Genomic DNA, 72089 nt, shown 5'->3' with positions numbered 1-72089 from the left:
GGACTATGTAGGTTCCCGATCAGGGACTTGGACAATGTAGGTTAACTAGCGGGCACTAGGACTTTGTAGGTTAACTAGCGGGTCCTTGTACTATGTAGGTTAACTAGCGGGCACTTGGACGAACTAGGTTAACGAGTGGGCCCTTGGACTATGTAGGTTACCAAGCGGGCACTTGGACTATCTAGGTTAGCTAACAGGAACTTGGACTATCTAGGATACCTAGCGGGCACTTGGACTATCTAGGTTACCTAACGGGCACTTGGACTATGCAGGTAACCTAGCGGGCACTTGGACTGTCTAGGTTACCTAGCGGGCACATGGATTTCTAGGTTAACGAACGGGCACTTGGACTATGTAGGTTGCCTAGCGGGCACTTGGCCGATGTATGTTTGGTAGCGGGCGCTAGGACTATCTAGGTAACCTAGCGGGCACTTGGACTATCTAGGTTACTTAACGGGCACTTGGACGATCTAGGTTAACTAGCGGGCACTTCACGATATAGGTTAACTAGCGGACAATTGGATTAGCTAGGTTACCTAGCGGGCACTTGAACCATGTAGGTTAACTATTTGGACCTTGGACTATCTAGGTTAGCTAACGGGCACTTGGACTATGTGGGTTAATTAGCGTGCACTTGGACTATGTAGGTGCCCTAGCGGGCATTTGGACTATATAGATTACCTAGCGGGCACTTGGACTTTGTAGGTTACCTAGCGGGCACTTGGACTATCTGGGTTACCTAGCGGGCACTTGGACTATCTAGGTTCCTTAGCGGGCACTTGGACTACATAGGTTCCCTAAAGGGCACTTGGACTATGTAGGTTCCCTAGCAGGCACTCATACTATGAAGGTTCCCTAGTGGGCATTTGGACTATGTAGGTTCCATAGCAGAACCTTTGACTATGTAAGTTCTCTAACGGGAACTTGGACTATGTGGGTTCCCTAGCGGGCCCTTGGACTATGTAGGTTAACTAGCGGGCACTTTGACGATCTAGGCTAGCAAACGGGCACTTGGAATATGTAGGTTACCTAGCAGGCACTTGGACTGTCTAGGTTACCTAGCGGGCACTTGGACTATCTAGGTTAACGAACGGGCACTTGGACTATGTGGTTACCTAGCGGGCACTTGGACTATCTCTGTTAGCTAACGGGCACTTGGACTATCTAAGTTACCTAGCGGGCTCTTGGACTATGTAGGTTACCTAGCGGGCACTTGGACAATCTAGGTTAACGAACGGGCACTTGGACTATGTAGGTTAGCTAACAGGAACTTGGACAATCTAGGTTAACTAGCGGGCACTTGGACGATGCAGGTTCCCTAGCGGGCATTTTGACTATGTAGGTTCCCTAGCGGGCACTTGGACTATGTGGGTACCCTAGCGGGCATTTGGACTATATAGGTTTCCAAACGGGCATTTGGACTATGTAGGTTCCCTAGCGGGCACTTGGATTATGTAGGTTCCAGTCTTGCACTTGGACTATGTAGGTTACCTTGCGGGCACTTGGACTATGTAGGTTAACTAGCGGGCCCTTGCACTATGTAGGTTAACTAGCGGGCCCTTGGACTATGTAGGTTAACCAGCGGGCACTTGGACCATCTAGGTTAACTAGTGGGCACTTGGAGGATATAGGTTAACTAGCGGACACTTGGATTAGCTAGGTTACCTAGCGGGCACTTGAACCATGTAAGTTAACTATTTGGCCCTTGGACTATCTAGGTTATCTAACGGGCACTTGGACAATATAGGTTAATTAGAGGGTACTTGGACTATGTAGGTTACCTAGCGGGCACTTGGAGTATCTTGGTTACCTATTGGGCACTGGAACTATGTAAGTTCCCTAGCGGGCACTTTCACTATGTGGGTTCCATAGTGGGCATTTGGACTATCTAGGTTACCTAACGGGCACTTGGAGTATGTAGGTTCCCTATCGGGCACTTGGACTATGTAGGTTACTAGCCGGCACTTGGACTATGTACCTTCGCTATCTGGCACTTGGACAATGTTGATTAACTAGCGCGCACTAGGACTATCTAGGTTACCTAGCGGGCACTTGGACTATGTAGGTTAACTAGCGGGCACATGGACTATCTAGGTTACCTAGCGGGCACTTGGACTATGTACGCTCCCTAACGGGCACTTGGACTATGTAGGTTCCGTAGCGGGCACTTGGACTATCTAGGTTAGCTAACGGGCACTTGGACAATATAGGTTAATTAGCCGGTACTTGGACTATGTAGGTCAACTAGCAGGCCCTTGGACTATCTAGGTTAGCTAAGGGGCACTTGGATTATGTAGGTTAAATAGCGGGCACTTGGACAATGTAGGTTAACTAGCGGACATTTGGACGATCTAGGTTAACTAGCGGGCCCTTTCACTATGTAGGTTAACTAGCGGGCCCTTGGACTATGTAGGTTAACTAGCGGGCACTGGGACGATCTAGGTTAACTAGCGGGCACTTGGACTATGTAGGTTAGCTAGCGGGAACTTGAACTATGTAGGTTAACTAGTGGGCCCTTAGACTATCTAGGTTAGCTAGCGGGCACATGGACTATGTAGGTTAATTAGCGGGTATTTTGACTATGTAGGTGCCCTAGCGGGCATTTGGATTATATAGGTTACCTAGGGGGCACTTGGACTTTGTAGGTTACGTAGCGGGCACTTGGACTATCTACGTTACCTAGCGGGTACTTGGACTATCTAGGTTAACTAGCGGGCACTTGGACTATATAGGTTCACTAACGGGCACTTGTACTATGTAAATTCCCTAGCGGACACTTGGATTATGTAGGTTCCCTATCAGGCACTTGGACTATGTAGGTTACTAGCGGGCATTTGGACTATGTAGGTTACCTAACGGGCACTTGGACTATGAGGGTTCCTTATCGGGCACTTGGACAATGTTGGTTAACTAGCGGGCACTAGGACTATGTAGGTTACCTAGCGGGCACTTGGACTATCTAGGTTAGGTAACGGGCACTTGGACTATCTAGGTTACCTAGTGGGAACTTGGACTATGTAGGTTACCTAGCGCGCACTTTGACTATCTTGGTTATTTAGCGGGCACTTGGACTATATAGGTTAACTAGCGGACACTTGGACGAACTAGGTTAACGAGCGGGCCCTTGGACTAAGTAGGTAACCTAGCGGGCACTTGGACTATCTAGGTTACTTAACGGGCACTTGGACGATCTAGGTTAACTAGCGGGCACTTCACGATATAGGTTAACTAGCGGGCACTTGGACTATCTCTGTTAGCTAACGGGCACTTGGACTATCTAAGTTACCTAGCGGGCTCTTGGACTATGTAGGTTACCTAGCGGGCACTTGGACAATCTAGGTTAACGAACGGGCACTTGGACTATGTAGGTTAGCTAACAGGAACTTGGACAATCTAGGTTAACTAGCGGGCACTTGGACGATGCAGGTTCCCTAGCGGGCATTTTGACTATGTAGGTTCCCTAGCGGGCACTTGGACTATGTGGGTACCCTAGCGGGCATTTGGACTATATAGGTTTCCAAACGGGCATTTGGACTATGTAGGTTCCCTAGCGGGCACTTGGATTATGTAGGTTCCAGTCTTGCACTTGGACTATGTAGGTTACCTTGCGGGCACTTGGACTATGTAGGTTAACTAGCGGGCCCTTGCACTATGTAGGTTAACTAGCGGGCCCTTGGACTATGTAGGTTAACCAGCGGGCACTTGGACCATCTAGGTTAACTAGTGGGCACTTGGAGGATATAGGTTAACTAGCGGACACTTGGATTAGCTATGTTACCTAGCGGGCACTTGAACCATGTAAGTTAACTATTTGGCCCTTGGACTATCTAGGTTATCTAACGGGCACTTGGACAATATAGGTTAATTAGAGGGTACTTGGACTATGTAGGTTACCTAGCGGGCACTTGGAGTATCTTGGTTACCTATTGGGCACTTGAACTATGTAAGTTCCCTAGCGGGCACTTTCACTATGTGGGTTCCATAGTGGGCATTTGGACTATCTAGGTTACCTAACGGGCACTTGGAGTATGTAGGTTCCCTATCGGGCACTTGGACTATGTAGGTTACTAGCCGGCACTTGGACTATGTACCTTCGCTATCTGGCACTTGGACAATGTTGATTAACTAGCGCGCACTAGGACTATCTAGGTTACCTAGCGGGCACTTGGACTATGTAGGTTAACTAGCGGGCACATGGACTATCTAGGTTACCTAGCGGGCACTTGGACTACGTACGCTCCCTAACGGGCACTTGGACTATGTAGGTTCCGTAGCGGGCACTTGGACTATCTAGGTTAGCTAACGGGCACTTGGACAATATAGGTTAATTAGCCGGTACTTGGACTATGTAGGTCAACTAGCAGGCCCTTGGACTATCTAGGTTAGCTAAGGGGCACTTGGATTATGTAGGTTAAATAGCGGGCACTTGGACAATGTAGGTTAACTAGCGGACATTTGGACGATCTAGGTTAACTAGCGGGCCCTTTCACTATGTAGGTTAACTAGCGGGCCCTTGGACTATGTAGGTTAACTAGCGGGCACTGGGACGATCTAGGTTAACTAGCGGGCACTTGGACTATGTAGGTTAGCTAGCGGGAACTTGAACTATGTAGGTTAACTAGTGGGCCCTTAGACTATCTAGGTTAGCTAGCGGGCACATGGACTATGTAGGTTAATTAGCGGGTATTTTGACTATGTAGGTGCCCTAGCGGGCATTTGGATTATATAGGTTACCTAGGGGGCACTTGGACTTTGTAGGTTACGTAGCGGGCACTTGGACTATCTAGGTTACCTAGCGTGCACTTGAACTATCTACGTTACCTAGCGGGTACTTGGACTATCTAGGTTAACTAGCGGGCACTTGGACTATGTAGGTTCACTAACGGGCACTTGTACTATGTAAATTCCCTAGCGGACACTTGGATTATGTAGGTTCCCTATCAGTCACTTGGACTATGTAGGTTACTAGCGGGCATTTGGACTATGTAGGTTACCTAACGGGCACTTGGACTATGAGGGTTCCTTATCGGGCACTTGGACAATGTTGGTTAACTAGCGGGCACTAGGACTATGTAGGTTACCTAGCGGGCACTTGGACTATCTAGGTTAGGTAACGGGCACTTGGACTATCTAGGTTACCTAGTGGGAACTTGGACTATGTAGGTTACCTAGCGCGCACTTTGACTATCTTGGTTATTTAGCGGGCACTTGGACTATATAGGTTAACTAGCGGACACTTGGATGAACTAGGTTAATGAGCGGGCCCTTGGACTAAGTAGGTAACCTAGCGGGCACTTGGTCCATCTAGGTTAACTAGTGGGTACTTGGAGGATATAGGTTAACTAGCGGACACTTGGATTAGCTATGTTACCTAGCGGGCACTTGAACCATGTAGGTTAACTATTTGGCTCTTTGGCTATCAAGGTTAGCTAACGGGCACTTGGACAATGTAGGTTAATTAGAGGGTACTTGGACTATGTAGGTTACTTAGCGGGCACTTGGAGTATCTTGGTTACCTATTGGGCACTTGAACTATGTAAGTTCCCTAGCGGGCACTTTCACTATTTGGGTTCCATAGTGGGCATTTGGACTATCTAGGTTACCTAACGGGCACTTGGAGTATGTAGGTTCCCAAGCGGGCACTTGGATTATATAGGTTCCCTATCGGGCACTTGGACTATGTAGGTTACTAGCGGGCACTTGGACTATGTACCTTCGCTATCTGGCACTTGGACAATGTTGGTTAACTAGCGCGCACTAGGACTATGTAGGTTACCTATCGGGCACTTGGACTATATAGGTTAACTAGCGGGCCCTTGGACTATCTAGGTTACCTAGCGGGCACTTGTACTATGTAGGTTAACTAGCGGGCACATGGACTATCTAGGTTACAAGCGGGCACTTGGACTATGTACGTTCCCTAGCGGGCACTTGGACTATGTAGGTTCCCTAGCGGGCACTTGGACTATCTAGGTTAGCTAACGGGCACTTGGACAATATAGGTTAATTAGCCGGTACTTGGACTATGTAGGTCAACTAGCAGGCCCTTGGACTATCTAGGTTAGCTAAGGGGCACTTGGATTATGTAGGTTACATAGCGGGCACTTGGACAATGTAGGTTAACTAGCGGACATTTGGACGATCTAGGTTAACTAGCGGGCCCTTTCACTATGTAGGTTAACTAGCGGGCCCTTGGACTATGTAGGTTAACTAGCGGGCACTGGGACGATCTAGGTTAACTAGCGGGCACTTGGACTATGTAGGTTAGCTAGCGGGAACTTGAACTATGTAGGTTAACTAGTGGGCCCTTAGACTATCTAGGTTAGCTAGCGGGCACATGGACTATGTAGGTTAATTAGCGGGTATTTTGACTATGTAGGTGCCCTAGCGGGCATTTGGATTATATAGGTTACCTAGGGGGCACTTGGACTTTGTAGGTTACGTAGCGGGCACTTGGACTATCTACGTTACCTAGCGGGTACTTGGACTATCTAGGTTAACTAGCGGGCACTTGGACTATATAGGTTCACTAACGGGCACTTGTACTATGTAAATTCCCTAGCGGACACTTGGATTATGTAGGTTCCCTATCAGTCACTTGGACTATGTAGGTTACTAGCGGGCATTTGGACTATGTAGGTTACCTAACGGGCACTTGGACTATGAGGGTTCCTTATCGGACACTTGGACAATGTTGGTTAACTAGCGGGCACTAGGACTATGTAGGTTACCTAGCGGGCACTTGGACTATCTAGGTTAGGTAACGGGCACTTGGACTATCTAGGTTACCTAGTGGGAACTTGGACTATGTAGGTTACCTAGCGCGCACTTTGACTATCTTGGTTATTTAGCGGGCACTTGGACTATATAGGTTAACTAGCGGACACTTGGACGAACTAGGTTAACGAGCGGGCCCTTGGACTAAGTAGGTAACCTAGCGGGCACTTGGACTATCTAGGTTACTTAACGGGCACTTGGACGATCTAGGTTAACTAGCGGGCACTTCACGATATAGGTTAACTAGCGGGCACTTGGACTATCTCTGTTAGCTAACGGGCACTTGGACTATCTAAGTTACCTAGCGGGCTCTTGGACTATGTAGGTTACCTAGCGGGCACTTGGACAATCTAGGTTAACGAACGGGCACTTGGACTATGTAGGTTAGCTAACAGGAACTTGGACAATCTAGGTTAACTAGCGGGCACTTGGACGATGCAGGTTCCCTAGCGGGCATTTTGACTATGTAGGTTCCCTAGCGGGCACTTGGACTATGTGGGTACCCTAGCGGGCATTTGGACTATATAGGTTTCCAAACGGGCATTTGGACTATGTAGGTTCCCTAGCGGGCACTTGGATTATGTAGGTTCCAGTCTTGCACTTGGACTATGTAGGTTACCTTGCGGGCACTTGGACTATGTAGGTTAACTAGCGGGCCCTTGCACTATGTAGGTTAACTAGCGGGCCCTTGGACTATGTAGGTTAACCAGCGGGCACTTGGACCATCTAGGTTAACTAGTGGGCACTTGGAGGATATAGGTTAACTAGCGGACACTTGGATTAGCTAGGTTACCTAGCGGGCACTTGAACCATGTAAGTTAACTATTTGGCCCTTGGACTATCTAGGTTATCTAACGGGCACTTGGACAATATAGGTTAATTAGAGGGTACTTGGACTATGTAGGTTACCTAGCGGGCACTTGGAGTATCTTGGTTACCTATTGGGCACTTGAACTATGTAAGTTCCCTAGCGGGCACTTTCACTATGTGGGTTCCATAGTGGGCATTTGGACTATCTAGGTTACCTAACGGGCACTTGGAGTATGTAGGTTCCCTATCGGGCACTTGGACTATGTAGGTTACTAGCGGGACTTGGACTATGTACCTTCGCTATCTGGCACTTGGACAATGTTGATTAACTAGCGCGCACTAGGACTATCTAGGTTACCTAGCGGGCACTTGGACTATGTAGGTTAACTAGCGGGCACATGGACTATCTAGGTTACCTAGCGGGCACTTGGACTATGTACGCTCCCTAACGGGCACTTGGACTATGTAGGTTCCGTAGCGGGCACTTGGACTATCTAGGTTAGCTAACGGGCACTTGGACAATATAGGTTAATTAGCCGGTACTTGGACTATGTAGGTCAACTAGCAGGCCCTTGGACTATCTAGGTTAGCTAAGGGGCACTTGGATTATGTAGGTTAAATAGCGGGCACTTGGACAATGTAGGTTAACTAGCGGACATTTGGACGATCTAGGTTAACTAGCGGGCCCTTTCACTATGTAGGTTAACTAGCGGGCCCTTGGACTATGTAGGTTAACTAGCGGGCACTGGGACGATCTAGGTTAACTAGCGGGCACTTGGACTATGTAGGTTAGCTAGCGGGAACTTGAACTATGTAGGTTAACTAGTGGGCCCTTAGACTATCTAGGTTAGCTAGCGGGCACATGGACTATGTAGGTTAATTAGCGGGTATTTTGACTATGTAGGTGCCCTAGCGGGCATTTGGATTATATAGGTTACCTAGGGGGCACTTGGACTTTGTAGGTTACGTAGCGGGCACTTGGACTATCTAGGTTACCTAGCGTGCACTTGAACTATCTACGTTACCTAGCGGGTACTTGGACTATCTAGGTTAACTAGCGGGCACTTGGACTATGTAGGTTCACTAACGGGCACTTGTACTATGTAAATTCCCTAGCGGACACTTGGATTATGTAGGTTCCCTATCAGTCACTTGGACTATGTAGGTTACTAGCGGGCATTTGGACTATGTAGGTTACCTAACGGGCACTTGGACTATGAGGGTTCCTTATCGGGCACTTGGACAATGTTGGTTAACTAGCGGGCACTAGGACTATGTAGGTTACCTAGCGGGCACTTGGACTATCTAGGTTAGGTAACGGGCACTTGGACTATCTAGGTTACCTAGTGGGAACTTGGACTATGTAGGTTACCTAGCGCGCACTTTGACTATCTTGGTTATTTAGCGGGCACTTGGACTATATAGGTTAACTAGCGGACACTTGGACGAACTAGGTTAACGAGCGGGCCCTTGGACTAAGTAGGTAACCTAGCGGGCACTTGGTCCATCTAGGTTAACTAGTGGGTACTTGGAGGATATAGGTTAACTAGCGGACACTTGGATTAGCTATGTTACCTAGCGGGCACTTGAACCATGTAGGTTAACTATTTGGCTCTTTGGCTATCAAGGTTAGCTAACGGGCACTTGGACAATGTAGGTTAATTAGAGGGTACTTGGACTATGTAGGTTACCTAGCGGGCACTTGGAGTATCTTGGTTACCTATTGGGCACTTGAACTATGTAAGTTCCCTAGCGGGCACTTTCACTATTTGGGTTCCATAGTGGGCATTTGGACTATCTAGGTTACCTAACGGGCACTTGGAGTATGTAGGTTCCCAAGCGGGCACTTGGATTATATAGGTTCCCTATCGGGCACTTGGACTATGTAGGTTACTAGCGGGCACTTGGACTATGTACCTTCGCTATCTGGCACTTGGACAATGTTGGTTAACTAGCGCGCACTAGGACTATGTAGGTTACCTATCGGGCACTTGGACTATATAGGTTAACTAGCGGGCCCTTGGACTATCTAGGTTACCTAGCGGGCACTTGTACTATGTAGGTTAACTAGCGGGCACATGGACTATCTAGGTTACAAGCGGGCACTTGGACTATGTACGTTCCCTAACGGGCACTTGGACTATGTAGGTTCCCTAGCGGGCACTTGGACTATCTAGGTTAGCTAACGGGCACTTGGACAATATAGGTTAATTAGCCGGTACTTGGACTATGTAGGTCAACTAGCAGGCCCTTGGACTATCTAGGTTAGCTAAGGGGCACTTGGATTATGTAGGTTACATAGCGGGCACTTGGACAATGTAGGTTAACTAGCGGACATTTGGACGATCTAGGTTAACTAGCGGGCCCTTTCACTATGTAGGTTAACTAGCGGGCCCTTGGACTATGTAGGTTAACTAGCGGGCACTGGGACGATCTAGGTTAACTAGCGGGCACTTGGACTATGTAGGTTAGCTAGCGGGAACTTGAACTATGTAGGTTAACTAGTGGGCCCTTAGACTATCTAGGTTAGCTAGCGGGCACTTGGACTATGTAGGTTAATTAGCGGGTATTTTGACTATGTAGGTGCCCTAACGGGCATTTGGACTATATAGGTTACCTAGGGGGCACTTGGACTTTGTAGGTTACGTAGCGGGCACTTGGACTATGTAGGTTAACCAGCGGGCACTTGGTCCATCTAGGTTAACTAGTGGGTACTTGGAGGATATGGGTTAACTAGCGGACACTTGGATTAGCTAGGTTACCTAGCGGGCACTTGAACCATGTAGGTTAACTATTTGGCCCTTGGACTATCTAGGTTAGCTAAGAGGCACTTGGACAATGTAGGTTAATTAGAGGGTACTTGGACTATGTAGGTTACCTAGCGGGCACTTGGAGTATCTTGGTTACCTATTAGGCACTTGAACTATGTAAGTTCCCTAGCGGGCACTTTCACTACGTGGGTTCCATAGCGGGCATTTGGACTATCTAGGTTACCTAACGGGCACTTGGAGTATGTAGGTTCCCTAGCGGGCACTTGGATTATGTAGGTTCCCTATCGGGCACTTGGACTATGTAGGTCACTAGCGGGCACTTGGACTATGTACCTTCGCTATCTGGCACTTGGACAATGTTGGTTAACTAGCGCGCACTAGGACTATGTAGGTTACCTATCGGGCACTTGGACTATATAGGTTAACTAGCGGGCACTTGGACTATCTCTGTTAGCTAACGGGCACTTGGACTATCTAAGTTACCTAGCGGGCACTTGGACTATGTAGGTTACCTAGGGGGCACTTGGACTTTGTAGGTTACGTAGCGGACACTTGGACTATCTAGGTTACCTAGCGTGCACTTGAACTATCTACGTTACCTAGCGGGTACTTGGACTATCTAGGTTAACTAGCGGGCACTTGTACTATCTAGTTTCACTAACGGGCACTTGGACTATGTAAATTCCCTAGCGGACACTTGGATTATGTAGGTTCCCTATCAGGCACTTGGACTATGTAGGTTACTAGCGGGCATTTGGACTATGTAGGTTACCTAACGGGCACTTGGACTATGAGGGTTCCGTATCGGGCACTTGGACAATGTTGGTTAACTAGCGGGCACTAGGACTATGTAGGTTACCTAGCGGGCACTTGGACTATCTAGGTTAGCTAGTGGGCACTTGGAGGATATAGGTTAACTAGCGGACACTTGGACTATGTAGGTTACCTAGCGGGCACTTTGACTATCTTGGTTATTTAGCGCGCACTTGGACTGTATAGGTTAACTAGCGGACACTTGGACGAACTAGGTTAACGAGCGGGCCCTTGGACTGTGTAGGTTACCTAGCGGGCACTTGGACTATCTAGGTTAGCTAACAGGAACTTGGACTATCTAGGTTACCTAGCGGGCACTTGGACTATCTAGGTTACCTAACGGGCACTTGGACTATGCAGGTAACCTAGCGGGCACTTGGACTGTCTAGGTTACCTAGCGGGCACATGGATTTCTAGGTTAACGAACGGGCACTTGGACTATGTAGGTTGCCTAGCGGGCACTTGGCCGATCTATGTTTGGTAACGGGCACTAGGACTATCTAGGTTACCTAGCGGGAACTTGGACTATGTAGGTAACCTAGCGGGCACTTGGACTATCTAGGTTACTTAACGGGCACTTGGACGATCTAGGTTAACTAGCGGGCACTTCACGATATAGGTTAACTAGCGGACACTTGGATTAGCTAGGTTACCTAGCAGGCACTTGAACCATGTAGGTTAACTATTTGGACCTTGGACTATCTAGGTTAGCTAACGGGCACTTGGACTATGTAGGTTAATTAGCGTGCACTTGGACTATGTAGGTGCCCTAGCGGGCATTTGGACTATATAGATTACCTAGCGGGCACTTGGACTTTGTAGGTTACCTAGCGGGCACTTGGACTATCTGGGTTACCTAGCGGGCACTTGGACTATCTAGGTTCCTTAGCGGGCACTTGGACTACATAGGTTCCATAAAGGGCACTTGGACTATGTAGGTTCCCTAGCAGGCACTCGGACTATGAAGGTTCCCTAGTGGGCATTTGGACTATGTAGGTTCCATAGCAGAACCTTTGACTATGTAAGTTCTCTAACGGGAACTTGGACTATGTGGGTTCCCTAGCGGGCCCTTGGACTATGTAGGTTAACTAGCGGGCACTTTGACGATCTAGGCTAGCAAACGGGCACTTGGAATATGTAGGTTACCTAGCAGGCACTTGGACTGTCTAGGTTACCTAGCGGGCACTTGGACTATCTAGGTTAACGAACGGGCACTTGGACTATGTGGTTACCTAGCGGGCACTTGGACTATCTCTGTTAGCTAACGGGCACTTGGACTATCTAAGTTACCTAGCAGGCACTTGGACTATGTAGGTTACCTAGCGGGCACTTGGACAATCTAGGTTAACGAACGGGCACTTGGAGTATGTAGGTTAGCTAACAGGAACTTGGACAATCTAGGTTAACTAGCGGGCACTTGGACGATGCAAGTTCCCTAGCGGGCATTTTGACTATGTAGGTTCCCTAGCAGGCACTTGGACTATGTGGGTACCCTAGAGGGCATTTGGACTATCTAGGTTTCCAAACGGGCATTTGGACTATGTAGGTTCCCTAGCGGGCACTTGGATTATGTAGGTTCCCGTCTTGCACTTGGACTATGTAGGTTACCTAGCGGGCACTTGGACTATGTAGGTTAACTAGCGGGCCCTTGCACTATGTAGGTTAACTAGCGGGCCCTTGGACTATGTAGGTTAACCAGCGGGCACTTGGTCCATCTAGGTTAACTAGTGGGTACTTGGAGGATATAGGTTAACTAGCGGACACTTGGATTAGCTATGTTACCTAGCGGGCACTTGAACCATGTAGGTTAACTATTTGGCTCTTTGGCTATCAAGGTTAGCTAACGGGCACTTGGACAATGTAGGTTAATTAGAGGGTACTTGGACTATGTAGGTTACCTAGCGGGCACTTGGAGTATCTTGGTTACCTATTGGGCACTTGAACTATGTAAGTTCCCTAGCGGGCACTTTCACTATTTGGGTTCCATAGTGGGCATTTGGACTATCTAGGTTACCTAACGGGCACTTGGAGTATGTAGGGTCCCAAGCGGGCACTTGGATTATATAGATTCCCTATCGGGCACTTGGACTATGTAGGTTACTAGCGGGCACTTGGACTATGTACCTTCGCTATCTGGCACTTGGACAATGTTGGTTAACTAGCGCGCACTAGGACTATGTAGGTTACCTATCGGGCACTTGGACTATATAGGTTAACTAGCGGGCCCTTGGACTATCTAGGTTACCTAGCGGGCACTTGTACTATGTAGGTTAACTAGCGGGCACATGGACTATCTAGGTTACAAGCGGGCACTTGGACTATGTACGTTCCCTAACGGGCACTTGGACTATGTAGGTTCCCTAGCGGGCACTTGGACTATCTAGGTTAGCTAACGGGCACTTGGACAATATAGGTTAATTAGCCGGTACTTGGACTATGTAGGTCAACTAGCAGGCCCTTGGACTATCTAGGTTAGCTAAGGGGCACTTGGATTATGTAGGTTACATAGCGGGCACTTGGACAATGTAGGTTAACTAGCGGACATTTGGACGATCTAGGTTAACTAGCGGGCCCTTTCACTATGTAGGTTAACTAGCGGGCCCTTGGACTATGTAGGTTAACTAGCGGGCACTGGGACGATCTAGGTTAACTAGCGGGCACTTGGACTATGTAGGTTAGCTAGCGGGAACTTGAACTATGTAGGTTAACTAGTGGGCCCTTAGACTATCTAGGTTAGCTAGCGGGCACTTGGACTATGTAGGTTAATTAGCGGGTATTTTGACTATGTAGGTGCCCTAACGGGCATTTGGACTATATAGGTTACCTAGGGGGCACTTGGACTTTGTAGGTTACGTAGCGGGCACTTGGACTATGTAGGTTAACCAGCGGGCACTTGGTCCATCTAGGTTAACTAGTGGGTACTTGGAGGATATGGGTTAACTAGCGGACACTTGGATTAGCTAGGTTACCTAGCGGGCACTTGAACCATGTAGGTTAACTATTTGGCCCTTGGACTATCTAGGTTAGCTAAGAGGCACTTGGACAATGTAGGTTAATTAGAGGGTACTTGGACTATGTAGGTTACCTAGCGGGCACTTGGAGTATCTTGGTTACCTATTAGGCACTTGAACTATGTAAGTTCCCTAGCGGGCACTTTCACTACGTGGGTTCCATAGCGGGCATTTGGACTATCTAGGTTACCTAACGGGCACTTGGAGTATGTAGGTTCCCTAGCGGGCACTTGGATTATGTAGGTTCCCTATCGGGCACTTGGACTATGTAGGTCACTAGCGGGCACTTGGACTATGTACCTTCGCTATCTGGCACTTGGACAATGTTGGTTAACTAGCGCGCACTAGGACTATGTAGGTTACCTATCGGGCACTTGGACTATATAGGTTAACTAGCGGGCACTTGGACTATCTCTGTTAGCTAACGGGCACTTGGACTATCTAAGTTACCTAGCGGGCACTTGGACTATGTAGGTTACCTAGGGGGCACTTGGACTTTGTAGGTTACGTAGCGGACACTTGGACTATCTAGGTTACCTAGCGTGCACTTGAACTATCTACGTTACCTAGCGGGTACTTGGACTATCTAGGTTAACTAGCGGGCACTTGGACTATCTAGTTTCACTAACGGGCACTTGGACTATGTAAATTCCCTAGCGGACACTTGGATTATGTAGGTTCCCTATCAGGCACTTGGACTATGTAGGTTACTAGCGGGCATTTGGACTATGTAGGTTACCTAACGGGCACTTGGACTATGAGGGTTCCGTATCGGGCACTTGGACAATGTTGGTTAACTAGCGGACACTTGGACTATGTAGGTTACCTAGCGGGCACTTTGACTATCTTGGTTATTTAGCGTGCACTTGGACTGTATAGGTTAACTAGTGGACACTTGGATGAACTAGGTTAACGAGCGGGCCCTTGGACTATGTAGGTTACCTAGCGGGCACTTGGACGATCTAGGTTAACTAGCGGGCATTTGGACTATATAGATAACCTAGCGGGCACTTAGACTTTGTAGGTTAGCTAGCGGGCCCTTGGACTATGTAGGTTAACTAGCGGGCCCTTGGGCTATGTAGGTTACCTAGTGGGCACTTGGACGATCTAGGTTAACTAGCGGGTACTTGGACTATGTAGGTTAACTAGCGGGCCCTTGGACTATGTAGATTAACTAGCAGCACTTGGACTATCTACGTTAACTAGCGGGCCCTTGGACTATGTAGATTCCCTAGCGGGCATTTGGACTACATAGATAACCTAGCGGGCACTTGGACTATCTAGGTTACCTAGCTGGCACTTGAACTATCAACGTTACCTAGCGGGTTCTTGGAGTATGTAGGTTACCTAGCGGACTGTTGGACTATCAAGGTTACCAAGCTGTCACTTGGACTATCTAGGTTAACTAACGGGCACTTGGACTATGTAGGTTCCCTAGCGGGCCCTTGGACTATGTAAGTTCCCTAGCGGGCACTTGGACTATGTAGTTTCCCTAGCGGGCCCTTGGACTATGTAAGTTCCCTAGCGGGCACTTGGACTATGTAGGTTCTCTAGCGGGCACTTGGATATTGTAGGTTCCCTATTGGGCACTTGGACTATGTAGGTTAACTAGCGGGCCCTTGGACTATCTAGGTTAACTAGCGGGCACTTGGACTATCTAGATTAACTAGCAGGCCCTTGGACTATCTAGGTTTACTAGCGGGCACTTGGACTATCTAAGTTAACTAGCGGGCACTTGGATTATGTAGTTTCCCTAGCGGGCATTTGGATTATTTAGGTTACCTATTGTGCAATTGGATTATGTAGGTTACCTAGCGGGCACTTGGACTATGTAGGTTAACTAGAAGGCACTTGGACTATCCAGGTTACCTAGCGGGCCATTGGACTATGTAGGTTACCAGCGGGCACTTGGACTATCTAGGTTAACGAACGTGCACTTGGACTATGTAGGTAACCTAGCGGGCACTTGGACTGTCTAGGTTACCTAGCGGGCACTTGGCCTATCTACGTTAACGAACGGGCACTTGGACTATGTAGGTTAACTAGGGGACACTTCGACTATCTAGGTTAGCTAATGGGCAATTGGACTATCTAGGTTACCTAGCGGGCACTTGGACTATGTAGGTTCCCTTGCGGGCACTTGGATTATTTAGGTTACTTAGCAGGCACATTGACTATCTAGGTTAACTAACGGGCACTTGGACTATGTAGGTTGCCTAGTGAGCACTTGGACTATGTAGGTTCCCTAGCGAGCACTTGGACTATGTAGGTTCCCTATCAGGTACTTGGACTGTCTAGGTTAACTAGGGGGCAATTGGAATGTGTAGGTTACCTAGCGGGAACTTGGACTATGTAGGTTAACTAGCGGACACTTGGACGATCTAGGTTAACTAGCGGGCACTTGGAATATCTAGGTTAACTAGCGGGCCCTTGGACTATGTAGGTTAACTAGCGGGCACTTGGACTATCTAGGTTAACTAGCTGACCTTGGACTATGTAGGTTAACTAGCGGGCACTTGGACTATCTAGGTTAACTAGCGGGCACTTGCACAATGCAGGTTCCCTAGCGAGCACTTTGACTATGTAGGTTCCCTAGCGGGCACTTGGACTATCTAGGTTCCCTAATGGGCACTTGGAATATACAGGTTCCCTAACGGGCACTTGGAATATACAGGTTCCCTATCGGGAACTTGGACTATGTAGGTTCCTCAGCGGGCACTTGGACTATGTAGGTTCCCTATAGGGCATTGGACTATGTAGGTTAACTAGCAGGCCCTTGGACTATCAAGGTTACCTAGCGGGCACTTGTACTATGTAGGTTAACTAGCGGACACTTGGACAATCTAGGTTACCTAGCTGGCACTTGAACTATGTACATACCCTAGGGGGCACTTGGACTATCTTGGTTACCTAGCGGGCACTTGGCCTATCTAGGTTAACGAATGGACAATTGGACTATGTAGGTTAACTAGCGGACACTTCGACTATCTAGGTTAGCCAACGGGCAATTGGACTATCTAGGTTACCTAGCGGGCACTTGGACTATTTAGGTTACCTAGCAGGCGCTTTGACTATCTAGGTTAACTAACGGGCACTTGGACTATGTAGGTTGCCTAGCGAGCACTTGGACTTTGTAGTTTCCCAGTGGGCACTTGGACTATGTAGGTTCCCTATCGGGTACTTGGACTGTCTGGGTTAACTAGCGGGCAATTGGACTGTCTGGGTTACCTAGTGGGTACTTGGACTATGTAGTTTACCTAGCACGCACTTGGACTATGTAGGTTAACTAGCGGGCACTTGGACTATCTAGGTTACCTAGAGGGCACTTGGACTATGTACGTTCCCTAGAGGGCACTTGGTCTATCTACGTTACCTAGCGGGCAATTGGACTATGTAGGTTAACGAATGGGCACATGGACTATGTAGGTAACATAATGGTCACTTGGACTGTCTAGGTTACCTAGCGGGGACTTCGACTATGTAGGTTAACTAGCGGTCACATGGCCTATGTAGGATCCCTATGGGACATTTGTACTACTTAGGTTAACTAGCGGGCACTTTGACTATCTAGGTTAACTAGCGGGCACTTGGACTATCTAGGTCAACTAGCGGGCCCTTGTACTATGTAGGTTAATTAGCGGGCACATGGACTATCTAGGTTAACTAGCGGACCTTGGACTATGTAGGTTAACTAGCGGGCACTTGGACTATGTACCTCCCCTAGTCGGCATTTGGACTATCTAGGTTAACTAACGGGCACTAGGACTATCTAGGTTAACTAGCGGGCACTGGACTACCTAGGTTACCTAGCAGGCACTTGGATTATGAAGGATCCCTAGCGGGCACATGGACAATCTAAGTTAACTAGCGGGCACTTGGACTATCTACGTTAATTAGCGGGCCCTTGGACTATGTAGATTCCCTAGCGGGCATTTGGACTACATAGATAACCTAGCGGGCACTTGGACTATCTAGGTTACTTAGCTGGCACTTGAACTATCTACGTTACCTAGCGGGTTCTTGGAGTATGTAGGTTACCTAGCGGGCTGTTGGACTATCTATGTTACCAAGCGGGCACTTGGACTATCTAGGTTAACTAACGGGCACTTGGACTATGTAGGTTCCCTAGCGGGCCCTTGGACTATGTAAGTTCCCTAGCGGGCACTTGGACTATGTAGTTTCCCTAGCGGGCCCTTGGACTATGTAAGTTCCCTAGCAGGCACTTGGACTATGTAGGTTCTCTAGCGGGCACTTGGATTATGTAGGTTCCCTATCGGGCACTTGGACTATGTAGGTTAACTAGCGGGCCCTTGGACTATCTAGGTTAACTAGCGGGCACTTGGACTATCTAGGTTAACTAGCTGACCTTGGACTATGTAGGTTAACTAGCGGGCACTTGGAATATCTAGGTTAACTAGCGGGCAATTGCACAATGCAGGTTCACTAGCGAGCACTTTGACTATGTAGGTTCCCTAGCGGGCACTTGGACTATCTAGGTTCCCTAACGGGCACTTGGAATATACAGGTTCCCTAACGGGCACTTGGAATATACAGGTTCCCTATTGGGAACTTGGACTATGTAGGTTCCTCAGCGGGCACTTGGACTATGTAGGTTCCCTATAGGGCATTGGATTATGTAGGTTAACTAGCAGGCCCTTGGACTATCTAGGTTACCTAGCGGGCACTTGTACTATGTAGGTTAACTAGCGGACACTTGGACAATCTAGGTTACCTAGCTGGCACTTGAACTATGTACATACCCTAGGGGGCACTTGGACTATCTTGGTTACCTAGCGGGCACTTGGCCTATCTAGGTTAACGAACGGACACTTGGACTATGTAGGTTAACTAGCAGACACTTCGACTATCTAGGTTAGCCAACGGGCAATTGGACTATCTAGGTTACCTAGCGGGCACTTGGACTATTTAGGTTACCTAGCAGGCACTTTGACTATCTAGGTTAACTAACGGGCACTTGGACTATGTAGGTTGCCTAGCGAGCACTTGGACTTTGTAGGTTCCCAGCGGGCACTTGGACTATATAGGTTCCCTATCGGGTACTTGGACTGTCTAGGTTAACTAGCGGGCAATTGGACTGTCTGGGTTACCTAGTGGGCACTTGGACTATGTAGTTTACCTAGCACGCACTTGGACTATGTAGGTTAACTAGCGGGCACTTGGAATATCTAGGTTACCAGGAGGGCACTTGGACTATGTACGTTCCCTAGAGGGCACTTGGGCTATCTACGTTACCTAGCGGGCAATTGGACTATGTAGGTTAACGAATGGGCACATGGACTATGTAGGTAACATAATGGTCACTTGGACTGTCTAGGTTACCTAGCGGGGACTTGGACTATGTAGGTTAACTAGCGGTCACTTGGCCTATGTAGGATCCCTATGGGACATTTGTACTAATTAGGTTAACTAGTGGGCACTTTGACTATCTAGGTTAACTAGCGGGCACTTGGACTATCTAGGTCAACTAGCGGGCCCTTGTACTATGTAGGTTAATTAGCGGGCACATGGACTATCTAGGTTAACTAGCGGACCTTGGACTATGTAGGTTAACTAGCGGGCACTTGGACTATGTACGTCCCCTAGTGGGCATTTGGACTATCTAGGTTAACTAACGGGCACTAGGACTATCTAGGTTAACTAGCGGGCACTGGACTACCTAGGTTGCCTAGCAGGCACTTGGATTATGAAGGATCCCTAGCGGTCACGTGGACAATCTAAGTTAACTTGCGGGCACTTGGACGAACTAGGTTAACTAGCGGGCACTTGGACTATCAAAGTTAACAAGTGAGCGCTTGGACTATGTAGGTTAACTAGCGGGCCCTTGGACTATCTAGGTTACCTAGCGGGCACTTGGACTATCTAAGTTAACGAAAGGGGAACTTGGAATATGCAGGTAACCTAGCGGGCACTTGGACTGTCTAGGTTACATAGCGGGCACTTGGAGTATGTAGGTTAACTAGCGAGCACTTGAAGTCTAGGTTACCTAGCGGGCACTTGGACTATCTAGGTTACCTAGCGGGCCCTTGGACTATGTAGGTTTCCTAGCGGGCACTTTGACTATCTAGGTTAACGAACGGGCACTTGGAGTATGTAGGTAACCTAGCGGGCACTTGGACAGTCTAGGTTACCTAGCTGGCACTTGGACTATCTAGGTTAACGAACGGGCACTTGGACTATCTAGGTTAACTAGCGGGCACTTGGACTATATAGGTCAACTAGCGGGCCGTTGTACTATGTAGGTTAACTAGCGAGCACTTGGAGTATCTAGATTAACTAGCGGACCTTGGTCTACGTACGTTAACTAGCGGGCCCTTGGACTATGTAGGTTAACTAGCGGGCACTTGGACGATATAGGTTAACTAGAGGGCCCTTGGACTATCTAGGTTAACTAGCGTGCACTTGAACTATGTAGGTTAACTAGCGGGCACTTGGATGATCAATGTTAACTAGCGGGCACTTGGACTATCTAGGTTAGCTAACGGGCACTTGGACTAAGTACGTCCCCTAGTGGGCACTTGGACACCCTAGGTTAACTAACGGGCACTAGGACTATCTAGGTTAACTAGCGGGCACTTGGACTATCTAGGTCAACTAGCGGGCCCTTGGACTATCTAGGTTAGCTAACTGGCACTTGGACTATGTAGGTTAACTAGCAGACACTTGCACGATCTAGGTTAACTAGCGGGCTCTTGCACTATGTAGGTTATCTAGTGGGCCCATTGACTATGTTGGTTAACTAGCGGGCACTTCGACGATCTAGGTTAACTAGCGGGCACTTGGACTATGTAGGTTCCCTAGCGGGCATTTGGACTATATAGATAACCTAGCGGGCACTTAGACTTTGTAGGTTAGCTAGCGGGCCCTTGGACTATGTAGGTTAACTAGCGGGCCCTTGGGCTATGTAGGTTACCTAGCGGGCACTTGGACGATCTAGGTTAACTTGCGGGTACTTGGACTATGTAGGTTAACTAGCGGGCCCTTGGACTATGTAGATTAACTAGCGGCACTTGGACTATCTACGTTAACTAGCGGGCCCTTGGACTATGTAGATTCCCTAGCGGGCATTTGGAATACATAGATAACCTAGCGGGCACTTGGACTATCTAGGTTACCTAGCTGGCACTTGAACTATCTACGTTACCTAGCGGGTTCTTGGAGTATGTAGGTTACCTAGCGGGCTGTTGGACTATCTAGGTTACCAAGCGGGCACTTGGACTATCTAGGTTAACTAACGGGCACTTGGACTATGTAGGTTCCCTAGCGGGCCCTTGGACTATGTAAGTTCCCTAGCGGGCACTTGGACTATGTAGTTTCCCTAGCGGGCCCTTGGACTATGTAAGTTCCCTAGCGGGCACTTGGACTATGTAGGTTCTCTAGCGGGCACTTGGATTATGTAGGTTCCCTTTCGGGCACTTGGACTATGTAGGTTAACTAGCGGGCCCTTGGACTATCTAGATTAACTAGCAGGCCCTTGGACTATCTAGGTTTACTAGCGGGCACTTGGACTATCTAAGTTAAGTAGCGGGCACTTGGATTATGTAGTTTCCCTAGCGGGCATTTGAATTATTTAGGTTACCTATTGTGCAATTGGATTATGTAGGTTACCTAGCGGGCACTTGGACTATGTAGGTTAACTAGAAGGCACTTGGACTATCAAGGTTACCTAGCGGGCCATTGGACTATGTAGGTTACCAGCGGGAACTTGGACTATCTAGGTTAACGAACGTGCACTTGGACTATGTAGGTAACCTAGCGGGCACTTGGACTGTCTAGGTTACATAGCGGGCACTTGGCCTATCTACGTTAACGAACCGGCACTTGGACTATGTAGGTTAACTAGGGGACACTTCGACTATCTAGGTTAGCTAATGGGCAATTGGACTATCTAGGTTACCTAGCGGGCACTTGGACTATGTAGGTTCCCTTGTGGGCACTTGGATTATATGGCTTACCTAGCAGGCACTTTGACTATCTAGGTTAACTAACGGGCACTTGGACTATGTAGGTTGCCTAGTGAGCACTTGGACTATGTAGGTTCCCTAGCGAGCACTTGGACTATGTAGGTTCCCTATCAGGTACTTGGACTGTCTAGGTTAACTAGGGGGCAATTGGAATGTGTAGGTTACCTAGCGGGAACTTGGACTATGTAGGTTAACTAGCGGACACTTGGACGATCTATGTTAACTAGCGGGCACTTGGAATATCTAGGTTAACTAGCGGGCACTTGGACTATCTAGGTTAACTAGCGGGTTCTTGGACTATGTAGGTTAACTAGCAGGCACTTGGACTATCTAGGTTAACTAGCTGACCTTGGACTATGTAGGTTAACTAGCGGGCACTTGAAATATCTAGGTTAACTAGCGGGCACTTGCACAATGCAGGTTCCCTAGCGAGCACTTTGACTATGTACGTTCCCTAGCGGGCACTTGGACTATCTAGGTTCCCTAACGGGCACTTGGAATATACAGGTTCCCTAACGGGCACTTGGAATATACAGGTTCCCTATCGGGAACTTGGACTATGTAGGTTCCTCAGCGGGCACTTGGACTATGTAGGTTCCCTATCGGGCATTGGACTATGTAGGTTAACTAGCAGGCCCTTGGACTATCTAGGTTACCTAGCGGGCACTTGTACTATGTAGGTTGACTAGCGGACACTTGGACAATCTAGGTTACCTAGCGGGCACTTGGACTTCTAGGTTAACGAACGGGCACTTGGACTATGTAGGATGCTTAGCGGGCACTTGGACAATCTAGGTTAGGTAACGGGCACTTTGAATATCTAGGTTACCTAGCGGGAACTTGGACAATATAAGTTACCTAGCTGGCACTTGGACTATCTAGGTTACCTAGCGGGCACTTGGACTATGTAGGTTAACTAGCGAGCACTTGGACTCTAGGTTACCTAGCGGGCACTTGGACTATCTAGGTTACATAGCGGGCCCTTGGACTATGTAGGTTTCCTAGCGGGCACTTTGACTATCTAGGTTAACGAACGGGCACTTGGAATATGTAGGTAACCTAGCGGGCACTTGGACAGTCTAGGTTACCTAGCTGCCGCTTGGACTATCTAGGATAACGAACGGGCACTTGGACTATCTAGGTTAACTAGCGGGCACTTGGACTATATAGGTCAACTAGCGGGCCCTTGTACTATGTAGGTTAACTAGCGAGCACTTGGAGTATCTAGGTTAACTAGCGGACCTTGGTCTACGTACGTTAACTAGCGGGCCCTGGGACTATGTAGGTTAAGTAGCGGGCACTTGGACGATATAGGTTAACTAGAGGGCACTTGGACTATCTAGGTTAACTAGCGTGCACTTGGATTATCTAGGTTAACTAGCGGGCACTTGGATGATCAATTTTAACTAGCGGGCACTTGGACTATCTAGGTTAGCTAACGGGCACTTGGACTAAATAATTCCCCTAGTGGGCACTTGGACACCCTAGGTTAACTAACGGGCACTAGGACTATCTAGGTTAACTAGCGGGCACTTGGACTATGTAGGTCAACTAGCGGGCCCTTGGACTATCTAGGTTAGCTAACCTGCGCTTGGACTATGTAGGTTAACTAGCAGACACTTGCACGATCTAGGTTAACTAGCGGGCTCTTGCACTATGTAGGTTAACTAGTGGGCCCATTGACTATATTGGTTAAGTAGCGGGCACTTGGACGATCTAGGTTAACTAGCGGGCACTTGGACTATGTAGGTTCCCTAGCGGGCATTTGGACTATATAGATAACCCAGCGGGCACTTAGAATTTGTAGGTTAGCTAGACGGCCCTTGGACTATGTAGGTTAACTAGAGGGCCCTTGGGCTATGTAGGTTACCTAGCGGGCACTTGGACGATCTAGGTTAACTAGCGGGTACTTGGACTATGTAGGTTAACTAGCGGGCCCTTGGACTATGTAGATTAGCTAGCGGCACTTGGACTATCTACGTTAACTAGCGGGCCCTTGGACTATGTAGATTCCCTAGCGGGCATTTGGACTACATAGATAACCTAGCGGGCACTTAGATTTTGTAGGTTACCTAGCGGGCACTTGGACTATCTAGGTTACCTAGCTGGCACTTGAACTATCTACGTTACCTAGCGGGTTCTTGAAGTATGTAGGTTACCTAGCGGGCTGTTGGACTATCTAGGTTACCATGCGGGCACTTGGACTATCTAGGTTAACTAACGGGCCCTTGGAATATGTAGGTTCACTAACGGGCCCTTGGACTATGTAAGTTCCCTAGCGGGCACTTGGACTATGTAGTTTCCCTAGCGGGACCTTGGACTATGTAAGTTCCCTAGCGGGCACTTGGACTATGTAGGTTCCCTAGCGGGCACTTGGATTATGTAGGTTCCCTATCGGGCACTTGGACTATGTAGGTTAACTAGCGCGCCCTTGGAGTATCTAGGTTAACTAACGGGCACTTGGACTATGTAGGTTCCCTTGCGGGCACTTGGATTATTTAGGTTACCTAGCATGCACTTTGACTATCTAGGTTAACTAACGGGCACATGGACTATGTAGGTTGCCTAGTGAACACTTGGACTATGTAGGTTCCCTAGCGAGCACTTGGACTATGTAGGTTCCCTATCAGGTACTTGGACTGTCTAGGTTAACTAGGGGGCAATTGGATTGTGTAGGTTACCTAGCGGGAACTTGGACTATGTAGGTTAACTAGCGGACACTTGGACGATCTAGGTTAACTAGCGGGCACTTGGAATATCAAGGTTAACTAGCGGCCCCTAGGACTATGTAGGTTAACTAGCGGGAACTTGAACTATCTAGGTTAACTAGCAGGTTCTAGGACTATGTAGGTTAACTAGCGGGCACTTGGACTATCTATGTTAACTAGCTGACCTTGGACTATGTAGGGTAACAAGCGGTCACTTGGACTATCTAGGTTAACTAGCTGACCTTGGACTATGTAGGTTAACTAGCGGGCACTGGGACTATCTAGGTTAACTAGCGGGCACTTGCACAATGTAGGTTCCCTAGCGAGCACTTTGACTATGTAGGTTCCCTAGCGGGCACTTGGACTATATAGGTTCCCTATGGGCACTTGGAATATACAGGTTCCCTAACGGGCACTTGGAATATACAGGTTCCCTATCGGGAACTTGGACTATGTAGGTTCCTCAGCGGGCACTTGGACCATGTAGGTTCCCTATTGGGCATTGGACTATGTAGGTTAACTAGCAGGCCCTTGGACTATCTAGGTTACCTAGCGGGCACTTGAACTATGTACATACCCTAGCGGGCACTTGGACTATCTTGGTTACCTAGCGGGCACTTGGCCTATCTAGGTTAACGAACGGATACTTGGACTATGTAGGTTAACTAGCGGACACTTCGACTATCTAGGTTAGCCAACGGGCAATTGGACTATCTAGGATACCTAGCGGGCACTTGGACTATTTAGGTTACCTAGCAGGCACTTTGACTATCTAGGTTAACTAACGGGCACTTGGACTATGTAGGTTGCCTAGCGAGCACTTGGACTATGGAGGTTCCCAGCGGGCACTTGCACTATGTAGGTTCCCTATCGGGTACTTGGACTGTCTAGGTTAACTAGCGGGCAATTGGACTGTCTGGGTTTCCTAGTGGGCACTTGGACTATGTAGTTTACCTAGCACGCACTTGGACTATATAGGTTAACTAGCGGGCACATGGACTATCTAGGTTACCTAGAGGGCACTTGGACTATGTACGTTCCCTAGCGGGCACTTTGGCTATCTACGTTACCTAGCGGCAAATTGGACTATGTAGGTTAACGAACGGGCACTTGGACTATGTAGGTAACATAATGGTCACTTGGACTGTCTAGGTTACCTAGCGGGGACTTGGACTATGTAGGTTAACTAGCGGTCACTTGGACTATGTAGGATCCCTATCGGACATTTGTACTACTTAGGTTAACTAGCGGGCACTTTGACTATCTAGGTTAACTAGCGGGAACTTGGACTAACTAGGTCAACTGCGGGCCCTTGTACTATGTAGGTTAACTAGCGGGCACTTGGACTATCTAGGTTAACTAGCGGGCACTTGGATGATCAATGTTAACTAGCGGGCACTTGGACTATCTAGGTTAGCTAACGGGAACTTGGACTAAGTACGTCCCCTAGTGGGCACTTGGACACCCTAGGTTAACTAACGGGCACTATGACTATCTAGGTTAACTAGCGGGTACTTGGACTATGTAGGTCAACTAGTGGGCCCTTGGACTATCTAGGTTAGCTAACTGGCACTTGGACTATGTAGGTTAATTAGCAGACACTTGCTCGATCTAGGTTAACTAGCGGCCTCTTGCACTATGTAGGTTCACTAGTGGGCCTATTGACTATGTTGGTTAACTAGCGGGCACTTGGACGATGTAGGTTAACTAGCGGGCACTTGGACTATGTAGGTTCCCTAGCGGGCATTTGGACTATATAGATAACCTAGCGGGCACTTAGACTTTGTAGGTTAGCTTGCGGGCCCTTGAACTATGTAGGTTAACTAGCGGGCCCTTGGGCTATGTAGGTTACCTAGGGGGCACTTGGACGATCTAGGTTAACTAGCGGGTACTTGGATTATGTAGGTTAACTAGCGTGCCCTTGGACTATGTAGATTAACTAGCGGCACTTGGACTATCTACGTTAACTAGCGGGCCCTTGGACTATGTAGATTCCCTAGCGGGCATTTGGACTACATAGATAACCTAGCGGGCAATTAGATTTGGTAGGTTACCTAGCGGGCACTTGGACTATCTAGGTTACCTAGCTGGCACTTGAACTATCAACGTTACCTAGCGGGTTCTTGGAGTATGTAGGTTACCTAGCGGGCTGTTGGACTATCTAGGTTACCAAGCGGGCACTTTGACTATCTAGGTTAACTAACGGGCACTTGGACTATGTAGGTTCCCTAGCGGGCCCTTGGACTATGTAAGTTCCCTAGCGGGCACTTGGACTATGTAGTTTCCCTAGCGGGCCCTTGGACTATGTAAGTTCCGTAGCGGGCACTTGGACTATATAGGTTCCCTAGCGGGCACTTGGATTATGTAGGTTCCCTATCGGGCACTTGGACTATGTAGGTTAACTAGCGGGCCCTTGGACTATCTAGGTTAACTAGCGGGCACTTGGACTATCTAGATTAACTAGCGGGCCCTTGGACTATCTAGGTTTACTAGCGGGCACTTGGACTATCTAGGTTAACTAGCTGGCACTTGGACGATATAGTTTCTCTAGCGGGCATTTGGATTATTTAGGTTACCTATTGTGCACTTGGATTATGTAGGTTACCTTGCGAGCACTTGGACTATGTAGGTTAACTAGAAGGCACTTGGACTATCAAGGTTACCTAGCGGGCCATTGGACTATGTAGGTTACCAGCGGGCACTTGGACTATCTAGGTTAACGAACGTGCACTTGGACTATGTAGGTAACCTAGCGGGCACATGGACTGTCTAGGTTACCTAGCGGGCACTTGGCCTATCTACGTTAACGAACGGGCACTTGGACTATGTAGGTTAACTAGGGGACACTTCAACTATCTAGGTTAGCTAATGGGCAATTGGACTATCTAGGTTACCTAGCGGGCACTTGGACTATGTAGGTTCCCTTGCGGGCACTTGGACTATTTAGGTTACCTAGCAGGCACTTTGACTATCTAGGTTAACTAACGGGCACTTGGACTATGTAGGTTGCCTAGTGAGCACTTGGATTATGTAGGTTCCCTAGCGAGCACTTGGACTATGTAGGTTCCCTATCAGGTACTTGGTCTGTCTAGGTTAACTAGGGGGCAATTGGACTGTGTAGGTTACCTAGCGGGAACTTGGACTATGTAGGTTAACTAGCGGACACTTGGACGATCTAGGTTAACTAGCGGGCACTTGGAATATCTAGGTTAACTAGCGGGTTCTTGGACTATGTAGGTTAACTAGCGGGCACTTGGACTATCTAGGTTAACTAGCTGATCTTGGACTATGTAGGTTAACAAGCGGTTACTTGGACTATCTAGGTTAACTAGCTGACCTTGGACTATGTAGGTTAACAAGGGGTCACATGGACTATCTAGGTTAACTAGCTGACCTTGGACTTTGTAGGTTAACTAGCGGGCACTTGGACTATCTAGGTTGCCTAGCGGGCACTTGCACAATGTAGGTTCCCTAGCGAGCACTTTGACTATGTAGGTTCCCTAGCGGGCACGTGGATTGTATAGGTTCCCTATGGGCCTTTGGACTATCTAGGTTCCCTAACGGGCAATTGGAATATACAGGTTCCCTATCGGGAACTTGGACTATGTAGGTTCCTCAGCGGGTACTTGGACTATGTAGGTTCCCTATCGGGCATTGGACTATGTAGGTTAACTAGCAGGCCCTTGGACTATCTAGGTTACCTAGCGGGCACTTGTACTATGTAGGTTAACTAGCGGACACTTGGACAATCTAGGTTACCTAGCGGGCACTTGAACTATGTACATACCCTAGCGGGCACTTGGACTATCTTGGTTACCTAGCGGGCACTTGGCCTATCTGGTTAACGAACGGACACTTGGACTATGTTGCTTAACTAGCGGACACTTCGACTATCTAGGTTAGCCAACGGGCAATTGGACTATCTAGGTTACCTAGCGGGCACTTCGTCTATTTAGGTTACCTAGCAGGCACTTTGACTATCTAGGTTAACTAACGGGCACTTGGACTATGTGGGTTGCCTAGCGAGCACATGGACTATGTAGGTTCCCAGCGGGCACTTGGACTATGTAGGTCCCCTATCGGGTACTTGGACTGTCTAGGTTAACTAGCGGGCAATTGGACTGTCTGGGTTTCCTAGTGGGCACTTGGACTATGTAGTTTACCTAGCACGCACTTGGACTATATAGGTTAACTAGCGGGCACATGGACTATCTAGGTTACCTAGAGGGCACTTGGACTATGTACGTTCCCTAGCGGGCACTTTGGCTATCTACGTTACCTAGCGGCCAATTGGACTATGTAGGTTAACGAACGGGCACTTGGACTATGTAGGTAACATAATGGTCACTTGGACTGTCTAGGTTACCTAGCGGGGACTTGGACTATGTAGGTTAACTAGCGGTCACTTGGACTATGTAGGATCCCTATCGGACATTTGTACTACTTAGGTTAACTAGCGGGCACTTTGACTATCTAGGTTAACTAGCGGGAACTTGGACTAACTAGGTCAACTGCGGGCCCTTGTACTATGTAGGTTAACTAGCGGGCACTTGGACTATCTAGGTTAACTAGCGGGCACTTGGATGATCAATGTTAACTAGCGGGCACTTGGACTATCTAGGTTAGCTAACGGGAACTTGGACTAAGTACGTCCCCTAGTGGGCACTTGGACACCCTAGGTTAACTAACGGGCACTATGACTATCTAGGTTAACTAGCGGGTACTTGGACTATGTAGGTCAACTAGTGGGCCCTTGGACTATCTAGGTTAGCTAACTGGCACTTGGACTATGTAGGTTAATTAGCAGACACTTGCTCGATCTAGGTTAACTAGCGGCCTCTTGCACTATGTAGGTTCACTAGTGGGCCTATTGACTATGTTGGTTAACTAGCGGGCACTTGGACGATGTAGGTTAACTAGCGGGCACTTGGACTATGTAGGTTCCCTAGCGGGCATTTGGACTATATAGATAACCTAGCGGGCACTTAGACTTTGTAGGTTAGCTTGCGGGCCCTTGAACTATGTAGGTTAACTAGCGGGCCCTTGGGCTATGTAGGTTACCTAGGGGGCACTTGGACGATCTAGGTTAACTAGCGGGTACTTGGATTATGTAGGTTAACTAGCGTGCCCTTTGACTATGTAGATTAACTAGCGGCACTTGGACTATCTACATTAACTAGCGGGCCCTTGGACTATGTAGATTCCCTAGCGGGCACTTGGACTATCTAGGTTACCTAGAGGGCACTTGGACTATGTACGTTCCCTAGCGGGCACTTGGGCTATCTACGTTACCTAGCGGGCAATTGGACTATGTAGGTTAAAGAACGGGCACTTGGACTATGTAGGTAACATAATGGTCACTTGGACTGTCTAGGTTACCTAGCGGGGACTTGGACTATGTAGGTTAACTAGCGGTCACTTGGACTATGTAAGATCCCTATCAGACATTTGTACTACTTAGGTTAACTAGCGGGCACTTTGACTATCTAGATTAACTAGCGTGAACTTGGACTATCTAGGTCAACTAGCGGGCCCTTGCACTATGTAGGTTAACTAGCGGGCACTTGGACTATCTAGGTTAACTAGCGGACCTTGGACTATGTAGGTTAAGTAGCGGGCACTTGGACGATCTAGGTTAACTAGCGGGTACTTGGACTATGTAGGTTAACTAGCGGGCCCTTGGACTATGTAGATTAACTAGCGGCACTTGGACTATCTACGTTAACTAGCGGGCCCTTGGACTATGTAGATTCCTTAGCGGGCACTTCTACTATGCATGTAACAGAGCGGTCACTTGGACTATGTAGGTTCCCTAGCAGGCACTTGGACTACGTAGGTTCCCTAGAGGGCACTTGTACTATGTAGGTTAACTAGCGGGCACTTGGACGATCTAGGTTAACTAGCGGGTACTTGGACTAAGTAGGTTAACTAGCGGGCCCTTGAACTATGTAGATTAACTAGCGGCACTTGAACTATCTACATTAACTAGCGGGCCCTTGGACTATGTAGATTCCCTAGCGGGCACTTCTACTATGCATGTTCCAGAGCGGTCACCTGGACTATGTAGGTTCCCTAGCAGGCACTTGGACTACGTAGGTTCCGTAGCGGGCAATTGTACTATGTAGGTTAACTAGGGACGCTTGGACGATCTAGGTTAACTAGCGGGTACTTGGACTATGTAGGTTAACTAGCGGGCCCTTGAACTATGTAGATTAACTAGCGGCACTTGGACTATCTACATTAACTAGCGGGCCCTTGGACTATGTAGATTCCCTAGCGGGCACTTGGACCACCTAGGTTCCCTAGGGGGCACTTAGACTCTGTATGTTCCCTAGCGGACACTTGAACTATGTATGTTCCTTACGGACACTTGAACTATGTAAGTTAACTACCGGGAACTTGGACTATCTAGGTTACCTAGCGGGCACTTGGACTATGTAGGTTAACTACCGGGCACTTGCACCATCTAGGTTACCTAGCGGGCACTTGGACTATGTACGTTCCCTAGCGGGCACTTGGACTATCAATGTTAACTAGCGGGCACTTGGACTATGTAGGTTAACTAGCGGGCCCTTGGACTATGTAGATTAACTAGCGGCACTTGGACTATCTACGTTAACTAGCGGGCCCTTGGACTATGTAGATTCCCTAGTGGGCATTTGGACTACATAGATAATCTAGCGGGCAATTAGATTTGGTAGGTTACCTAGCGGGCACTTGGACTATCTAGGTTACCTAGCTGGCACTTGAACTATCAACGTTACCTAGCGGGTTCTTGGAGTATGTAGGTTACCTAGCGGGCTGTTGGACTATCTAGGTTACCAAGCGGGCACTTTGACTATCTAGGTTAACTAACGGGCACTTGGACTATGTAGGTTCCCTAGCGGGCCCTTGGACTATGTAAGTTCCCTAGCGGGCACTTGGACTATGTAGTTTCCCTAGCGGGCCCTTGGACTATGTAAGTTCCCCAGCGGGGACTTGGACTATGTAGGTTCCCTAGCGGGCACTTGGATTATGTAGGTTCCCTATCGGGCACTTGGACTATGTAGGTTAACTAGCGGGCCCTTGGACTATCTAGGTTAACTAGCGGGCACTTGGACTATCTAGATTAACTAGCGGGCCCTTGGACTATCTAGGTTTACTAGCGGGCACTTGGATTATCTAGGTTAACTAGCGGGCACTTGGACTATATAGTTTCTCTAGCGGGCATTTGGATTATTTAGGTTACCTATTGTGCACTTGGATTATGTAGGTTACCTAGCGAGCACTTGGACTATGTAGGTTAACTAGAAGGCACTTGGACTATCAAGGTTACCTAGCGGGCCATTGGACTATGTAGGTTACCAGCGGGCACTTGGACTATCTAGGTTAACGAACGTGCACTTGGACTATGTAGGTAACCTAGCGGGCACATGGACTGTCAAGGTTACCTAGCGGGCACTTGGCCTATCTACGTTAACGAACGGGCACTTGGACTATGTAGGTTAACTAGGGGACACTTCGACTATCTAGGTTAGCTAATGGGCAATTGGACTATCTAGGTTACCTAGCGGGCACTTGGACTATGTAGGTTCCCTTGCGGGTACTTGGACTATTTAGGTTACCTAGCAGGCACTTTGACTATCTAGGTTAACTAACGGGCACTTGGACTATGTAGGTTGCCTAGTGAGCACTTGGATTATGTAGGTTCCCTAGCGAGCACTTGGACTATGTAGGTTCCCTATCAGGTACTTGGTCTGTCTAGGTTAACTAGGGGGCAATTGGACTGTGTAGGTTACCTAGCGGGAACTTGGACTATGTAGGTTAACTAGCGGACACTTGGACTATCTAGGTTAACTAGCTGACCTTGGACAATGTAGGTTAACAAGCGGTCACATGGACTATCTAGGTTAACTAGCTGACATTGGACTATGTAGGTTAACTAGCGGGCACTTGGACTATCTAGGTTGCCTAGCGGGCACTTGCACAATGTAGGTTCCCTAGCGAGCACTTTGACTATGTATGTTCCCTAGCGGGCACTTGGATTGTATAGGTTCCCTATGGGCCTTTGGACTATCTAGGTTCCCTAACGGGCACTTGGAATATACAGGTTCCCTATCGGGAACTTGGACTATGTAGGTTCCTCAGCGGGTACTTGGACTATGTAGGTTCCCTATCGGGCATTGGACTATGTAGGTTAACTAGCAGGCCCTTGGACTATCTAGGTTACCTAGCGGGCACTTGTACTATGTAGGTTAACTAGCGGACACTTGGACAATCTAGGTTACCTAGCGGGCACTTGAACTATGTACATACCCTAGCGGGCACTTGGACTATCTTGGTTACCTAGCGGGCACTTGGCCTATCTGGTTAACGAACGGACACTTGGACTATGTTGCTTAACTAGCAGACACTTCGACTATCTAGGTTAGCCAACGGGCAATTGGACTATCTAGGTTACCTAGCGGGCTTTTCGTCTATTTAGGTTACCTAGCAGGCACTTTGACTATCTAGGTTAACTAACGGGCACTTGGACTATGTGGGTTGCCTAGCGAGCACATGGACTATGTAGGTTCCCAGCGGGCACTTGGACTATGTAGGTCCCCTATCGGGTACTTGGACTGTCTAGGTTAACTAGCGGTCAATTGGACTGTGGGTTTCCTAGTGGGCACTTGGACTATGTAGTTTACCTAGCACGCACTTGGACTATATGGGTTAACTAGCGGGCACTTGGACTATCTAGGTTACCTAGAGGGCACTTGGACTATGTACGTTCCCTAGCGGGCACTTGGGCTATCTACGTTACCTAGCGGGCAATTGGACTATGTAGGTTAACGAACGGGCACTTGGACTATGTAGGTAACATAATGGTCACTTGGACTGTCTAGGTTACCTAGCGGGGACTTGGACTATGTAGGTTAACTAGCGGTCACTTGGACTATGTAAGATCCCTATCAGACATTTGTACTACTTAGGTTAACTAGCGGGCACTTTGACTATCTAGGTTAACTAGCTTGAACTTGGACTATCTAGGTCAACTAGCGGGCCCTTGCACTATGTAGGTTAACTAGCGGGCACTTGGACTATCTAGGTTAACTAGCGGACCTTGGACTATGTAGGTTAAGTAGCGGGCACTTGGACGATATAGGTTAACTAGAGGGCACTTGGACTATGTAGGTTAAATAGCGGGCACTTGGATGATCAATGTTAACTAGCGGGCACTTGGACTATCTAGGTTAGCTAACGGGCACTTGGACTAAGTACGTCCCCTAGTGGGCACTTGGACACCCTAGGTTAACTAACGGGCACTAGGACTATCTAGGTTAAATAGCGGGCACTTGGACTATGTAGGTCAACTAGCGGGCCCTTGGACTATCTAGGTTAGCTAACTGGCACTTGGACTGTGTAGGCTAACTAGCAGACACTTGCACGATCCAGGTTAACTAGCGGGCTCTTTCACTATGTAGGTTAACTAGTGGGCCCATTGACTATGTTGGTTAACTGGCGGGCACTTGGACGATGTAGGTTAACTAGCGGGCACTTGGAGTATGTAGGTTCCCTAGCAGGCATTTGGACTATATAGATAACCTAGCGGGCACTTAGATTTTGTAGGTTAGCTAGCGGGCCCTTGGGCTATGTAGGTTACCTAGCGGGCACTTGGACGATCTAGGTTAACTAGCGGGTACTTGGACTATGTAGATTAACTAGCGGCACTTGGACTATCTACGTTAACTAGCGGGCCCTTGGACTATGTAGATTCCCTAGCGGGCATTTGGACTGCATAGATAACCTAGCGGGCACTTAGATTTTTTAGGTTACCTAGCGCGCACTTGGACTATCTAGGTTACCTAGCTGGCACTTGAACTATCTACGTTACCCAGCGGGTTCTTGGAGTATGTAGGTTACCTAGCGGGCTGTTGCACTATCTAGGTTACCAAGCGGGCACTTGTACTATCTAGGTTAACTAACGGGCACTTGGACTATGTAGGTTCCCTAGCGGGCCCTTGGACTATGTAAGTTCCCTAGCGGGCACTTGGACTATGTAGTTTCCTTAGCGGGCCCTTGGACTATGTAAGTTCCCTAGCGGGCACTTGGACTATGTAGGTTCCCTAGCGGGCACTTGGATTATGTAGGTTCCCTATCGGGCACTTGGACTATGTAGGTTAACTAGCGGGCCCTTGGACTATCTAGGTTAACTAGCGGGCACTTGGACTATCTAGATTAACTAGCGGGCCCTTTGACTATCTAGGTTTACTAGCGGGCACTTGGACTATCTAGGTTAACTAGCGGGCACTTGGACTATGTAGATTCCCTAGCGGGCATTTGGACTGCATAGATAACCTAGCGGGCACTTAGATTTTTTAGGTTACCTAGCGCGCACTTGGACTATCTAGGTTACCTAGCTGGCACTTGAACTATCTACGTTACCCAGCGGGTTCTTGGAGTATGTAGGTTACCTAGCGGGCTGTTGCACTATCTAGGTTACCAAGCGGGCACTTGTACTATCTAGGTTAACTAACGGGCACTTGGACTATGTAGGTTCCCTAGCGGGCCCTTGGACTATGTAAGTTCCCTAGCGGGCACTTGGACTATGTAGTTTCCTTAGCGGGCCCTTGGACTATGTAAGTTCCCTAGCGGGCACTTGGACTATGTAGGTTCCCTAGCGGGCACTTGGATTATGTAGGTTCCCTATCGGGCACTTGGACTATGTAGGTTAACTAGCGGTCCCTTGGACTATCTAGGTTAACTAGCGGGCACTTGGACTATCTAGATTAACTAGCGGGCCCTTTGACTATCTAGGTTTACTAGCGGGCACTTGGACTATCTAGGTTAACTAGCGGGCACTTGGACTATGTAGTTTCCCTAGCGGGCATTTGGATTATTTAGGTTACCTATTGTGCACTTGGATTATGTAGGTTACCTAGCGGGCACTTGGACTATGTAGGTTAACTAGAAGGCACTTGGACTATCAAGGTTACCTAGCGGGCCATTGGACTATGTAGGTTACCAGCGGGCACTTGGACTATCTAGGTTAACGAATGGGAACTTGGAATATGTAGCTAACCTAGCGGGCACTTGGACAGTCTAGGTTACCTAGCTGGCACTTGGACTATCTAGGTTAACGAACGGGCACTTGGACTATCTAGGTTAACTAGCGGGCACTTGGACTATGTAGGTTAACTAGCGAGCACTTGGAGTATCTAGGTTAACTAGCGGACCTTTGTCTACGTACGTTAACTAGCGGGCCCTTGGACGATATAGGTTAACTCGAGGGTACTTGGACTATCTAGGTTAACTAGCGTGCACTTGGACTATCTAGGTTAACTAGCGTGCACTTGGACTATCTAGGTTAACTAGCGGGCTCTTGGATGATCAATGTTAAATAGCGGGCACTTGGACTATCTAGGTTAGCTAACGGGCACTTGGACTAAGTACGTCCCCTAGTGGGTACTTGGACACCCTAGGTTAACTAACGGGCACTAGGACTATCTAGGTTAAATAGCGGGCACTTGGACTCTGTAGGTCAACTAGGAGCCCTTGGACAATCTAGGTTAGCTAACTGGCACTTGGACTATGTAGGTTAACTAGCAGACACTTGCCCGATCTAGCTTAACTAGCGGGCTCTTGCACTATGTAGGTTACTAGTGGGCACTTGGACGATCTAGGTTAACTAGCGGGCACTTGGACTATGTAGGTTCCCTAGCGGGCATTTGGACTATATAGATAACCTAGCGGGCACTTAGACTTTGTAGGTTAGCTAGCGGGCCCTTGGACTATGTAGGTTAACTAGCGGGCCCTTGGGCTATGTAGGTTACCTAGCGGGCACTTGGACGATCTAGGTTAACTAGCGAGTACTTGGACTATGTAGGTTAACTAGCGGGCCCTTGGACTATGTAGATTAACTAGCGGCACTTGGACTATCTACGTTAACTAGCGGGCCCTTGGACTATGTAGATTCCCTAGCGGGCATTTGGACTACATAGAAAACCTAGCGGGCACTTAGATTTTGTAGGATACCTAGCGGGCACTTGGACTATTTATTTTACCTAGCTGGCACTTGAACTATCTACGTTACCTAGCGTGTTCTTGGAGTATGTAGGTTACCTAGCGGGCTGTTGGACTATCTAGGTTAACTAACGGGCACTTGGACTATGTAGATTCCCTAGCGGGCCCTTGGACTATGCAAGTTCCCTAGCGGGCACTTGGACTATGTAGGTTAACTAGCGGGCCCTTGGACTATCTAGGTTAACTAGCGGGCACTTGGACTATCTAGATTAACTAGCGGGCCCTTGGACTATCTAGGTTTACTAGCGGGCACTTGGACAATCTAGGTTAACCAGCGGGCACTTGGACTATGTAATTTCCCTAGCGGGCATTTGGATTATTTAGGTTACCTATTGTGCACTTGGATTATGTAGGTTACCTAGCGTGCACTTGGACTATGTAGGTTAACTAGAAGGCACTTGGACTATCAAGGTTACCTCGCGGGCCATTGGACTATGTAGGTTACCAGCGGGCACTTGGACTATCTAGGTTAACGAACGTGCACTTGGACTATGTAGGTAACCTAGCGGGCACTTGGACTGTCTAGGTTACCTAGCGGGCACTTGGCCTATCTACGTTAACGAACGGGCACTTGGACTATGTAGGTTAACTAGGGGACACTTCGACTATCTAGGTTAGCTAATGGGCAATTGGACTATCTAGGTTACCTAGCGGGCACTTGGACTATGTAGGTTCCCTTGCGGGCACTTGGACTATGTAGGTTCCCTTGCGGGCACTTGGACTATTTAGGTTACCTAGCAGGCACTTTGACTATCAAGGATAACTAACGGGCACTTGGACTATGTAGGTTGCCTAGTGAGCACTTGGACTATGTAGGTTCCCTAGCGAGCACTTGGACTATGTAGGTTCCCTGTCAGGTACTTGGACTGTCTAGGTTAACTAGGGGGCAATTGGACTGTCTAGGTTACCTAGCTGGAACTTGGACTATGTAGGTTAACTAGCGGGCACTTGGACTATCAAGGTTAACTAGCGGGCCCTTGCTCTATGTAGGTTAACTAGCAAGCCTTTGGACTATGTAACTTAAGTAGAGGGCACTTTGATGATCCTGTTTAACTAGCGGGCACTTGGACTATCTAGGTTAAATAGTGGGCACTTGGACTATGTAGGTTCCCTAGTGGGCTCTTTGACTATGTAGGTTCCCTAGCGGGCACTTGGACTATCTAGGTTAACTAGCGGGCACTTGGACAATGTAGGTTCCCTAGTGGGCACTTTGATATGTAGGTTCCCTAGCGTGCACTTGGACGATCTAGGTTAACTAGCGGGTACTTGGACTATGTAGATTAACGAGCGGGCCCTTGGACTATGTAGATTATCTAGCAGCACTTGGACTGTCTATGTTAACTAGCGGGCCCTTGGACTATGTAGATTCCCTAGCGGGCACTTGGACTCTGTATGTTCCCTACGGACACTTGAACTATGTAGGTTCCCTAGCAGGCACTTGGACTATGTAGGTTAACTACCTGGCACTTGGATTATGTAGGTTAACTAGCGGGCCCTTGGACTATCTAGGTTACCTAGCGGGTACTTGGAGTATGTAGGTTAACTACCGGGCACATGCACTATCTAGGTTACCTAGCGGGCACTTGGACTATGTACGTTCCCTAGCGGGCACTTGGACAATCTATGCTAACCAGTGGGCACTTGGACTATCTATGTTAACTACCGGGCACTTGGACTATGTAGGTTAACTAGGGGACACTTGCACTATAGATTACCTAGCGGCACTTGGACTATGTAGGTTAACTAGCGTGCACTTGGACTATGTAGGTTAACTAGAGGACACTTGGACGATCTAGGTTAACTAGTGGGCCCTTGGACTATGTAGGTTAACGAACGGGCATTTGGACTATGTAGGTTACCTAGCAGACACTTGGACTGTCTAGGTTACCTAGAGGGCACTTGGCTATCTAGGTTAACGAACGGGCACTTGGACTATCTAGTTTGCCTAGCGGGCAATTGGACTATGTAAGTTACCTAGCGGGTACTTGGACTATCTAGGTTACCTAGAGGGCACTTGGACTATGTAGGTTAACTAGCGTGCAATTGGACTATGAATGTTGCACAGCGGGCAGTTGGACTATCTAGGTTAGGGAACGGGCACTTGAACTATATAGATTACCTAGCGGACCCTTTGACTATGTAGGTTACCTAGCGGGCACTTGGACTATCTAGGTTAACGAAAGGGCACTTGGACTATGTAGGTTACCTAGCGGGTATTTGGATTATCTAGGTTAGCTAACAGGAACTTGGAATATCTAGGTTACCTAGCGGGCACTTGGACTATCTAGTTTAACTAGCGGGTTCTTGGACTTATGTAGGTTAACTAGCGGGCACTTGGACTATCTTGGTTAACTAGCTGACCTTGGATTATGTAGGTTAACTAGCAGGCACTTGGACTATCTAGGTTAACTAGCTGACCTTGGACTATGTAAGTTAACTAGCGGGCACTTGGACTTTCTATGTTAACTAGCGGGCACTTGCACAATGCAGGCTCCCTAGCGGGCACTTGGACTATGTAAGTTCCCTAGCGGGCACTTGGACTATATAGGTTCCCTACGGGCACTTGGAATATGTAGGTGCCCTATCGGGCATTTGGACTATGTAGGTTCCTTTGTGGGCACTTGGACTATGTAGGTTCCCTATCAGGCACTTGGACTATGTAAGTTACCTAGCGGGCACTTGGACTATCTTGGATACCTAACGGGCACTTGGACTATCTAGGTTAACGAATGGGCACTTGGACTATGTAGGTTAACTAGCGGGCACTTGGACTATCTAGGTTAACTAGCTGACCTTGGACTATGTAGGTTAACTATCGGGCACTTCGACGATCTAGGTTAACTAGCGGGCACTTGGACTATCTAGGTTAACTAGCGTTCACTTGCACAATGCAGGTTCCCTAGCGGGCACTTGGACTATATAGGTTCCCTATGGGCACTTGGACTATCTAGGTTCCCTAACGGGCACTTGGAATATGTAGGTTCCCTATCGGGCCCTTGGACTATGTAGGTTAACTAGCGGGCCTTTGGACTATGTAGGTTAACTAGCGGGCACTTGGACGATCTAGGTTAACTAGCAGGTACTTGGACTATGTAGGTCAACTAGCGGGCCCTTAAACTATGTAGATTAACTAGCGGCACTTGGACTATCTACATTAACTAGCGGGCCCTTGGACTATGTAGATTCCCTAGCGGGCACTTCTACTATGCATGTTCCAGAGCGGTCACTTGGACTATGTGGGTTCCCTAGCAGGCACTTGGACTACGTAGGTTCCCTAGCGGGCACTTGTACTATGTAGGTTAACTAGCGGACACTTGGACGATCTAGGTTAACTAGCGGGTACTTGGACTATGTAGGTTAACTAGCGGGTCCTTGAACTATGTAGATTAACTAGCGGCACTTGGACTATCTACATTAACTAGCGGGCCCTTGGACTATGTAGATTCCCTACCGGGCACTTGGACTACCTAGGTTCCATAGGGGGCACTTAGACTCTGTATGTTTCCTAGCGGGCACTTGAACTATGTATGTTCCTTACGGACACTTGAACTATGTAAGTTAACTACCGGGCACTTGGACTATGTAGGTTAACTAGCGGGCCCTTGGACTATCTAGGTTACCTAGCGGGCACTTGGACTATGTAGGTTAACAACCGGGCACTTGCACCATCAAGGTTACCTAGCCGGCACTTGGACTATGTACGTTCCCTAGCGGGCACTTGGACTATCTATGTTAACTAGCGGGCCCTTGGACTATGTAGGTTAACTAGCGGGCACTTGGACGATCTAGGTTAACTAGCGGGTACTTGGACTATGTAGGTTAACTAGCGGGCCCTTGGACTATGTAGATTAACTAGCGGCACTTGGACTATCTACGTTAACTAGCGGGCCCTTGGACTATGTAGATTCCTTAGCGGGCACTTCTACTATGCATGTAACAGAGCGGTCACTTGGACTATGTAGGTTCCCTAGCAGGCACTTGGACTACGTAGGTTCCCTAGAGGGCACTTGTACTATGTAGGTTAACTAGCGGGCACTTGGACGATCTAGGTTAACTAGCGGGTACTTGGACTAAGTAGGTTAACTAGCGGGCCCTTGAACTATGTAGATTAACTAGCGGCACTTGAACTATCTACATTAACTAGCGGGCCCTTGGACTATGTAGATTCCCTAGCGGGCACTTCTACTATGCATGTTCCAGAGCGGTCACCTGGACTATGTAGGTTCCCTAGCAGGCACTTGGACTACGTAGGTTCCGTAGCGGGCAATTGTACTATGTAGGTTAACTAGGGACGCTTAGACGATCTAGGTTAACTAGCGGGTACTTGGACTATGTAGGTTAACTAGCGGGCCCTTGAACTATGTAGATTAACTAGCGGCACTTGGACTATCTACATTAACTAGCGGGCCCTTGGACTATGTAGATTCCCTAGCGGGCACTTGGACCACCTAGGTTCCCTAGGGGGCACTTAGACTCTGTATGTTCCCTAGCGGACACTTGAACTATGTATGTTCCTTACGGACACTTGAACTATGTAAGTTAACTACCGGGAACTTGGACTATCTAGGTTACCTAGCGGGCACTTGGACTATGTAGGTTAACTACCGGGCACTTGCACCATCTAGGTTACCTAGCGGGCACTTGGACTATGTACGTTCCCTAGCGGGCACTTGGACTATCAATGTTAACTAGCGGGCACTTGGACTATGTAGGTTAACTAGCGGGCCCTTGGACTATGTAGATTAACTAGCGGCACTTGGACTATCTACGTTAACTAGCGGGCCCTTGGACTATGTAGATTCCCTAGTGGGCATTTGGACTACATAGATAACCTAGCGGGCAATTAGATTTGGTAGGTTACCTAGCGGGCACTTGGACTATCTAGGTTACCTAGCTGGCACTTGAACTATCAACGTTACCTAGCGGGTTCTTGGAGTATGTAGGTTACCTAGCGGGCTGTTGGACTATCTAGGTTACCAAGCGGGCACTTTGACTATCTAGGTTAACTAACGGGCACTTGGACTATGTAGGTTCCCTAGCGGGCCCTTGGACTATGTAAGTTCCCTAGCGGGCACTTGGACTATGTAGTTTCCCTAGCGGGCCCTTGGACTATGTAAGTTCCCCAGCGGGGACTTGGACTATGTAGGTTCCCTAGCGGGCACTTGGATTATGTAGGTTCCCTATCGGGCACTTGGACTATGTAGGTTAACTAGCGGGCCCTTGGACTATCTAGGTTAACTAGCGGGCACTTGGACTATCTAGATTAACTAGCGGGCCCTTGGACTATCTAGGTTTACTAGCGGGCACTTGGATTATCTAGGTTAACTAGCGGGCACTTGGACTATATAGTTTCTCTAGCGGGCATTTGGATTATTTAGGTTACCTATTGTGCACTTGGATTATGTAGGTTACCTAGCGAGCACTTGGACTATGTAGGTTAACTAGAAGGCACTTGGACTATCAAGGTTACCTAGCGGGCCATTGGACTATGTAGGTTACCAGCGGGCACTTGGACTATCTAGGTTAACGAACGTGCACTTGGACTATGTAGGTAACCTAGCGGGCACATGGACTGTCAAGGTTACCTAGCGGGCACTTGGCCTATCTACGTTAACGAACGGGCACTTGGACTATGTAGGTTAACTAGGGGACACTTCGACTATCTAGGTTAGCTAATGGGCAATTGGACTATCTAGGTTACCTAGCGGGCACTTGGACTATGTAGGTTCCCTTGCGGGTACTTGGACTATTTAGGTTACCTAGCAGGCACTTTGACTATCTAGGTTAACTAACGGGCACTTGGACTATGTAGGTTGCCTAGTGAGCACTTGGATTATGTAGGTTCCCTAGCGAGCACTTGGACTATGTAGGTTCCCTATCAGGTACTTGGTCTGTCTAGGTTAACTAGGGGGCAATTGGACTGTGTAGGTTACCTAGCGGGAACTTGGACTATGTAGGTTAACTAGCGGACACTTGGACTATCTAGGTTAACTAGCTGACCTTGGACAATGTAGGTTAACAAGCGGTCACATGGACTATCTAGGTTAACTAGCTGACATTGGACTATGTAGGTTAACTAGCGGGCACTTGGACTATCTAGGTTGCCTAGCGGGCACTTGCACAATGTAGGTTCCCTAGCGAGCACTTTGACTATGTATGTTCCCTAGCGGGCACTTGGATTGTATAGGTTCCCTATGGGCCTTTGGACTATCTAGGTTCCCTAACGGGCACTTGGAATATACAGGTTCCCTATCGGGAACTTGGACTATGTAGGTTCCTCAGCGGGTACTTGGACTATGTAGGTTCCCTATCGGGCATTGGACTATGTAGGTTAACTAGCAGGCCCTTGGACTATCTAGGTTACCTAGCGGGCACTTGTACTATGTAGGTTAACTAGCGGACACTTGGACAATCTAGGTTACCTAGCGGGCACTTGAACTATGTACATACCCTAGCGGGCACTTGGACTATCTTGGTTACCTAGCGGGCACTTGGCCTATCTGGTTAACGAACGGACACTTGGACTATGTTGCTTAACTAGCAGACACTTCGACTATCTAGGTTAGCCAACGGGCAATTGGACTATCTAGGTTACCTAGCGGGCTTTTCGTCTATTTAGGTTACCTAGCAGGCACTTTGACTATCTAGGTTAACTAACGGGCACTTGGACTATGTGGGTTGCCTAGCGAGCACATGGACTATGTAGGTTCCCAGCGGGCACTTGGACTATGTAGGTCCCCTATCGGGTACTTGGACTGTCTAGGTTAACTAGCGGTCAATTGGACTGTGGGTTTCCTAGTGGGCACTTGGACTATGTAGTTTACCTAGCACGCACTTGGACTATATGGGTTAACTAGCGGGCACTTGGACTATCTAGGTTACCTAGAGGGCACTTGGACTATGTACGTTCCCTAGCGGGCACTTGGGCTATCTACGTTACCTAGCGGGCAATTGGACTATGTAGGTTAACGAACGGGCACTTGGACTATGTAGGTAACATAATGGTCACTTGGACTGTCTAGGTTACCTAGCGGGGACTTGGACTATGTAGGTTAACTAGCGGTCACTTGGACTATGTAAGATCCCTATCAGACATTTGTACTACTTAGGTTAACTAGCGGGCACTTTGACTATCTAGGTTAACTAGCGTGAACTTGGACTATCTAGGTCAACTAGCGGGCCCTTGCACTATGTAGGTTAACTAGCGGGCACTTGGACTATCTAGGTTAACTAGCGGACCTTGGACTATGTAGGTTAAGTAGCGGGCACTTGGACGATATAGGTTAACTAGAGGGCACTTGGACTATGTAGGTTAAATAGCGGGCACTTGGATGATCAATGTTAACTAGCGGGCACTTGGACTATCTAGGTTAGCTAACGGGCACTTGGACTAAGTACGTCCCCTAGTGGGCACTTGGACACCCTAGGTTAACTAACGGGCACTAGGACTATCTAGGTTAAATAGCGGGCACTTGGACTATGTAGGTCAACTAGCGGGCCCTTGGACTATCTAGGTTAGCTAACTGGCACTTGGACTGTGTAGGCTAACTAGCAGACACTTGCACGATCCAGGTTAACTAGCGGGCTCTTTCACTATGTAGGTTAACTAGTGGGCCCATTGACTATGTTGGTTAACTGGCGGGCACTTGGACGATGTAGGTTAACTAGCGGGCACTTGGAGTATGTAGGTTCCCTAGCAGGCATTTGGACTATATAGATAACCTAGCGGGCACTTAGATTTTGTAGGTTAGCTAGCGGGCCCTTGGGCTATGTAGGTTACCTAGCGGGCACTTGGACGATCTAGGTTAACTAGCGGGTACTTGGACTATGTTGATTAACTAGCGGCACTTGGACTATCTACGTTAACTAGCGGGCCCTTGGACTATGTAGATTCCCTAGCGGGCATTTGGACTGCATAGATAACCTAGCGGGCACTTAGATTTTTTAGGTTACCTAGCGCGCACTTGGACTATCTAGGTTACCTAGCTGGCACTTGAACTATCTACGTTACCCAGCGGGTTCTTGGAGTATGTAGGTTACCTAGCGGGCTGTTGCACTATCTAGGTTACCAAGCGGGCACTTGTACTATCTAGGTTAACTAACGGGCACTTGGACTATGTAGGTTCCCTAGTGGGCCCTTGGACTATGTAAGTTCCCTAGCGGGCACTTGGACTATGTAGGTTCCCTAGCGGGCACTTGGATTATGTAGGTTCCCTATCGGGCACTTGGACTATGTAGGTTAACTAGCGGGCCCTTGGACTATCTAGGTTAACTAGCGGGCACTTGGACTATCTAGATTAACTAGCGGGCCCTTTGACTATCTAGGTTTACTAGCGGGCACTTGGACTATCTAGGTTAACTAGCGGGCACTTGGACTATGTAGTTTCCCTAGCGGGCATTTGGATTATTTAGGTTACCTATTGTGCACTTGGATTATGTAGGTTACCTAGCGGGCACTTGGACTATGTAGGTTAACTAGAAGGCACTTGGACTATCAAGGTTACCTAGCGGGCCATTGGACTATGTAGGTTACCAGCGGGCACTTGGACTATCTAGGTTAACGAATGGGAACTTGGAATATGTAGCTAACCTAGCGGGCACTTCGACAGTCTAGGTTACCTAGCTGGCACTTGGACTATCTAGGTTAACGAACGGGCACTTGGACTATCTAGGTTAACTAGCGGGCACTTGGACTATGTAGGTTAACTAGCGAGCACTTGGAGTATCTAGGTTAACTAGCGGACCTTTGTCTACGTACGTTAACTAGCGGGCCCTTGGACGATATAGGTTAACTCGAGGGTACTTGGACTATCTAGGTTAACTAGCGTGCACTTGGACTATCTAGGTTAACTAGCGTGCACTTGGACTATCTAGGTTAACTAGCGGGCTCTTGGATGATCAATGTTAAATAGCGGGCACTTGGACTATCTAGGTTAGCTAACGGGCACTTGGACTAAGTACGTCCCCTAGTGGGTACTTGGACACCCTAGGTTAACTAACGGGCACTAGGACTATCTAGGTTAAATAGCGGGCACTTGGACTCTGTAGGTCAACTAGGAGCCCTTGGACAATCTAGGTTAGCTAACTGGCACTTGGACTATGTAGGTTAACTAGCAGACACTTGCCCGATCTAGCTTAACTAGCGGGCTCTTGCACTATGTAGGTTACTAGTGGGCACTTGGACGATCTAGGTTAACTAGCGGGCACTTGGACTATGTAGGTTCCCTAGCGGGCATTTGGACTATATAGATAACCTAGCGGGCACTTAGACTTTGTAGGTTAGCTAGCGGGCCCTTGGACTATGTAGGTTAACTAGCGGGCCCTTGGGCTATGTAGGTTACCTAGCGGGCACTTGGACGATCTAGGTTAACTAGCGAGTACTTGGACTATGTAGGTTAACTAGCGGGCCCTTGGACTATGTAGATTAACTAGCGGCACTTGGACTATCTACGTTAACTAGCGGGCCCTTGGACTATGTAGATTCCCTAGCGGGCATTTGGACTACATAGAAAACCTAGCGGGCACTTAGATTTTGTAGGATACCTAGCGGGCACTTGGACTATTTATTTTACCTAGCTGGCACTTGAACTATCTACGTTACCTAGCGTGTTCTTGGAGTATGTAGGTTACCTAGCGGGCTGTTGGACTATCTAGGTTAACTAACGGGCACTTGGACTATGTAGATTCCCTAGCGGGCCCTTGGACTATGCAAGTTCCCTAGCGGGCACTTGGACTATGTAGGTTAACTAGCGGGCCCTTGGACTATCTAGGTTAACTAGCGGGCACTTGGACTATCTAGATTAACTAGCGGGCCCTTGGACTATCTAGGTTTACTAGCGGGCACTTGGACAATCTAGGTTAACCAGCGGGCACTTGGACTATGTAATTTCCCTAGCGGGCATTTGGATTATTTAGGTTACCTATTGTGCACTTGGATTATGTAGGTTACCTAGCGTGCACTTGGACTATGTAGGTTAACTAGAAGGCACTTGGACTATCAAGGTTACCTCGCGGGCCATTGGACTATGTAGGTTACCAGCGGGCACTTGGACTATCTAGGTTAACGAACGTGCACTTGGACTATGTAGGTAACCTAGCGGGCACTTGGACTGTCTAGGTTACCTAGCGGGCACTTGGCCTATCTACGTTAACGAACGGGCACTTGGACTATGTAGGTTAACTAGGGGACACTTCGACTATCTAGGTTAGCTAATGGGCAATTGGACTATCTAGGTTACCTAGCGGGCACTTGGACTATGTAGGTTCCCTTGCGGGCACTTGGACTATGTAGGTTCCCTTGCGGGCACTTGGACTATTTAGGTTACCTAGCAGGCACTTTGACTATCAAGGATAACTAACGGGCACTTGGACTATGTAGGTTGCCTAGTGAGCACTTGGACTATGTAGGTTCCCTAGCGAGCACTTGGACTATGTAGGTTCCCTGTCAGGTACTTGGACTGTCTAGGTTAACTAGGGGGCAATTGGACTGTCTAGGTTACCTAGCTGGAACTTGGACTATGTAGGTTAACTAGCGGGCACTTGGACTATCAAGGTTAACTAGCGGGCCCTTGCTCTATGTAGGTTAACTAGCAAGCCTTTGGACTATGTAACTTAAGTAGAGGGCACTTTGATGATCCTGTTTAACTAGCGGGCACTTGGACTATCTAGGTTAAATAGTGGGCACTTGGACTATGTAGGTTCCCTAGTGGGCTCTTTGACTATGTAGGTTCCCTAGCGGGCACTTGGACTATCTAGGTTAACTAGCGGGCACTTGGACAATGTAGGTTCCCTAGTGGGCACTTTGATATGTAGGTTCCCTAGCGTGCACTTGGACGATCTAGGTTAACTAGCGGGTACTTGGACTATGTAGATTAACGAGCGGGCCCTTGGACTATGTAGATTATCTAGCAGCACTTGGACTGTCTATGTTAACTAGCGGGCCCTTGGACTATGTAGATTCCCTAGCGGGCACTTGGACTCTGTATGTTCCCTACGGACACTTGAACTATGTAGGTTCCCTAGCAGGCACTTGGACTATGTAGGTTAACTACCTGGCACTTGGATTATGTAGGTTAACTAGCGGGCCCTTGGACTATCTAGGTTACCTAGCGGGTACTTGGAGTATGTAGGTTAACTACCGGGCACATGCACTATCTAGGTTACCTAGCGGGCACTTGGACTATGTACGTTCCCTAGCGGGCACTTGGACAATCTATGCTAACCAGTGGGCACTTGGACTATCTATGTTAACTACCGGGCACTTGGACTATGTAGGTTAACTAGGGGACACTTGCACTATAGATTACCTAGCGGCACTTGGACTATGTAGGTTAACTAGCGTGCACTTGGACTATGTAGGTTAACTAGAGGACACTTGGACGATCTAGGTTAACTAGTGGGCCCTTGGACTATGTAGGTTAACGAACGGGCATTTGGACTATGTAGGTTACCTAGCAGACACTTGGACTGTCTAGGTTACCTAGAGGGCACTTGGCTATCTAGGTTAACGAACGGGCACTTGGACTATCTAGTTTGCCTAGCGGGCAATTGGACTATGTAAGTTACCTAGCGGGTACTTGGACTATCTAGGTTACCTAGAGGGCACTTGGACTATGTAGGTTAACTAGCGTGCAATTGGACTATGAATGTTGCACAGCGGGCAGTTGGACTATCTAGGTTAGGGAACGGGCACTTGAACTATATAGATTACCTAGCGGACCCTTTGACTATGTAGGTTACCTAGCGGGCACTTGGACTATCTAGGTTAACGAAAGGGCACTTGGACTATGTAGGTTACCTAGCGGGTATTTGGATTATCTAGGTTAGCTAACAGGAACTTGGAATATCTAGGTTACCTAGCGGGCACTTGGACTATCTAGTTTAACTAGCGGGTTCTTGGACTTATGTAGGTTAACTAGCGGGCACTTGGACTATCTTGGTTAACTAGCTGACCTTGGATTATGTAGGTTAACTAGCAGGCACTTGGACTATCTAGGTTAACTAGCTGACCTTGGACTATGTAAGTTAACTAGCGGGCACTTGGACTTTCTATGTTAACTAGCGGGCACTTGCACAATGCAGGCTCCCTAGCGGGCACTTGGACTATGTAAGTTCCCTAGCGGGCACTTGGACTATATAGGTTCCCTACGGGCACTTGGAATATGTAGGTGCCCTATCGGGCATTTGGACTATGTAGGTTCCTTTGTGGGCACTTGGACTATGTAGGTTCCCTATCAGGCACTTGGACTATGTAAGTTACCTAGCGGGCACTTGGACTATCTTGGATACCTAACGGGCACTTGGACTATCTAGGTTAACGAATGGGCACTTGGACTATGTAGGTTAACTAGCGGGCACTTGGACTATCTAGGTTAACTAGCTGACCTTGGACTATGTAGGTTAACTATCGGGCACTTCGACGATCTAGGTTAACTAGCGGGCACTTGGACTATCTAGGTTAACTAGCGTTCACTTGCACAATGCAGGTTCCCTAGCGGGCACTTGGACTATATAGGTTCCCTATGGGCACTTGGACTATCTAGGTTCCCTAACGGGCACTTGGAATATGTAGGTTCCCTATCGGGCCCTTGGACTATGTAGGTTAACTAGCGGGCCTTTGGACTATGTAGGTTAACTAGCGGGCACTTGGACGATCTAGGTTAACTAGCAGGTACTTGGACTATGTAGGTCAACTAGCGGGCCCTTAAACTATGTAGATTAACTAGCGGCACTTGGACTATCTACATTAACTAGCGGGCCCTTGGACTATGAAGATTCCCTAGCGGGCACTTCTACTATGCATGTTCCAGAGCGGTCACTTGGACTATGTGGGTTCCCTAGCAGGCACTTGGACTACGTAGGTTCCCTAGCGGGCACTTGTACTATGTAGGTTAACTAGCGGACACTTGGACGATCTAGGTTAACTAGCGGGTACTTGGACTATGTAGGTTAACTAGCGGGTCCTTGAACTATGTAGATTAACTAGCGGCACTTGGACTATCTACATTAACTAGCGGGCCCTTGGACTATGTAGATTCCCTACCGGGCACTTGGACTACCTAGGTTCCATAGGGGGCACTTAGACTCTGTATGTTTCCTAGCGGGCACTTGAACTATGTATGTTCCTTACGGACACTTGAACTATGTAAGTTAACTACCGGGCACTTGGACTATGTAGGTTAACTAGCGGGCCCTTGGACTATCTAGGTTACCTAGCGGGCACTTGGACTATGTAGGTTAACAACCGGGCACTTGCACCATCAAGGTTACCTAGCCGGCACTTGGACTATGTACGTTCCCTAGCGGGCACTTGGACTATCTATGTTAACTAGCGGGCCCTTGGACTATGTAGGTTAACTAGCGGGCACTTGGACGATCTAGGTTAACTAGCGGGTACTTGGACTATGTAGGTTAACTAGCGGGCCCTTGGACTATGTAGATTAACTAGCGGCACTTGGACTATCTACGTTAACTAGCGGGCCCTTGGACTATGTAGATTCCTTAGCGGGCACTTCTACTATGCATGTACCAGAGCGGTCACTTGGACTATGTAGGTTCCCTAGCAGGCACTTGGACTACGTAGGTTCCCTAGAGGGCACTTGTACTATGTAGGTTAACTAGCGGGCACTTGGACGATCTAGGTTAACTAGCGGGTACTTGGACTAAGTAGGTTAACTAGCGGGCCCTTGAACTATGTAGATTAACTAGCGGCACTTGAACTATCTACATTAACTAGCGGGCCCTTGGACTATGTAGATTCCCTAGCGGGCACTTCTACTATGCATGTTCCAGAGCGGTCACCTGGACTATGTAGGTTCCCTAGCAGGCACTTGGACTACGTAGGTTCCGTAGCGGGCAATTGTACTATGTAGGTTAACTAGGGACGCTTGGACGATCTAGGTTAACTAGCGGGTACTTGGACTATGTAGGTTAACTAGCGGGCCCTTGAACTATGTAGATTAACTAGCGGCACTTGGACTATCTACATTAACTAGCGGGCCCTTGGACTATGTAGATTCCCTAGCGGGCACTTGGACCACCTAGGTTCCCTAGGGGGCACTTAGACTCTGTATGTTCCCTAGCGGACACTTGAACTATGTATGTTCCTTACGGACACTTGAACTATGTAAGTTAACTACCGGGAACTTGGACTATCTAGGTTACCTAGCGGGCACTTGGACTATGTAGGTTAACTACCGGGCACTTGCACCATCTAGGTTACCTAGCGGGCACTTGGACTATGTACGTTCCCTAGCGGGCACTTGGACTATCAATGTTAACTAGCGGGCACTTGGACTATGTAGGTTAACTAGGGGACACTTGCACTATTTAGGTTACCTAGCGGCAGTTCGACTATCTAGCTTAACTAGCGGGCACTTGCACAATGCAGGTTCCCTAGCGGGCACTTTGACTATGTAGCTTCCCTAGCGGGCACTTGGACTATGTAGGTTCCCTATCAGGCACTTGGACTATGTAGGTTAACTAGCGGGCACTTGGATGATCAAGGTTAACTAGGGGGCACTTGGACTATCTAGGTTAACTAGCGGGCACTTGGACTATCTAGGTTAATTAGCGGGCATATACAATGCAGGTTCCCTGGCGGGCACTTAGACTATGTAGGTTCCCTAGCGGGCACTTGGACTATATAGGTTCCCTACGGGCACTTGGTCTATCTAGGTTCCCTAACGGGCACATGGAATATGTAGGTTCTCTATCGGGCACTTGGACTATGTAGGTTCCCTAACGGGCACTTGGACTATCTAGGTTACCTAGCGGGCACTTGGACTATGTAGGTTAACTAGCGGACAATTGGACGATCTAGGTTACCTAGCGGGCACTTGGACTATCTAGGTTAACGAACGGGCATTTGGACTATATAGGTTAACTAGCGGGCACTTGGACTATCTAGGTTAACTAGCTGACCTTGGACTATGTAGGTTAACTATCGGGCACTTCGACTATCTAGGTTAACTAGCGGCCACTTGGACTATCTAGGTTAACTAGCGTTCACTTGCACAATGCAGGTTCCCTAGCGGGCACTGTGACTATGTAAGTTCCCTACGGACATTTGGACAATGTAGGTTAACTAGCAGGCACTTGAACTATCTAGGTTAATAGCGGGCACTTGGACTATCTAGGTTAATTAGCGGGCACTTGTACAATGTAGGTTCCCTAGCGGGCACTTTGACTATGTAGGTTCCCTAGCGGGCACTTGGACTATATAGGTTCCCTATGGGCACTTGGACTATCTAGGTTCCCTAACTGGCACTTGGAATATGTAGGTTCCCTATCGGGCACTTGGACTATGTAGGTTTCTCAGCGGGCACTTGGACTATGTAGGTTCCCTAATGGGCACTTGGAATATGTAGGTTCCCTATCGGGCACTTGGACTATGTAGGTTCCTCAGTGGGCACTTGGACTATGTAGGTTCCCTATCGGGCATTGGACTATGTAGGTTAACTAGCGGACACTTTGACAATCTAGGTTACCTAGCGGGCACTTGAACTATGTACATACCCTAGCGGGCACTTGGACTATCTAGGTTACCTAGCGGGCACTCGGACTATGTACATCCCCTAGTGGTAACTTGGACTATCTAAGTTAACTAGAGGGCACTTAGATGATCTAGGTTAACTAGCGGACACGTCGACTATCTAGGTTAACTAGCGGGTTCTTGGACTATGTAGGTTAACTAGCGGGCACTTGGACTATCTTGGTTAACTAGCTGACCTTGGATTATGTAGGTTAACTAGCAGGCACTTGGACTATCTAGGTTAACTAGCTGACCTTGGACTATGTAAGTTAACTAGCGGGCACTTGGACTATCTAGGTTAACTAGCTGACCTTGGACTATGTAGGTTAACTATCGGGCACTTCGACGATCTAGGTTAACTAGCGGGCACTTGGACTATCTAGGTTAACTAGCGGGCACTTGGACTATGTAGGCTAACTAAGGGACACTTGCACTATTTAGGTTACCTAGCGGCACTTCGACTATCTAGCTTAACTAGCGGGCACTTGCACAATGCAGGTTCCCTAGCGGGAACTTTGACTATGTAGGTTCCCTAGCGGGCACTTGGACTGTATAGGTTCTCTAATGGGCACTTGGACTATGTAGGTTCCTCCGCGGGCACTTGGACTCTGTAGGTTCCCTATCAGGCACTTGGACTATGTAGGTTAACTAGCGGGCACTTGGATGATCTAGGTTAACTAGCGGGCACTTGGACTATCTAGGTTAACTAGCGGGCACTTGGACTATCTAGTTTAATTAGGGGGCACTTATACAATGCAGGTTCCCTAGCGGGCACTTTGACTATGTAGGTTCCCTAGCGGGCACTTGGACTATATAGGTTCCCTACGGGCACTTGGACTATCTAGGTTCCCTAACGGGCACTTGGAATATGTAGGTTCCCTATCGGGCACTTGGACTATGTAGGTTCCTCAGCGGGTCCTTGTACTATGTAGATTCCCTAGCGGGCATTTGGACTACCTAGGTTTCCTAGGGGGCACTTAGACTCTGAATCTTTCCTAGCGGGCAATTGAACTATGTATGTTCCTTACGGACACTTAAACTATGTAAGTTAACTACCGGGCACTTGGACTATGTAGGTTAACTAGCGGGCCCTTGGACTATCTAGGTTACCTAGCGGGCACTTGGACTATGTAGGTTCCCTATGGGCACTTGGACTATCTAGGTTCCCTAACGGGCACTTGGAATATGTAGTTTCCCTATCGGGCACTTGGGCTATGTAGGTTCCTCAGCGGGCACTTGGACTATGTAGGTTCCCTAACGGGCACTTGGAATATGTAGGTTCCCTATCACGCACTTTGATTATGTAGGTTCGTCAGCGGGCACTTGGACTATGTAGGTTACCGAGCGGGCACTTGGACTATCTAGGTTAACTAGCAGGCACTTGGATTATCTAGGTTAACTAATGGGGACTTGGACTACGTATGTTCCAGTGCGGGCACTTGGACTACCTAGGTCCCTAAAGGGCACTTGGACTATCTAGGTTACCTAGCGGGCACTTGGACTATGTAGGTTAACTAGCGGACAATTGGACGATCTAGGTTAACTAGCGGGTACTTGGACTATCTAGGTTAACTAGCGGTCCCTTGGACAATAGGTTAACTAGCGGACACTTGCACTATGTAGGTTAACTAGTGGGCCCATTGACTATGTAGGTTAACTAGTGGGCACTTGGACGATAGAGGTTAACTAGCGGGTACTTGGACGATATAGGTTAACTAGCGGGCACTTGGATTATCTAGGTTACCTAGCGGGCACTTGGACTGTCTAGGTTAACGAACGGGCACTTGGACTATGTAGGTTAACTAGCGGACACTCTGACTATCTAGGTTAGCTAACGGGCAATTGGACTATCTAGGTTACCTAGCGGGCACTTGGAATATGTAGGTTCCCTAGCGGGCACTTGGACTATTTAGGTTACCTAGCAGGCACTTTGACTATCTAGGTTAACTAACGGGCATTTGGACTATGTAGGTTGCCTAGCGAGCACTTGGACTATGTAGGTTCCCTAGCGAGCACTTGGACTATGTAGGTTCCCTATCGGGTACTTGGACTGTCTAGGTTAACTAGCGGGCAATTGGACTGTCTAGGTTACCAAGTGGGCACAGGGACTATATAGTTTACCTAGCAGGCACTTGGACAATGTAGGTTAACATGCGGGCCCTTGGACTATCTAGGTTACCTAGCGGGCACTTGGACTATCTAGGTTAATTAGCGGGCACTTATACAATGCAGGTTCCCTAGCGGGCACTTTGACTATGTAGGTTCCCTAGCGGGCACTTGGACTATATAGGTTCTCTAACGGGCACTTGGAATATGTAGTTTCCCTATCGGGCACGTGGACTATGTAGGTTCCTCAGCGGGCACTTGGACTATGTAGGTTCCCTAATGGGCACTTGGAATATGTAGTTTCCCTATCGGGCACTTTGACTATGTAGGTACGTCAGCGGGCACTTGGACTATGTAGGTTACCTAGAGGGCACTTGGACTATCTAGGTTAACTAGCAGGCACTTGGATTATCTAGGTTAAGTAATGGGGACTTGGACTATGTATGTTCCAGTGCGGGCACTTGGACTATCTAGGTTACCTAGCGGGCACTTGGACTATGTAGGTTAACTAGCGGACAATTGGACGATCTAGGTTAACTAGCGGGTACTTGGACTATCTAGGTTAATTAGCGGTCCCTTGGACAATAGGTTAACTAGCGGACGCTTGCCCTATGTAGGTTAACTAGCGGGCCCATTGACTATGTAGATTAACTAGTGGGCACTTGGACGATCTAGGTTAACTAGCGGGTACTTGGACGATATAGGTTAACTAGCGGGCACTTGGATTATCTAGGTTACCTAGCGGGCACTTGGACTGTCTAGGTTAACGAACGGGCACTTGGACTATGTAGGTTAACTAGCGGACACTCCGACTATCTAGGTTAGCTAACGGGCAATTGGACTATCTAGGTTACCTAGCGGGCACTTGGAATATGTAGATTCCCTAGCGGGCACTTGGACTATTTAGGTTACCTAGCAGGCACTTTGACTATCTAGGTTAAGTAACGGGCATTTGGACTATGTAGGTTGCCTAGCGAGCACTTGGATTATGTAGGTTCCCTAGCGAGCACTTGGACTATGTAGGTTCCCTATCGGGTACTTGGACTGTCTAGGTTAACTAGCGGGCACAGGGACTATGTAGTTTACCTAGCAGGCACTTGGACAATGTAGGTTAACTTGCGGGCCCTTGGACTATCTAGGTTACCTAGCAGGCACTTGGACTATGTAGGTTAACTACCGGGCACTTGTACCACCTAGTTTACCTAGCGGGCACTTGGACTATGTACGTTTCCTAGCGGGCACTTGGACTATCTATGTTAACTAGCGGGCACTTGGACTATGTAGGTTAACTAGGGGACACTTGCACTATGTAGGTTACCTAGCGGCACTTCGACTATCTAGCTTAACTAGCGGGCACTTGCACAATGCAGGTTCCCTAGCGGGCACTTTGACTATGTAGGTTCCCTAGCGGGCACTTGGACTGTATAGGTTTCCTAACGGGCACTTGGACTATGTAGGTTCCCTATCAGGCACTTGGACTATGTAGGTTAACTAGCGGACACTTGGACTATCTAGGTTAATTAGCGGGCACTTATACAATGCACGTTCCCTAGCGGGCACTTTGACTATGTAGGTTCCCTAGCGGGCACTTGGACTATATAGGTTCCCTACGGGCACTTGGACTATCTAGGTTCCCTAACGGGCACTTGGAATATGTAGGTTCCCTATCGGGCACTTGGACTATGTAGGTTCCTCAGCGGGTCCTTGGACTATGTAGATTCCCTAGCGGGCATTTGGACTACCTAGGTTCCCTAGGGGGCACTTAGACTCTGTATGTTCCCTCGCGGGCAATTGAACTATGTATGTTCCTTTGGGACACTTGAACTATGTAAGTTAACTACCGGGCACTTGGACTATGTAGGTTCCCTATCGGGTACTTGGACTGTCTAGGTTAACTAGCGGGCAATTGGACTGTCTAGGTTACCAAGTGGGCACAGGGACTATATAGTTTACCTAGCAGGCACTTGGACAATGTAGGTTAACATGCGGGCCCTTGGACTATCTAGGTTACCTAGCGGGCACTTGGACTATCTAGGTTAACTAGCGGGCACTTGGACTATCTAGGTTAATTAGCGGGCACTTATACAATGCAGGTTCCCTAGCGGGCACTTTGACTATGTAGGTTCCCTAGCGGGCACTTGGACTATATAGGTTCCCTAACGGGCACTTGGAATATGTAGTTTCCCTATCGGGCACGTGGACTATGTAGGTTCCTCAGCGGGCACTTGGACTATGTAGGTTCCCTAATGGGCACTTGGAATATGTAGTTTCCCTATCGGGCACTTTGACTATGTAGGTACGTCAGCGGGCACTTGGACTATGTAGGTTACCTAGAGGGCACTTGGACTATCTAGGTTAACTAGCAGGCATTTGGATTATCTAGGTTAACTAATGGGGACTTGGACTATGTATGTTCCAGTGCGGGCACTTGGACTATCTAGGTTCCCTAAAGGGCACTTGGACTATCTAGGTTACCTAGCGGGCACTTGGACTATGTAGGTTAACTAGCGGACAATTGGACGATCTAGGTTAACTAGCGGGTACTTGGACTATCTAGGTTAATTAGCGGTCCCTTGGACAATAGGTTAACTAGCGGACACTTGCACTATGTAGGTTAACTAGCGGGCCCATTGACTATGTAGATTAACTAGTGGGCACTTGGACGATCTAGGTTAACTAGCGGGTACTTGGACGATATAGGTTAACTAGCGGGCACTTGGATTATCTAGGTTACCTAGCGGGCACTTGGACTGTCTAGGTTAACGAACGGGCACTTGGACTATGTAGGTTAACTAGCGGACACTCCGACTATCTAGGTTAGCTAACGGGCAATTGGACTATCTAGGTTACCTAGCGGGCACTTGGAATATGTAGGTTCCCTAGCGGGCACTTGGACTATTTAGGTTACCTAGCAGGCACTTTGACTATCAAGGTTAAGTAACGGGCATTTGGACTATGTAGGTTGCCTAGCGAGCACTTGGACTATGTAGGTTCCCTAGCGAGCACTTGGACTATGTAGGTTCCCTTTCGGGTACTTGGACTGTCTAGGTTAACTAGCGGGCACAGGGACTATGTAGTTTACCTAGCAGGCACTTGGACAATGTAGGTTAACTTGCGGGCCCTTGGACTATCTAGGTTACCTAGCAGGCACTTGGACTATGTAGGTTAACTACCGGGCACTTGTACCACCTAGTTTACCTAGCGGGCACTTGGACTATGTACGTTCCCTAGCGGGCACTTGGACTATCTATGTTAACTAGCGGGCACTTGGACTATGTAGGTTAACTAGGGGACACTTGCACTATGTAGGTTACCTAGCGGCACTTCAACTATCTAGCTTAACTAGCGGGCACTTGCACAATGCAGGTTCCCTAGCGGGCACTTTGACTATGTAGGTTCCCTAGCGGGCACTTGGACTGTATAGATTTCCTAACGGGCACTTGGACTATGTAGGTTCCCTATCAGGCACTTGGACTATGTAGGTTAACTAGCGGGCACTTGGATGATCAAGGTTAACTAGCGGGCACTTGGACTATCTAGGTTAACTAGCGGACACTTGGACTATCTAGGTTAATTAGCGGGCACTTATACAATGCACGTTCCCTAGCGGGCACTTTGACTATGTAGGTTCCCTAGCGGGCACTTGGACTATATAGGTTCCCTACGGGCACTTGGACTATCTAGGTTCCCTAACGGGCACTTGGAATATGTAGGTTCCCTATCGGGCACTTGGACTATGTAGGTTCCTCAGCGGGTCCTTGGACTATGTAGATTCCCTAGCGGGCATTTGGACTACCTAGGTTCCCTAGGGGGCACTTAGACTCTGTATGTTCCCTAGCGGGCAATTGAACTATGTATGTTCCTTAGGGACACTTGAACTATGTAAGTTAACTACCGGGCACATGGACTATGTAGGTTCCCTATCGGGTACTTGGACTGTCTAGGTTAACTAGCGGGCAATTGGACTGTCTAGGTTACCAAGTGGGCACAGGGACTATATAGTTCACCTAGCAGGCACTTGGACAATGTAGGTTAACATGCGGGCCCTTGGACTATCTAGGTTATCTAGCGGGCACTTGGACTATGTAGGTTAACTAGCTGGCACTTGGACTATCTAGGTTAATTAGCGGGCACTTATACAATGCAGGTTCCCTAGCGGGCACTTTGACTATGTACGTTCCCTAGCGGGCACTTGGACTATATAGGTTCCCTAACGGGCACTTGGAATATGTAGTTTCCCTATCGGGCACGTGGACTATGTAGGTTCCTCAGCGGGCACTTGGACTATGTAGGTTCCCTAATGGGCACTTGCAATATGTAGTTTCCCTATCGGGCACTTTGACTATGTAGGTACGTCAGCGGGCACTTGGACTATGTAGGTTACCTAGAGGGCACTTGGACTATCTAGCTTAACTAGCAGGCACTTGGATTATCTAGGTTAACTAATGGGGACTTGGACTATGTATGTTCCAGTGCGGGCACTTGGACTATCTAGGTTCCCTAAAGGGCACTTGGACTATCTAGGTTACCTAGCGGGCACTTGGACTATGTAGGTTAACTAGCGGACAATTGGACGATCTAGGTTAACTAGCGGGTACTTGGACTATCTAGTTTAATTAGCGGTCCCTTGGACAATAGGTTAACTAGCGGACACTTGCACTATGTAGGTTAACTAGCGGGCCCATTGACTATGTAGATTAACTAGTGGGCACTTGGACGATCTAGGTTAACTAGCGGGTACTTGGATTATCTAGGTTACCTAGCGGGCACTTGGACTGTCTAGGTTAACGAACGGGCACTTGGACTATGTAGGTTAACTAGCGGACACTCCGACTATCTAGGTTAGCTAAAGGGCAATTGGACTATCTAGGTTACCTAGCGGGCACTTGGAATATGTAGGTTCCCTAGCGGGCACTTGGACTATTTAGGTTACCTAGCAGGCACTTTGACTATCTAGGTTAAGTAACGGGCATTTGGACTATGTAGGTTGCCTAGCGAGCACTTGGACTATGTAGGTTCCCTAGCGAGCACTTGGACTATGTAGGTTCCCTATCGGGTACTTGGACTGTCTAGGTTAACTAGCGGGCACAGGGACTATGTAGTTTACCTAGCAGGCACTTGGACAATGTAGGTTAACTACCGGGCACTTGTACCACCTAGTTTACCTAGCGGGCACTTGGACTATGTACGTTCCCTAGCGGGCACTTGGACTATCTATGTTAACTAGCGGGCACTTGGACTATGTAGGTTAACTAGGGGACACTTGCACTATGTAGGTTACCTAGCGGCACTTCGACTATCTAGCTTAACTAGCGGGCACTTGCACAATGCAGGTTCCCTAGCGGGCACTTTGACTATGTAGGTTCCCTAGCGGGCACTTGGACTGTATAGGTTTCCTAACGGGCACTTGGACTATGTAGGTTCCCTATCAGGCACTTGGACTATGTAGGTTAACTAGCGGGCACTTGGATGATCAAGGTTAACTAGCGGGCACTTGGACTATCTAGGTTAACTAGCGGGCACTTGGACTATCTAGGTTAATTAGCGGGCACTTATACAATGCAAGTTCCCTAGCGGGCACTTGGACTATGTAGGTTCCCTAGCGGGCACTTGGACTATATAGGTTCCCTACGGGCACTTGGACTATCTAGGTTCCCTAACGGGCACTTGGAATATGTAGGTTCCCTATCGGGCACTTGGACTATGTAGGTTCCTCAGCGTGCCCTTGGACTATGTAGATTCCCTAGCGGGCATTTGGACTACCTAGGTTCCCTAGGGGGCACTTAGACTCTGTATGTTCCCTAGCGGGCAATTGAACTATGTATGTTCCTTAGGGACACTTGAACTATGTAAGTTAACTACCGGGCACTTGGACTATGTAGGTTAACTAGCGGGCCCATGGACTATCTAGGTTACCTAGCGGGCAGTTGTACTATGTAGGTTAACTACCGGGCACTTGCACCATCTAGGTTACCTAACGGGCACTTGGACTATGTACGTTCCCTAGCGGGCACTTGGACTATCTATGTTAACTAGCGGGCACATGGACTATGTAGGTTAACTAGGGGACACTTGCACTATGTAGGTTACCTAGCGGCACTTCGACTATCTAGCTTAACTAGCGGGCACTTTCACAATGCAGGTTCCCTAGCGGGCACTTTGACTATGAAGGTTCCCTACGGGCACTTGGACTATCTAGGTTCCCTAACGGGCACTTGGAATATGTAGGTTCCCTATCGGGCACTTGGACTATGTAGGTTCCTCAGCGGGCACTTGGACTATGTAGGTTCCCTAACGGGCAATTGGAATATGTAGGTTCCCTATCGGGCACTTTGACTATGTAGGTTCGGCAGAGGGCAATTGGACTATGTAGGTTACCTAGCGGGCACTTGGACTATCTAGGTTAACTAGCAGGCACTTGGATTATCTAGGTTAACTAATGGGGACTTGGACAATGTATGTTCCAGTGCGGGCACTTTTACTATCTAGGTTCCCTAAAGGGCACTTGGACTATCTAGGTTACCTAGCGGGCACTTGGACTATGTAGGTTAAGTAGCGGACAATTGGACGATCTAGGTTAACTAGCGGGTACTTGGACTATCTAGGTAAACTAGCGGTCCCTTGGACAATAGGTTAACTAGCGGACACTTGCACTATGTAGGTTAACTAGCGGGCCCATTGACTATGTAGGTTAACTAGTGGGCACTTGGACGATCTAGGTTAACTAGCGGGCACTTGGACGATATAGGTTAACTAGCGGGCACTTGGACTATGTAGGTTCCCTAGCGGGCATTTGGACTATATAGATAACCTAGCGGGCACTTAGACTCTGTAGGTTACCTAGCGGGCACTTGGACTATCTAGGTTAACGAACGGGCACTTGGACTATGTAGGTTAACTAGCGGGCACTTGGACTATCTAGGTTAACTAGCTGACCTTGGACTATGTAGGTTAACTATCGGGCACTTCGACTATCTAGGTTAACTAGCGGGCACTTGGACTATCTATGTTAACTAGCGTTCACTTGCACAATGCAAGTTCCCTAGCGGGCACTTTGACTATGTAAGTTCCCTAGGGGGCATTTGGACTATGTAGGTTAACTAGCGGGCACTTCGACTATCTAGGTTCCCTAACGGTCACTTGGAATATGTAGGTTCCCTATCGGGCACTTGGACTATGTAGGTTCCTCAGCGGGCACTTGGACTATGTAGGTTCCCTAACGGGCACTTGGAATATGTAGGTTCCCTATCACGCACTTTGACTATGTTGGTTAACTAGCGGACACTTGGACAATCTGGGTTACCTAGCGGGCACTTGAACTATGTACATACCCTAGCGGGCACTTGGACTCTCTAGGTTACCTAGCGTGCACTTGGACTATCTAGGTTAACTAGAGGGCACTTAGACGATCTAGATTAACTAGCGGGCCCTTGGACTATCTAGGTTTACTAGCGGGCACTTGGATTATCTAGGTTAACTAGCGGGCACTTAGACGATCTAGGTTAACTAGCGGGCACTTGGACTATTTAGGTTAACTAGCGGGCACTTGGACTATCTAGATTAACTAGCGGGCCCTTGGACTATCTAGGTTTACTAGCGGGCACTTGGACTATCTTTGTTAACTAGCAGGCACGTGGACTATGTAGTTTCCCTAGCGGGCATTTGGATTATTTAGGTTACTTAGTGGGCACTTGGACTATGTAGGTTACCTAGCGGGCACTTGGACTATGTAGGCTACCAGCGGGCACTTGAACTATCTAGGTTAACGAACGTGCACTTGTACTATGTAGGTAACCTAGTGGGCACTTGGACTGTATAGGTTAACGACCGGGCACTTGGATTATGTAGGTTAACTAGCGGACACTCCGACTATCTAGGTTAGCTTACGGGCAATTGGACTATCTAGGTTACCTAGCGGGCACTTGGAATATGTAGGTTCCCTAGCGGGCACTTGGACTATTTAGGTAACCTAGCAGGCACTTTGACTATCTAGGTTAACTAAAGGGCATTTGGACTATGTAGGTTGCCTAACGAGCACTTGGACTATGTAGGTTCCCTAGCGAGCACTTGGACTATGTAGGTTACCTAGCGGGCACTTGGACTATGTAGGTGACCAGCGGGCACTTGGACTATCTAGGTTAACGAACGTGCACTTGTACTATGTAGGTTCCCTATCGGGTACTTGGACTGTCTAGGTTAACTAGCGGGCAATTGGACTGTCTTGGTTACCAAGTGGGCACAGGGACTATGTAGTATACCTAGCAGGCACTTGGAATATGTAGGTTAACGAGCGGGCCCTTGGACTATCTAGGTTACCTAGCGGGCACTTGGACTATGTAGGTTAACTACCGGGCACTTGCACCATCTAGGTTACCTAGCGGGCACTTGGACTATGTACATACCCTAGCGGGCACTTGGACTATCTATGTTAACTAGCAGGCACTTGGACTATGTAGGTTAACTAGGGGACACTTGCACTATATAGGTTACCTAGCGGCACTTCGACTATCTAGCTTAACTAGCGGGCACTTGCACAATGCAGGTTCCCTAGCGGGCACTTTGACTATGTAGGTTCCATAGCGGGCACTGGGACTGTATAGGTTCCCTAACGGGCACTTGGACTATGTAGGTTCCTCAGCGGGCACTTGGACTATGTAGGTTCCCTATCAGGCACTTGGACTATGTAGGTTAACTAACGGGTACTTGGATGATCAAGGTTAACTAGCGGGCTCTTGGACTATCTAGGTTAACTAGCGGGCACTTGGACTATCTAAGTTAATTAGCGGGCACTTATACAATGCAGGTTCCCTAGCGGGCACTTGGACTATGTAGGTTCCCTAGCGGGCACTTGGACTATATAGGTTCCCTACGGGCACTTGGACTATCTAGGTTCCCTAACGGGCACTTGGAATATGTAGGTTCCCTATCGGGCACTTGGACTATGTAAGTTCCTCAGCGGGCACTTGGACTATGTAGGTTCCCTAACGGGCACTTGGAATATGTAGGTTCCATATCGGGCACTTTGACTATGTAGGTTCGTCAGCAGGCACTTGGACTATGTAGGTTACCTAGCGGGCACTTGGACTATCTAGGTTAACTAGCAGGCACTTGGATTATCTAGGTTAACTAATGGGGACTTGGACTATGTATGTTCCAGTGCGGGCACTTGGACTATCTAGGTTCCCTAAAGGGCACTTGGACTATCTAGGTTACCTAGCGGGCACTTGGACTATGTAGATTAACTAGCGGACAATTGGACGATCTAGGTTAACTAGCGGGTACTTGGACTATCTAGATTAACTAGCGGTCCCTTGGACAATAGGTTAACTAGCGGACACTTGCACTATGTAGGTTAACTAGTGGGGCCATTGACTATGTAGGTTAACTAGTGGGCACTTGGACTATCTAGGTTAACTAGCGGGCAAGTGGACGATATAGGTTAACTAGCAGGCACTTGGATTATCTAGGTTACCTAGCGGGCACTTGGACTATGTACGTTCCCTAGCGGGCATTTGGACTATATAGATAACCTAGCGGGCACTTAGACTCTGTAGGTTACCTAGCGGGCACTTGGACTATCTAGGTTAACGAACGGGCACTTGGACTATGTAGGTTAACTAGCGGGCACTTGGACTATCTAGGTTAACTAGCTGACCTTGGACTACGTAGGTTAACTATCGGGCACTTCGACTATCTAGGTTAACTAGCGGGCACTTGGACTATCTAGGTTAACTAGCGTTCACTTGCACAATGCCGGTTCCCTAGCGGGCACTGTGACTATGTAAGTTCCCTACGGGCATTTGGACTATCTAGGTTAACTAGCGGGCACTTGGACTATCTAGGTTAATTAGCGGGCACTTGTAAAATGCAGGTTCCCTAGCGGGCACTTTGACTATGTAGGTTCCCTAGCGGGCACTTGGACTCTATAGGTTTCCTATGGGCACTTGGACTATCTAGGTTCCCTAACTGGCACTTGGAATATGTAGGTTCCCTATCGGGCACTTGGACTATGTAGGTTCCTCAGCGGGCACTTGGACTATGTATGTTTCCTAACGGGCACTTGGAATTTGTAGGTTCCCTATCGGGCACTTGGACTATGTAGGTTCCTCAGCGGGCACTTGGACTATGTAGGTTCCCTATCGGGCATTGGACTATGTAGGTTAACTAGCGGACACTTGGACAATCTAGGTTACCTAGCGGGCACTTGAACTATGTACATACCCTAGCGGGCACTTGGACTATCTTGGATACCTAGCGGGCACTTGGACTATGTACGTCCCCTAGCGGGAACTTGGACTATCTAGGTTAACTAGAGGGCACTTAGACGATCTAGGTTAACTAGCGGGCACTTGGACTATCTAGGTTAACTAGCGGGCACTTGGATAATCTAGATTAACTAGCGGGCCCTTGGACTATCTAGGTTTACTAGCGGGCAATTGGATTATCTAGGTTAACTAGCGGGCACTTAGACAATCTAGGTTAACTAGCGGGCACTTGGACTATCTATGTTAACTAGCGGGCACTTGGATTATGTAGGTTCCTCCGCGGGCACTAGGACTATGTAGGTTCCCTATCAGCCTCTTGGACTATGTAGGTTAACTAGCGGGCACTTGGATGATCAAGGTTAACTAGCGGGCACTTGGACTATCTAGGTTAACTAGCGGGCACTTGGACTATCTAGGTTAATTAGCGGGCACTTATACAATGCAGGTTCCCTAGCGGGCACTTTGACTATGTAGGTTCCCTAGTGGGCACTTGGACTATATAGGTTCCCTATGGGCACTTGGACTATCTATGTTCCCTAACGGGCACTTGGAATATGTAGGTTCCCTTTCGGGCACTTGGACTATGTAGGTTCCTCAGCGCGCACTTAGACTATGTAGGTTACCTAGCGGGGACTTGGACTATCTAGGTTAACTAGCAGGCACTTGTATTATCGAAGTTAACTAATGGGGATTTGGACTATGTATGTTCCAGTGCGGGCACTTGGACTATCTAGGTTCCCTAAAGGGCACTTGGACTATCTAGGTTACCTAGCGGGGACTTGGACTATGTAGGTTAACTAGCGGACAATTGGACGATCTAGGTTAACTAGCGGGTACTTGGACTATCTAGGTTAACTAGCGGTCCCTTGGACAATAGGTTAACTAGCGGACACTTGCACTATGTAGGTTAACTAGGGGGCCCATTGACTATGTAGGTTAACTAGTGGGCACTTGGACGATCTAGGTTAACTAGCGGGCACTTGGATGATATAGGTTAACTAGCGGGCACTTGGATTATCTAGGTTACCTAGCGGGCACTTGGACTATGTACGTTCCCTAGCGGGCATTTGGACTATATAGATAACCTAGCGTGCACTTAGACTTTGTAGGTTACCTAGCGGGCACTTGGACAATCTAGGTTAACGAACGGGCACTTGGACTATGTAGGTTAATTAGCGGGCACTTGGACTATCTAGGTTAACTAGCTGACCTTGGACTATGTAGGTTAACTATCGGGCACTTCGACTATCTAGGTTAACTAGCGGGCACTTGGACTATCTAGGTTAACTAGCGTTCAGTTGCACAATGCAGGTTCCCTAGCGGGCACTTTGACTATGTAAGTTCCCTAGCGGGCATTTGGACTATGTAGGTTAACTAGCGGGCACTTGGACTATGTAGGTTAAATAGCAGCCACTTTGACTATCTAGGTTAATTAGCGGGCACTTGTACAATGCAGGTTCCCTAGCGGGCACTTTGACTATGTAGGTTCCCTAGCGGGCACTTGGACTATATAGGTTCCCTATGGGCACTTGGACTATCTAGGTTCCCTAACGGTCACTTGGAATATGTAGGTTCCCTATCGGGCACTTGGACTATGTAGGTTCCTCAGCGGGCACTTGGACTATGTAGGTTCCCTAACGGGCACTTGGAACATCTAGGTTCCCTATCGGGCACTTGGACTATGTAGGTTAACTAGCGGACACTTGGACAATCTAGGTTCTCTAGCGGGCACTTGGACTATATAGGTTCCCTACGGGCACTTGGACTATCTAGGTTCCCTAACGGGCACTTGGAATATGTAGGTTCCCTATCGGGCACTTGGACTATGTAGGTTCCTCAGCGGGCACTTGGACTATCTAGGTTCCCTAACGGGCACTTGGAATATGTAGGTTCCCTATCGGGCACTTGGACTATGTAGGTTCGTCAGCGGGCACTTGGACTATGTAGGTTACCTAGCGGGCACTTGGTCTATCTAGGTTAACTAGCAGGCACTTGGATTATCTAGGTTAACTAATGGGGACTTGGACTATGTATGTTCCAGTGCGGGCACTTGGACTATCTAGGTTCCCTAAAGGGCACTTGGACTATCTAGGTTACCTAGCGGGCACTTGGAATATGTAGGTTAACTAGCGGACAATTGGACGATCTAGGTTAACTAGCGGGTACTTGGACTATCTAGGTTAACTAGCGGTCCCTTGGACAATAGGTTAACTAGCGGACACTTGCACTATGTAGGTTAACTAGTGAGGCCATTGACTATGTAGGTTAACTAGTGGGCACTTGGACTATCTAGGTTAACTAGCGGGCACTTGGACGATATAGGTTAACTAGCGGGCACTTGGATTATCTAGGTTACCTAGCGGGCACTTGGACTATGTACGTTCCCTAGCGGGCATTTGGACTATATAGATAAACTAGCGGGCACTTAGACTCTGTAGGTTACCTAGCGGGCACTTGGACTATCTATGTTAACTAGCGGGCACTTGGACTATGTAGGTTAACTAGGGGACACTTGCACTATGTAGGTTACCTAGCGGCACTTCAACTATCTAGCTTAACTAGCGGGCACTTGCACAATGCAGGTTCCCTAGCGGGCACTTTGACTATGTAGGTTCCCTAGCAGGCACTTGGACTGCATAGGTTCCCTAAGGGGCACTTGGACTATGTAAGTTCCCTATCAGGCACTTGGACTATGTAGGTTGACAAGCGGGCACTTAGATGATCAAGGTTAACTAGCGGGCACTTGGACTATCTAGGTTAACTAGCGGGCACTTGGACTATCTAGGTTAATTAGTGGGCACTTATACAATGCAGGTTCCCTAGCGGGCACTTTGACTATGTAGGTTCCCTAGCGGGCACTTGGACTATATAGGTTCCCTACGGGCACTTGGACTATCTAGGTTCCCTAACGGGCACTTGGAATATGTAGGTTCCCTATCGGGCACTTGAACTATGTAGGTTACAGCGGGCCCTTGGACTATGTAGATTCCCTAGCGGGCATTTGGACTACCTAGGTTCCCTAGGGGGCACTTAGACACTGTATGTTCCCTAGCGGACAATTGAACTATGTATGTTCCTTAGGGACACTTGAACTATGTAAGTTAACTACCGGGCACTTGGACTATGTACGTTCCCTAGCGGGCATTTGGACTATATAGATAACCTAGCGGGCACTTAGACTCTGTAAGTTACCTAGCGGGCACTTGGACTATCTAGGTTAACGAACGGGCACTTGGACTATGTAGGTTAACTAGCGGGCACTTGGACTATCTAGGTTAACTAGCTGACCTTGGACTACGTAGGTTAACTATCGGGCACTTCGACTATCTAGGTTAACTAGCGGGCACTTGGACTATCTAGGTTAACTAGCGTTCACTTGCACAATGCCGGTTCCCTAGCGGGCACTGTGACTATGTAAGTTCCCTACGGGCATTTGGACTATCTAGGTTAACTAGCGGGCACTTGGACTATCTAGGTTAATTAGCGGGCACTTGTATAATGCAGGTTCCCTAGCGGGCACTTTGACTATGTAGGTTCCCTAGCGGGCACTTGGACTATATAGGTTCCCTATGGGCACTTGGACTATCTAGGTTCCCTAACTGGCACTTGGAATATGTAGGTTCCCTATCGGGCACTTGGACTATGTAGGTTCCTCAGCGGGCACTTGGACTATGTATGTTCCCTAACGGGCACTTGGAATTTGTAGGTTCCCTATCGGGCACTTGGACTATGTAGGTTCCTCAGCGGGCACTTGGACTATGTAGGTTCCCTATCGGGCATTGGACTATGTAGGTTAACTAGCGGACACTTGGACAATCTAGGTTACCTAGCGGGCACTTGAACTATGTACATACCCTAGCGGGCACTTGGACTATCTTGGATACCTAGCGGGCACTTGGACTATGTACGTCCCCTAGCGGGAACTTGGACTATCTAGGTTAACTAGAGGGCACTTAGACGATCTAGGTTAACTAGCGGGCACTTGGACTATCTAGGTTAACTAGCGGGCACTTGGATAATCTAGATTAACTAGCGGGCCCTTGGACTATCTAGGTTTACTAGCGGGCAATTGGATTATCTAGGTTAACTAGCGGGCACTTAGACAATCTAGGTTAACTAGCGGGCACTTGGACTATCTATGTTAACTAGCGGGCACTTGGACTATGTAGGTTCCTCCGCGGGCACTAGGACTATGTAGGTTCCCTATCAGCCTCTTGGACTATGTAGGTTAACTAGCGGGCACTTGGATGATCAAGGTTAACTAGCGGGCACTTGGACTATCTAGGTTAACTAGCGGGCACTTGGACTATCTAGGTTAATTAGCGGGCACTTATACAATGCAGGTTCCCTAACGGGCAATTTGACTATGTAGGTTCCCTAGCGGGCACTTGGACTATATAGGTTCCCTATGGGCACTTGGACTATCTATGTTCCCTAACGGGCACTTGGAATATGTAGGTTCCCTATCGGGCACTTGGACTATGTAGGTTCCTCAGCGCGCACTTAGACTATGTAGGTTACCTAGCGGGGACTTGGACTATCTAGGTTAACTAGCAGGCACTTGTATTATCGAAGTTAACTAATGGGGATTTTGACTATGTATGTTCCAGTGCGGGCACTTGGACTATCTAGGTTCCCTAAAGGGCACTTGGACTATCTAGGTTACCTAGCGGGGACTTGGACTATGTAGGTTAACTAGCGGACAATTGGACGATCTAGGTTAACTAGCGGGTACTTGGACTATCTAGGTTAACTAGCGGTCCCTTGGACAATAGGTTAACTAGCGGACACTTGCACTATGTAGGTTAACTAGGGGGCCCATTGACTATGTAGGTTAACTAGTGGGCACTTGGACGATCTAGGTTAACTAGCGGGCACTTGGATGATATAGGTTAACTAGCGGGCACTTGGATTATCTAGGTTACCTAGCGGGCACTTGGACTATGTACGTTCCCTAGCGGTTATTTGGACTATATAGATAACCTAGCGGGCACTTAGACTTTGTAGGTTACCTAGCGGGCACTTGGACTATCTAGGTTAACGAACGGGCACTTGGACTATGTAGGTTAATTAGCGGGCACTTGGACTATCTAGGTTAACTAGCTGACCTTGGACTATGTAGGTTAACTATCGGGCAATTCGACTATCTAGGTTAACTAGCGGGCACTTGGACTATCTAGGTTAACTAGCGTTCAGTTGCACAATGCAGGTTCCCTAGCGGGCACTTTGACTATGTAAGTTCCCTAGCGGGCATTTGGACTATGTAGGTTAACTAGCGGGCACTTGGACTATGTAGGTTAAATAGCGGCCACTTTGACTATCTAGGTTAATTAGCGGGCACTTGTACAATGCAGGTTCCCTAGCGGGCACTTTGACTATGTAGGTTCCCTAGCGGGCACTTGGACTATATAGGTTCCCTATGGGCACTTGGACTATCTATGTTCCCTAACGGTCACTTGGAATATGTAGGTTCCCTATCGGGCACTTGGACTATGTAGGTTCCTCAGCGGGCACTTGGACTATGTAGGTTCCCTAACGGGCACTTGGAACATCTAGGTTCCCTATCGGGCACTTGGACTATGTAGGTTAACTAGCGGACACTTGGACAATCTAGGTTCTCTAGCGGGTACTTGGACTATATAGGTTCCCTACGGGCACTTGGACTATCTAGGTTCCCTAACGGGCACTTGGAATATGTAGGTTCCCTATCGGGCACTTGGACTATGTAGGTTCCTCAGCGGGCACTTGGACTATCTAGGTTCCCTAACGGGCACTTGGAATATGTAGGTTCCCTATCGGGCACTTGGACTATGTAGGTTCGTCAGCGGGCACTTGGACTATGTAGGTTACCTAGCGGGCACTTGGTCTATCTAGGTTAACTAGCAGGCACTTGGATTATCTAGGTTAACTAATGGGGACTTGGACTATGTATGTTCCAGTGCGGGCACTTGGACTATCTAGGTTCCCTAAAGGGCACTTGGACTATCTAGGTTACCTAGCGGGCACTTGGAATATGTAGGTTAACTAGCGGACAATTGGACGATCTAGGTTAACTAGCGGGTACTTGGACTATCTAGGTTAACTAGCGGTCCCTTGGACAATAGGTTAACTAGCGGACACTTGCACTATGTAGGTTAACTAGTGAGGCCATTGACTATGTAGGTTAACTAGTGGGCACTTGGACTATCTAGGTTAACTAGCGGGCACTTGGACGATATAGGTTAACTAGCGGGCACTTGGATTATCTAGGTTACCTAGCGGACACTTGTACTATGTACGTTCCCTAGCGGGCATTTGGACTATATAGATAAACTAGCAGGCACTTAGACTCTGTAGGTTACCTAGCGGGCACTTGGACTATCTATGTTAACTTGCGGGCACTTGGACTATGTAGGTTAACTAGGGGACACTTGCACTATGTAGGTTACCTAGCGGCACTTCAACTATCTAGCTTAACTAGCGGGCACTTGCACAATGCAGGTTCCCTAGCGGGCACTTTGACTATGTAGGTTCCCTAGCAGGCACTTGGACTGCATAGGTTCCCTAACGGGCACTTGGACTATGTAAGTTCCCTATCAGGCACTTGGACTATGTAGGTTGACTAGCGGGCACTTAGATGATCAAGGTTAACTAGCGGGCACTTGGACTATCTAGGTTAACTAGCGGGCACTTGGACTATCTAGGTTAATTAGCGGGCACTTATACAATGCAGGTTCCCTAGCGGGCACTTTGACTATGTAGGTTCCCTAGCGGGCACTTGGACTATATAGGTTCCCTACGGGCACTTGGACTATCTAGGTTCCCTAACGGGCACTTGGAATATGTAGGTTCCCTATTGGGCACTTGAACTATGTAGGTTACAGCGGGCCCTTGGACTATGTAGATTCCCTAGCGGGCATTTGGACTACCTAGGTTCCCTAGGGGGCACTTAGACTCTGTATGTTCCCTAGCGGACAATTGAACTATGTATGTTCCTTAGGGACACTTGAACTATGTAAGTTAACTACCGGGCACTTGGACTATGTACGTTCCCTAGCGGGCATTTGGACTATATAGATAACCTAGCGGGCACTTAGACTCTGTAGGTTACCTAGCGGGCACTTGGACTATCTAGGTTAACGAACGGGCACTTGGACTATGTAGGTTAACTAGCGGGCACTTGGACTATCTAGGTTAACTAGCTGACCTTGGACTACGTAGGTTAACTATCGGGCACTTCGACTATCTAGGTTAACTAGCGGGCACTTGGACTATCTAGGTTAACTAGCG

This window comes from Tenrec ecaudatus, chromosome 3, assembly GCF_050624435.1.
Source record: "Tenrec ecaudatus isolate mTenEca1 chromosome 3, mTenEca1.hap1, whole genome shotgun sequence".
In the NCBI taxonomy this organism is placed as follows: Eukaryota; Metazoa; Chordata; class Mammalia; order Afrosoricida; family Tenrecidae; genus Tenrec; species Tenrec ecaudatus.
This window is presented reverse-complemented; position numbering follows the sequence as displayed.